Below are 72089 nucleotides of genomic sequence, written 5' to 3'. Positions count from 1 at the left end.
ATGGGTTGTAAATCATGGGGGTAATTAGTACTCTATGTTGTATTTTCTGTAATTCAGTACACGAGAAGCAGAAAGTGGATGGCGAGACAAAGCTATCAGTATCGGGTTGTCAAATTTTTAATGATTTTGCATTTTAGGGGGAGAAATATTGCCATTAGAAAATCCAAAAACATTAGAAAATTTGAAAAAGCCAAAAATATGATAAAATTCAAAAATTTGAGTTGCGCAAGAAAAGAGAAAATGATAGTACATCAGTAGACAGTTACGGTATGCTAAAGATTCGTAAAGAATTGAATAGTGTTAAACAGTCTCACTGATGATATGTCGATAGGTTTTTACACATTTAGTAAACTTTTTCGGGATATAAACCTAAATTCAAACACTTACTTATTTCGTGGGGAACACTACTTGGATATATAGGTAACCCCTGAAATCTTGTTTGAAAGGTCCCTTATTCTGAGATACTAGATCTTTATACTCAGTGATATCTGGGGTATTATTCCGCGACTTCTGCTGAATGGAAGTTCTGACCTAGTCCCCGAATAATACTTTCCGCATTGCTTGAAATATAGCACCACCCTCAGCATAAAAAACGATGAACCATTGCAAAATGATAATCGTGTGCTGTTTTAATAAAAGATCCTCTAAAGGGGACACAATGAAAAGTCGAAGCCGCCATCTCTCTGCGTATACGGAAGTATCGACCTGAGCTCTCACGGCCCTCGCATTTAACCCCTGACAGATATCATTTGTGGTATACTCACATGTAAGACTGAATAATTGGGATTCTGGATACGGGAGTATATTCAAGAGGTGGGACACATGAATAAGTTTAAGTATTAAAACATCTAATTCGTATCCTGAATCAGTTGAAGTTTGTATGAAAATTTAAGTGGACCAGTATATCGACAATCTAAGTGAAATGTTTAATTTTTAAAGAGAAAATAAGCTCAATGGTACTAGTGACTTGTCAAAAACTGATATGATCCTCTAACGCATACTCAAACAAAAATATTGTATGTAAATATGTTTGTACATATTTCTTTACTGCTTTATATTTTCAGAAAATACAAAAAGATTTTGATTTCTGCTTTATTTTCGACAACTGATATCTGAGATGCTGAGTTTCAAAATCTGAGTAAGCTGATTGTGTTTCTGAAAATAAAACAAGTTCATTAATTTGAAACTTGATATTAAAAATCAAAAATTCAAAAACAGTTTGTGATATCTCCAAAGTCATTAAGTTGGACTTGGATGATTAACTGTGGGGGATTTGGATGCTTATATTGTTATAGAGCTAGTTTCCGATACGTTTCGAGGAATCTACTAATTTCATGAGAAGTGGTTTAGAAGGTTTGAATTGCCAGATTACAATTTCTGGAAAATTTGAAGTTTAAAATGTTGTTACTTATAATTGAATGAGTGATTACAGGAAAAGTCCAGACCACGATCTCGAGAGCAAAGTCTAAGGGGGAGTCTGAAGACAAGCTGGAAGACAGGAGGAGCTTGTAGCTGGAAAGCTAGGTGTCTATCCCTAAAAGCACGGAAGCTTGACGAAAGGGGGAGCCTTATGATGAAGCTGTTGATGATAGAGCCAGTGATGAGATTCTGGTTTAAAAGTCAAAGAGTGAAGCTCATCAAAGATAAAGATTGAAGAAGGGTCATATTGTTACAATCTGAGTGAGAAGGCAAAATGATCAAGACTGGAGAGGTGTCATAACAGAGACTAGACACTGAAGACTTCGTCAATATCCGAGGGGGAGTCTGTTAGTGCATTACGTCTATTGACTTCGTCTTGTATCATGTAATAGGATAGAATAGGATAATCAGTGCACGAGGTTTGAGAAATAGGAAATAGTGTTTTAGGGAGTGATTTCGCTCATATGGTCAGTGACCATTTGGAGCGAAATCAGAAGATTTTGATTTCGCTCATAAGGCACTTGGTCATTGGAGCGAAATTAGCTCAACTATATATAGTGCACTTGTTTGTTCATTTGGCACAGAATCAGGATCGTGTAACGAAGTGCTTCCAAATTGTTCTCAGGTTGTAATCACTGTTAAATCAATACAAGAGGCATTATAATTAGTTTGAGCGTCCGTTTCATTGATTCCGCCTTTGAATCGGATAAACAACTCTTCTGATCGACTCATTCGGGTCCAACAACGATCCTACACTTTGAGAATGGAAACTTGTAGTTGACTCCTTTGGATTAACACTCGGAAATGAAGAGAATCCACTACTGCTTTTGTTTGAACCCTGATCAACCTTTTCTGTTGAATCCCCGGTACTAAAAGCAGTCTGGATTTTCGGGCTTCTTTCAGCTTCCGGAACACTGCCTTTGTAATACATCTTTACACCTTGTTGACCACTTGGACTATTCATCCCTGCGATCTTCTGTTGTTCCAAATCCTGACTTTCAATCTTTTCAATAAACTGAGAAATCGTTAACCCATCATAAACCCCGGTATTTTTCAGAATCATCAAGTATGTTCCCCATTCTTTTTGCGGTAACGCATCAGCTAACTTGTCTACCCACTCTTCACGATCTTTTTTTTAATACTCAGCATCGACATGGATCGCACCAAGTGGCAGTATCGCTCAATCAACTTCTTTGTGTCTTCACCCGGTAAACTGCTAAACAAATCAAACTCTTTCTTGAGCAATGCTTTCTTGCTCTTAATCATGTTCTCACTACCCTCAAACTTGACTTTGAGTGCATCCCAAATCGATTTTGAAGTTTTGTCATGTTGAAGCAATATGAAGATGTCTTCTTTAATGGCTTGTTGAAGCAGACTGGTCATCATCTTCTCGGCTTTATACATATTCCGTTCTTGATCAGTAAACTCTGATAGCTCTTTGATAACCTGCAAATCTGTTCGTGGCAAAACATATTTCTTCAGAATACATTCCCAAGACCTGAGATGGTTTGCCTGAACCCAATTTTCGAATCTGTCTTTCCACCCGTAGTATTCTTTGATACTCATCAGTTTCGGGGGCTTTTGTGTAGTTCCTGTCTCATTTTCCAAATTCATGACTTGAGCAATAGAAGCCGGAGTAGTCAGGGATAAAGCGAACGCGTTGTAGAACTCTTCACTCATGATTACATATCACGTTTTTCAAAAACAGTAGCTTTCGAGCGAAATCCCAAAATAACCTTTGGAGCGAAATCACTAAATATGTTTGGAGCGAAATCACTGAATACTGGAGCGAAATCAGATGTTTGGTTGACAGAAGCGAAATCAGATGCAAGCTTCAGAAGCGAAATCAGATGTTTGACTATCTGAAGCGAAATCTGAATGTTTGCAAGAGCGAAATCAGAATAGTGGCAATTTGGAGCGAAATCAGGATGTTTGCAGGAGCGAAATCAGAAAATTTGCAATTTGGAGCGAAATTAGGATGATAACTCGAGCGAAATCAGAAATGTTCATTATGAGCGAAATCAACTCGGGGGTTATTTTTGTCCATTTTTAGTCTGATTTTAAGTGTGAAACTTTTAGGGATTTGTCTATGTCCAATTTTAAGCAATCTGTCAAAATTTGATCTGGTTTTGACCGTTAAATCTTACTGAAATGATGAAAGAAGGTGTAGAAGCTAGAAATTTCGATGAAATTTGGCTGTAAACTGCAGAACTCCTCCAACTGGCTCTGATACCAATTGTAGGATCGTGCGGCTGACCCAAATGAGTCGTTTAGAGAGGTTCTGATCTATTTCAGGTGCGGAAAACAAGAAATAGACTTAGTAACAGCTTGCACTTCACTTAATTCACTGATTGTATTGATTTGACGTCGATTACAATCAAACCTCACACCGGCAGCACTTCGGCATGGAATACAAGGCTTTGTTACTGATTTCGCTCTAAAGTGCACTATTTATAGTGCTTCTGATTTCGCTCATAAGCAACACAAGATAATAGGAGCGAAATCAGATCTTTGTGATTTCGCTCGAAACTGTTTCGGGCAAAATCAGACATATAACACCTAGGAGCGAAAAGCATTCTATCACCCTAAACATTCCTATTTTCTCGTAAAACGTGCCCTGATCTATACAATGTAATCTAAGACTCGATACAAGACGAAGTCGACAGATGTATGCACTAACAACTTTGTACCGGTCAATGATAGGGTCCCTCTGTAACAACCCGATTTTTCGGGTCATTACTTATCATTGTTGTTTCATTCGTGATCGCTTGTACTCCCGAGATTTCGATTTACGTAAAGGGTTTAAAACTATATTTTCGAACGCATTTTTAAATACATATTACAACGCTTATTCAAAACGCAGTTAACGCATTTAACGTTGTTTATAACGCTTACTATTTAAACGCATTTTATCAGATGTTACATCGCTTGTTTAGACTAAACGTTATCGCAACGCAAACTCAACGCAACTCGAAACGCGAATTTTGCTTATGTTACGTGTGATTATTTGTTTAAATGTTATGAGGTTATCAACGCAACGCTTACACGCTTAAACGCTCACTTGCAACTCGATGAAACGCAACGCAATGCTTAACAAATGAAACAAAAGTTGGAAAACTAACAAACACAACCCGGCTGTCCGAATGGACATCCGATCGAATGGACTTCCGCCCGGATGACCATCCGCCCGGATGACCATCCGACCGGATGGCCATTCGACTAGACAAGCCATTCGACCTAACATGCCTTTCTCCACCGACTTAACTCTCTCTCACTCTATAAATACCGCTGTACACCCTCCTTTCTCTGATTTGACACTTCCATTCGCTCACACACTCCCATTCACTCTCAGACGCGATTCAAGGCTTTCTGGTAAGCTTTTCTCCTCAAATCTTGTACATTCTACGTCTCTAATCGCTTCTACATCATCTTCCTCATCAAAATCACACACAAACACTAACTTTTTCCATGAAATCACTGATTTGGACCTATTGAAGGTGGTTTCCACCCGTTTTGCTCTGGCAAATGGTTAAGGAACACCATTTGATCAAGATTTGTTCTATATCTAAAGGATTTCACACTTTTTAACTTACTCTCAACAGGATTTCAACACTTTTTCATCTATTTTCGACTTTTCTTCACTTTTCTACTCAAAACCAATGGAATCTGGACTCAATCAGACTCTCGACTCGTTCCTTAGTCGAGAGCCGGCTTGAAAATGGGTTTCCACCAAAGAGATGGACCGATTAATGGGTCAAGCATGAAATTCCACCAAGAACAGCCGTCTGTCTGAAGGGGTGGTACCCATCCGATCGAATGAGTTAGACTTGGTGCATTCCCGTTGTTTGACACATTGTCACATCGTCTTCGTTAACTTCGTTAAACTTCAAACTTTTTACTTAGAAAATTTTACAAGTTTTCAAGTAACAGATCGCTCATTCGAATGGCCATCCGACCGGATGACCATCTGTCACACCCCGACCACGTAAAACAACAAAACGTGGCGGAAACGTCGGGGAGTGTTGTAATAGAATCATTGTTTCACAACCATGGAATAAACAAATTTCGTTTTATTGAATTTAATGAGTTACAATGTCTTAACAATAAAGAAACATAACAAAAATTATTTAGTCTTGCATCTTTTAATGTTACTAAGGCCTCGTCCAATCCTATGTGAGCATGCATCAATATCATCATCAATAGTCATCAACTATAGCACCTGAAACACATGTGAAAGTACGTCGGCATAAAAATGCCGGCGAATACATAGGTTTTATGAAAAATAGGATTCATGACCTAGGTTTTAGAAAATGTTTAACAAAAACTTGTCATGAATCTAGTTTAAGTGTTTGCTTTTATAAAATGTTTGAAAATCGATGATAGATAGGTATAGTTTAAAAGAATGATGTAAGGTTAAATGAATAACCAAGTAAAAATGAGTTTGTATAAAACAAACTGTTTTGTAAAACAATGTCTTGTGAAAAATATGTTATTTGTGTAAAAATGTATAAGTCCAAATGAATGATTTAAATAACGCTATGCCATGTAATATAATACAAGCACTTATATATAGGAAGTACCAGCGGCGTATCCACCATGCTTGTATCACATTACACACGTCTCGTTACTCAAATCACTTACCCACATAAACCACCAATGTAAATTGCCCATGTCTAAACCGTTGTCAAATGTCAATCAAGTAATGTGTAAACAAAATGTCATGTATGGCAAGTGAAATATGTAATCACCAAACCATAGGTAAGAATGCACAAACAATGTACTAAGTATGCGACGGATGGACATACATAGCATGATACAAAGCATAAAATGTCTTGTTAACGATGTACTAAGTATGCACACAATGGACATACATAGCATGTGATGTAAAATGTACTAAGTATGATGAACATACATAGCATGTGATGTAAAATGTACTAAACATGCTAGAACATGTTTAGTAAAGTTAGAAAACAGGTTTGGTATCAAAACAAACGGTTTTGATACCCTATAGTAGTTTGGTTACAAAATACGCGAGGAAACGCATTTTGGCCGAAACTACGACTCGTCACTGAGCCTAGATAACGTGGTAATCAGTGGGTATAGTCACTAGGGACTATAACCATCGTGATTACGCTCACGTTATGAAGTTCAAACGAACTTCGCGTTGACCATAAACTGGTCAATGCAGAAAGTCAAACGCAATTTGACTTTAACGCTAAAATGAATGAAAAACGCGAAAGAATACTTACAGAAGGTCCCCGCAAGTTTGAATTCCCAAGTATTCTCAGGTATGAGGTGTTAAACACCTCAACTTAGAGAAATCTCAGGAAATTCAAGTGGGTTTTGCAAATGGGGATGAGGGGTATTTATAGGATTCAGTGAACCGTTAAGATCGTTCCTCGCAAAGCGTGATCAAATCTCAGCCGTACACCTTTAGCCCATTGATTTATAAAACCATGGGAGTCCCAAAACAGCCCATAGATTGTTTAAAAACCATTTGCAAGTGGTTTTGGAGTGTATAACAGCTGGAAACAGGTTGTTAACAACTTTTTGCATATCTGGGGAGGCCATGCGGCCTGCTTCAGGATACACACAAACTCAGGCGGGCCGCCTGGGCTTGTCTGATCAGCACAAACTTTCAGAATTGACAGTTTTAGCCCCTGCATGCTTTTAAGTCCATTTTCGACACGTTTAAGGCCCGTTAAGCCAACCTTAAGGCCCTAAAATGATGCCTAACTATGAGGGACATGAAACATGCTCAAAAATATGCCGGATGTCGGTTCGTTTGGTCGTACGATTGCGATGTTCGCTTAATTACGACGGAATGCGCATAAGCGCGAAAGACGATCCAAATTGCGCGACGAATGGATTTTTCTTATGCCAAACACTAAAATAAAATATTTTAATGCTTACATAAATTTTTGGAAGTCCGGATGTATTCAGAACGTAAGTTATGCGCGAAAGTGCAAACTTGTGCACTTTTTGACACTTTTAGTCCCTGAATGATCCAAAAGTTTATTTTGGCATACCGAACACCTCAAAGCCTATATCTAAGCTATGGAGAGGATATTTATGGTATGTCTAACTTATGATCAAGTTCCGGAATGTCTGTTACAGTACAAATTGACATACTTTCACAGTTTGTCGAATTTAGTCCCTGTAAGCGAATAAACTTGATTTCGGCATACCAAACCATCCAAAACTTATTTCTAAGTTATGTAAGGGTTATCTAAGGTATGTTAAGCCTATTTCACTGTTCCGGAGTGTTTGTTGCATTAAACTGGTTATATTTACGCATCAGATCGCGTATAACCTTCCAGAAAGCGATTTAAGGCCCGAAATCGAACAAGAATCAATAAGTGCAAACGATACACATATTTATACAAATCCCAAGTATAAAATACAATATTTCATTGGTTTGGTATTTGTTTGATGGTCGTGGTGACACAGGTCTCACAGTCTCCCCTACTTTAGGAAATTTCGTCCCGAAATTTATTCGTAGGAGTCTATTTTGTGACTTTGTGTCAAATAGCCACCAAAGATATGCAAGGCAATATCCTATCATTTCTTTAACAGAGACTTTTTAGAAATGGAAATGAAGGAAAAATCTGGGATATTCATTTCCCTTCGATGGAAAATTTTCAGAAACGAAAATGCACAGAATGAGTCATTTTCCTTAGTGGGTATCCTTTAGAAACGAAAATGCACGGAATGAGTCATTTTCCTTAATGGGTATCCTTTAGAAATGAAAATGCACGGAATGATTCATTTTCCTTAATGGGTATCCTTTAGAAACGAAAATGCACGGAATGAGTCATTTTCCTTAATGGGTATCCTTTAGAAACGAAAATGCACGGAATGAGTCATTTTCCTTAATGGGTATCCTTTAGAAACGAAAATGCACGGAATGAGTCATTTTCCTTAATGGGTATCCTTTAGAAACGAAAATGCACGGAATGAGTCATTTTCCTTAATGGGTATCCTTTAGAAACGAAAATGCACGGAATGAGTCATTTTCCACAATTTCTTCAGAAACGAAAATGAACGGAATGAGTCATTTTCCACAATTTCTTCAGATACGAAAATGAACGGAATGAGTCATTTTCCACAATTTCTTCAGATACGAAAATGAACGGAATGAGTCATTTTCCACAATTTCTTCAGAAACAAAAATGAACGGAATGAGTCATTTTCCACAATTTCTTCAGATACGAAAATGAACGGAATGAGTCATTTTCCACAATTTCTTCAGATACGAAAATGAACGGAATGAGTCATTTTCCACAATTTCTTCAGAAACGAAAATGAACGGAATGAGTCATTTTTCCACAATTTCTTCAGATACGAAAATGAACGGAATGAGTCATTTTCCACAATTTCTTCAGAAACGAAAATGAACGGAATGAGTCATTTTCCACAATTTCTTCAGATACGAAAATGAACGGAATGAGTCATTTTCCACAATTTCTTCAGAAACGAAAATGAACATGGTTAACTCTAGATACACGACAAAACTTGCTGTGGTTTCTGTGCACTAAATTCCATAATTATGTATGCATCCATAATTACGAAATTCCTTGCACAGTCCGCACAGTTTGTTTTGTAATGTTTTGGGGAAGAATATCAAACTTGTGATGAGGGTGACTAGACTACCATAGGGTCCTTTTAATTAGATCGACATATGATCTTTTTAACTAGGCCACCAAGGAGTCCTTTCAGCTATATCATCACATGATATTCCTAACTAGATTTTTGGATCAATCTGTTTAACTAGACCACTCAAGGGGTCTAATTATGGAATAGTACAATATAATCCATGGGTCTTTACTATCACGTAAAAGCCCATTGAGGATTTAATATAGTACCTTTGGATATCCTACTATGAATCCCTTATACGAATGATATGGAAGATTCTACGAGAATTTGGATAACAAAAACTTGGATTACACCGAAAACATAAAAGGGAACATATAAGCACATAATCACATAGTTGTTCAACTTGGTTATTAATTTGTTATTAACTTGTTATTGATTGAAAATGGATATGGAAACCAGTAGATGGACTTCAATGTCCTCTGGGATCTATCTGAAAAGATAGGAAGATATTCCAAAAATTTCGATTTTCGTTTCCAAAGAAACGTAATATTCGAATTAAGGAACACATAAATTTTTGGATTTATGGAAATACCCTTAGGTACCCTATTAAGGATTTATAGTGGTACTTTGGGTATTCGTCCAGTGTTGTAACTTGTGCCTTGTACTTCGTTTTTCTTAGAAGAAACGAGTACTTAGGAACTTCATGGAAACGCAAGATATCATAAAATGGAAAAAAAAATTGGGTGGTAGTTTGCTTTTCAAGGAATACGATTCCTTAATTGTCGGTATTGTAAGGGATATGTTCTTTATACATACAACCTCATAAATACATTGCAATGTAATTAAAGGATTTATTTATAAACAATGATAACAACTGTTTCATGGACTTTGACAACAAAAGAAAATAATACACAAGACATGATTATTTCTAAAGGGTGTTGTCTTCTAGTCGGTCAGATGCTCATCACTGTGCTGGATTAGCATTAGCAAGCTTTGGGCAATTTCTTCGGAAATGACCCATCTCGCCACAATTGTAGCAAGAACCTGGTGGAAAGCGAGCTTGAGCAGGATTGTTGTCAGCTTGATTTAGTGCAACTGCAGCTCGGCAAACCTTTGCTGCGTGACCTTTAAGTCCACAAATTTGGCATTCGCGGCACTTCACCCTAGCATGATGATGAAGGTTACATTGGTTGCACAAGGGTGAATTTCCATTGTATGGCTTCCTAGCAGGGGGTTGAGCTGGTTGGTTGGGAACGGCTTGATCATTGTGAGTAACCATGGCGAAGTTCTGAGAAGCCTTTCGCTTCTTTGACTTCTTAGGGGATCCAGTCTGTTCATCCATGGTCTTTGATTCCTCGATTGGTTTCGATTCCTCGACCGGTTTCTTGTCACCCTTTCGGAAAAGCTTACGTTTCCTGATCTGAGATTCAGTCAAAGTTGCAGATAGCTCAATGGCCCGCCTAACCGTAGTGGGGTTACTACCAGTAACAATGTCCTGAACTGAGTCAGGGAGGCCATCAATGTATTTTTCGATCGCCTTATCCAAAGGCGTAACCATGGAAGGACACAACAGACTCAGCTCCTCATATCGATCGGTGTAGGCTCGATGTTCACCGCTGTCTTGCTTAAGATCGTCGAATTCCCTTTACAGGGCCCTGATCTCATGACGAGGACAGAATTCCTTCATCATCAGAGCTCGAAGCTCTTCCCATGTTTGAGCTAGTGCCACATCGGCACCCCTATCTCTCATTACACCATTCCACCATGTTAGAGCCCGCTTTTCAAAGACACTAGATGCGAAATCTACCTTTCGCTCGTTTGGGCATTGAACATGCCTGAAGGTGCTCTCTAGACTCTCGAACCATTGCAGAAGTGCAGTCGCTCCTTGAGATCCAGAAAACTTTGATGGCTTAGCTGAGTTGAACGTCTTGAAGTTGCAAGGGGCATTATTGTTGTTGAGAGCTTGGTTGCATTGAGCAACGATGTTCGGGATTGCAGCAGTCATTTGCTGCGTAATGATAGCTGCCAGTTCTTCATTAGGTATCTGATTGTCGCGTCGTGGAGGCATTCTAAAAGGGAAACAAGAGAGAGAAACAAGTGAAATGGCATTGGGTAAGAATAGGAAATTACCGACCAAAAGCATGGGTGATGGTCATTTGTTTGAACCATGAAGCAAACAAACAACACACAAAGGCTGAATCAAAGTAAATAGGTCCCCATAATGTATCGCGAAGACATGCTCGCCTATAAGTGGACACTCACCCCAAGAGTTCCCAAGTAAGAGTGACTGGTCCGATACTGCGTATTTGTACGAACACTCTAGCCTTAGACAGAAAACTCAGGGTACAGGCACCCACCCTTCCAGTTTGCACGTGTTCACATTATTTAGACCCAAACTTTGACGGAATTTTGAAAACTTAAAGGGTTCGAAACCTTATAACTAAGGGTTCAAAACCTAGTAATCAATCATCCTAGAACAGATGATTAGTTTTCAAAGCAGATCAAATTTATGTTCTTGTTGTGGTTGTCACCTAAGGATAAGTGACGGTATTATTTTATGACTAAACGCAAGTAAACTCGCGTTAGGGTCCTAGGAAGGTTATAGTCTAGGTCAAAGCATTACTAATAACCTAATTCTCTATAACCATTGGCTCTGATACCAACTTTTCTGTCACACCCCGACCACGTAAAACAACAAAACGTGGCGGAAACGTCGGGGAGTGTTGTAACAGAATCATTGTTTCACAACCATGGATTAAACAAATTTCGTTTTATTGAATTTAATGAGTTACAATGTCTTAACAATAAAGAAACATAACAAAAATTATTTAGTCTTGCATCTTTTAATGTTACTAAGGCCTCGTCCAATCCTATGTGAGCATGCATCAATATCATCATCAATAGTCATCAACTATAGCACCTGAAACACATGTGAAAGTACGTCAGCATAAAAATGCCGGCGAGTACATAGGTTTTATGAAAAATAGGATTCATGACCTAGGTTTTAGAAAATGTTTAACAAAAACTTGTCATGAATCCTGTTTAAGTGTTTGCTTTTATAAAATGTTTGAAAATCGATGATAGATAGGTATAGTTTAAAAGAATGATGTAAGGTTAAATGAATAACCAAGTAAAAATGAGTTTGTATAAAACAAACTGTTTTGTAAAACAATGTCTTGTGAAAAATATGTTATTTGTGTAAAAATGTATAAGTCCAAATGAATGATTTAAATAACGCTATGCCATGTAATATAATACAAGCACTTATATATAGGAAGTACCAGCGGCGTATCCACCATGCTTGTATCACATTACACACGTCTCGTTACTCAAATCACTTACCCACATAAACCACCAATGTAAATTGCCCATGTCTAAACCGTTGTCAAATGTCAATCAAGTAATGTGTAAACAAAATGTCATGTATGGCAAGTGAAATATGTAATCACCAAACCATAGGTAAGAATGCACAAACAATGTACTAAGTATGCGACGGATGGACATACATAGCATGATACAAAGCATAAAATGTCTTGTTAACGATGTACTAAGTATGCACACAATGGACATACATAGCATGTGATGTAAAATGTACTAAGTATGATGAACATACATAGCATGTGATGTAAAATGTACTAAGTATGATGAACATACATAGCATGTGATGTAAAATGTACTAAGTATGATGAACATACGTAGCATGAAATGTTATGTAAAACGATGTACTAAGTATGCACACAATGGGCATACATAGCAAAAACATAATAAAATCATGTACTAATAGTGTACTAGTGAATCATAGCAAGTATATGATATAAAAGCATGAAATCATGAAAGTAACAAGTAGGCACATGTGTTTCACCCCAAAATGTTTGTAAAACAGTAAAAGAGGGGTCTATGTACTCACCTGAGACTGCTTAGAAGTCCTAGGATAACCACCAAGCAAAGCTAGAAGATCACGGAATCAAACGGCACCTATATAGGTATCTACATTAATAACCGGACCTAAATCGGGGGATCGGATAGTACAAGGTTTCGTAAACCAAATGAGTATTGGAACTCATATGATATGGTCTAACAAAGCCTACATACTAAAATGAAACCTAACCTAAGTGCTTACGACCCATTACGACCCGTTTTGGTAGCTTATGCTACTTTAACGCGTCGTTCGCGTAAAACGCGTTCGGAAAGCCTAACTAGTCCTATGACAAGCAAGATATGCCTTAACATGTTTAATATGGTTGCCAAAACAGCTTATATGTCAAAAGTTACGTTACATGGGCTTAAAATGAATTTTAGCGCAAAAAGGGCATTTTGGTAATTTACCTAAGGCATAAGAACTACTTATCATACAACTACTTAAATGACGTGACCATAAGGTATAACCTCGGAAGGTTATTCCCTATACAACTATGGTCACCTAAAGTGTTTGGTCGGATCCTAATGATCGACCAAATGGGTCGGGTTCGAAAGTATAAGCGATTGATTAGATCGCTTACCTTTACGACCCTAAACAAGCACAAATCTAAAAGCGACGAGCTAAACATGCTAGAACATGTTTAGTAAAGTTAGAAAACAGGTTTGGTATCAAAACAAACGGTTTTGATACCCTATAGTAGTTTGGTTACAAAATACGCGAGCAAACGCATTTTGGCCGAAACTACGACTCGTCACTGAGCCTAGATAACGTGGTAATCAGTGAGTATAGTCACTAGGGACTATAACCATCGTGATTACGCTCACGTTATGAAGTTCAAACGAACTTCACGTTGACCATAAACTGGTCAATGCAGAAAGTCAAACGCAGTTTGACTTTAACGCTAAAACGAATGAAAAACGCGAAAGAATACTTACAGAAGGTCCCCGCAAGTTTAAATTCCCAAGTATTCTCAGGTATGAGGTGTTAAACACCTCAACTTAGAGAAATCTCAGGAAATTCAAGTGGGTTTTGCAAATGGGGATGAGGGGTATTTATAGGATTCGGTGAACCGTTAAGATCGTTCCTCGCAAAGCGTGATCAAATCTCAGCCGTACACCTTTAGCCCATTGATTTATAAAACCATGGGAGTCCCAAAACAGCCCATAGATTGTTTAAAAACCATTTGCAAGTGGTTTTGGAGTGTATAAAAGCTGGAAACAGGCGGTTAACAACTTTTTGCATATCTGGGGAGGCCATGCGGCCCGCGTCAGGATACACACAAACTCAGGCGGGCCGCCTGGGCTTGTCTGATCAGCACAAACTTTCAGAATTGATAGTTTTAGCCCCTGCATGCTTTTAAGTCCATTTTCGACACGTTTAAGGCCCGTTAAGCCAACCTTAAGGCCCTAAAATGATGCCTAAGTATGAGGGACATGAAACATGCTCAAAAATATGCCGGATGTCGGTTCGTTTGGTCGTACGATCGCGATGTTCGCTTAATTACGACGGAATGCGCATAAGCGCGAAAGACGATCCAAATTGCGCGACGAATGGATTTTTCTTATGCCAAACACTAAAATAAAATATTTTAATGCTTACATAAATTTTTGGAAGTCCGGATGTATTCAGAACGTAAGTTACGCGCAAAAGTGCAAACTTGTGACACTTTTAGTCCCTGAATGATCGAAAAGTTTATTTTGGCATACCGAACACCTCAAAGCCTATATCTAAGCTATGGAGAGGATATTTATGGTATGTTTAACTTATGATCAAGTTCTGGAATGTCTGTTACAGTACAAATTGACATACTTTCGCAGTTTGTCGAATTTAGTCCCTGTAAGCGAATAAACTTGATTTCGGCATACCAAACCATCCAAAACTTATTTCTAAGTTATGTAAGGGTTATCTAAGGTATGTTAAGCCTATTTCACTGTTCCGGAGTGTTTGTTGCATTAAACTGGTTATATTTACGCATCAGATCGCGTATAACCTTCCAGAAAGTGATTTAAGGCCCGAAATCGAACAAGAATCAATATGTGCAAACGATACACATATTTATACAAATCCCAAGTATGAAATACAATATTTCATTGGTTTGGTATTTGTTTGATGGTCGTGGTGACACAGGTGTCACACCATCCGTCTGGATGACCATCTGTTTGGATGACCTGTCTATTATAATTTCCAGTGTTTAAACGACTTAACGAAACTTTGAATTTTCAACAATTTACAAACACCACACATCTCATTCGAATGGCCATATGTTCGAATGGCCATCTGCTCGGATGACCATCCGTCCGGATGACCATCCGATCGGATGGGTTATACCCATTCGCTCAGATCACCATTCGAGCACCTACCCATTCGACACTCTGTTTACGCATTGTTCGACACTCTGCTCAAGACTTATGCTACTGTTCACAGGCTAACTCAATGCGCTCCCTTCAATCTAATACAGATTGTGTTTACTCGTTAAACACGCACTGTGAGTATACTCGAGCCCATTTTCATTTAACGCACTTTTGGGTGTTACATACGTCCTATATCAAAACACAACACACAACGCAAACACTTTAAACGCTAACCGCTCCCGCATGCTATACTTGATCTATGAATGCTTGTACTATGCTTATACAGTGTTACACTATACCGCCTCTAGCAACGATAGTACTATAGTTTGGACTCAGCACCTGTCGTGGACAGGGGTTGCTAGGGATCACATCACTTTACTTCACGTGTTCGCTGAACATGTGTCGCGCATACTCTACAACGCAGTATTGTGATTAAGTTGTAATCATTGTTTGATAGTTACATGCTTTGCCCGTTACGTGTTACATGCTGGTTATGCGTAAATGCTTTTACTACTATATGCTATGCAAACTTGTGTACTGACCTTTACATTCTATGTATTGACTTTATTTTAACGTATGTGACAGGTTGATAGGATGCTATGCTATGCTGAATCAAGCTAGGAAGTCTAGAAACCCACTAAATAAATCTGAGTTGTCGGAATAGTATTTGTTTTTGAGACTGAGATCTGTAATGACTGTTTTTACTTTATCTGTTAGTAGTATGGGATATTAACATTAAAGATATTGTCATTTAATAGTCGTTGTGGATCTCTTGAACAATCTATTTCGCTCAGTGCCACGCCCCGATGATTCCGCCATCGGTTGGGGTGTGACACCCTCATGTACCTAACGGCGTCTCGACCAGACATTATGTATCCCACATGCCTCGCAGCTCGCTATCAATCTAGTCCGAGAGCATCTCACATGTTGACCATCAAAAGAATTTTACGATATCTCAAAGGAAACCCAAGTCTCAGCTTGTGGTACCTAAAGAACGACAATTTCAACCTAGCGGGATACTCAGATTCTGATTATGGCTGCTGCAAATTGAACGCAAAGTCTACTACAGCCGGTTTCCAGTTCTTCAGAACTAGACTGGTAACATGGCAGTGTAAGAAATAGACTATGGTTGCTTTCTCTACTCGTGAAGCTGAGTACGTCTCAGCTAGCAGCTATTGTTCGCAGATATTGTGGATTCAACACCAGATGAGAGACTATGGTCTACAATTTTTGAACACGCCTATTTTCGTAGACAATGAGGCTACAATTAATATAACTAAAAACCCAGTTCATCACTCTAAGACAAAACATATTGAAATTCGACATCACTTCATTCGTGACTGTTACGAAAAGAAGTTGATTAGAATTGAAAAAAATCCACACCGATGAACAAAAAGCTGACTTTTACAAAAAACCATTTGATAGATCAAAATTCAATATCTTTTGAAACTTAACGGTATGCGGCTTTTGTCATCAGGGGGTGTTATTGTCGAAGGTGATTCCAACGCGGAGGACGTTGAAACGTGATCTGCATCGGTTTGTCATTTTCTTCTTTTTAAAATGTTTTTAATTTTGGGGGGAGAAAATATAGTACAAAATACAAAAAAAATTAAAAATTCAAAAAATGTAAAAAACAAAGAAAAATACAAAAGAGTTAGTGTAAAAAGAGAAAATGATAGTATATCAGAGACAATCATGGCATGCTAAAGAAATGGAAAGTTAAATGTGATAAATGATCTCACTAAAGATATGCCAGTAGGTTTTTACACATTTAGTAAATTGATTTCGAGATATAAACCTAAATCAATAACTTTCTTAATTCGTGGGTAACATCTCTCGGATATATTGACTTAGTACTCCGAAATTTCGTTTGAGAGATTGCCTGATTCTGAGATATTAGGTCTTTATACTTATTGATATCTGGGGTATTATACAAGATCTTCTGATTTTGCATCAACAATGGTTTAGATACTGTAGAATACTTTTGTGCTTAACCCCAACACTGCATAAAAATTGAAAATATCGAAAATATATCAAGTGTTGTTCAGAAGATTCCTGAGTGGAACACACCTAAGTCGAGCCTTCATCTCATTATCTGAACAGTGGTTCTAACCTGGGCTCTCAAGGCCTCACACTAACCATGATACATATATCATTTAGGTATATTCACATGTAACTGAATCCAAGGAATCTTGATACAGGAGTATATTCTGAGGTGGGACATGCGATTAACTTAGTTCCTAAAGCATTCATCTCGTATCTTGATTCAACTGAAGTTTGTGTGAAAATTTAAGTGGATCAGTATACTGACAATCTAAGTGAATTGTTTAGAACTTAAAGTTTATATAGATCAATGGTGTTTGTGATTTCTCAAAAACTGATATGATCCTCTAACATAACTCATAAAAATATGTCTGTAAATATGTTGTTGTTTCATTACAGATAAAACCACAAAAAGATTTTGGGTGTGTTTTAGCATAAATTTGTAAAATACAAAAAGATTTTTTTCTGCTTTATTTTCGACAAACGATGTCAGAAAGCGGATCTTCAGAATCTGGATGCAGAACAAACCTGAGCTATCTGGGTGGGAGCTAATCTTGAAATGAGGAAACAATGAAAAGTTTAACAAGTTCATTAACTTGAAACTTGAAATTGTTTGAAAAACATATTTGAAAACGTCAGTTGGTTCTTAATCGATTCAACCAAGGTCATTAACTTGGATTGGTCGACAAATTGAGTAACCAGGGTCATTAACTTTGACTTGGTTATTCGAGTGGATATTTGAAACAGATAAAAATTGAAAAAGTTTGAAAAATAAAAATTTTGAGATTAAAACCTTCTCGCACGAAACGGCTTCTCGGACGAGAGGGATCAGCTATTCATTATTAAGTGTACTTAGGCCCAGTCGTTCGAATTTGTCAAGCCCAAGGCCTAGTCATCCAAAAGGCAAAACAGTGCCTATATATAAGGCCCAGTCGCGATTAAAGGCTCATTCACAATTATTTTCTTGAGAGAACAGTCTAAATTCTCTCTGAGATTTCTATATTTCTAAGTCGAGGTGCTGCCAAATTTTTTATATATAGTGGTGTTGATTAGCACAACATATACCATGGGAAAGGTATGACTTAGATTTGATAGGTTTTTGATGGTGAAAGCTCAATTCGTGCATAATCGGCCATAAATACTTAGATCTAGGACGTTTTAATGGACCAAACATAAAATTGAACCCATAGAACTTCAAATCGGCATGTATGTGATCTATTAGAACATTCAATTTGAAGAAAATCAACAGTTTTGAAACTTGTAGATTTGAATTGTTCATGATGAAGAAGATGACCATTTGGGATGAAAGCGCCCTTTCGCACGAAACGGCCTCTCGTTCTAAATTGACTTATTATATCCAAGTCATTCCAAATGGTCATTCATCCCAAACAACCAATCGTTCTTATTTGTCCATTCATACTTATTGTCCAGTCGTTCCAGAAGTGTGGTTGTTGAAAGTTAGAAATTTTTCGAAAAACATGCATGAAATTTCTAAGTGTTTTAATGTGTTTTGCAGGAAAAGGCGACCATTTTCGATTCTAAGCACAATATATGTTGCACATTGGATAAAACACTTCCAAAGATGAAACCGTTTGAGGAAATTCTAGAATTCATTGAACGCAATCGAATAAAGAAAGCTCTTACTGATAAGCACAAGGCATATAAATCTCTTATAGAGCGTTTCTGGAGGATTGCGAGATATAAGGAAACAGATAAAGCGATTCATTCGTTTGCACAAATTAAAGAAGATGGAAAAGATAAAGATGTTGAAGTGATGATAAATGTAGCTGATATTCGGAGGGTACTTGATCTAAAGGATAATGATGGTGATCCTACTGGTTTATCTGAACGATTATGCAAAGGCTTATGGTTCAGAATAGGATACACGAGGTTTGTCAACGATCCTCAATACAACAAGTAGAATATCTCATTTCCCTACAAGTTTCTAATTCACTAAGTGGTTCCTGCTTTGGGGCATAGAAAAGGTGGTTATGATGTTTCTGTTGACTACATCATGTGCATAATCAGTTCATTGATCCTGAATCGACCATACAACATTCCGTAAGTCATTTTTTAGCACATGAAAGAGAATACAACAGAAGAGATGTTTCTACAGTATCCAAGATTTATGCAGATGTTATTGGATGACAAGATTAAGAATCTGGAAAAGAATGACAACGACAAGCTAATTCTTGATCACATGATAAATGCAACACTTGAACAGCTTCAAGTGTACAAGATGAAGAAAGCACTTCCACCATCATGAAGAAAGTTTGCAGCAATTGAAAAGCCATATTATATCGCTCCGTTAGAGAACAGATGGCGACATGATGACAACGATTCAGGAAACGAAGATGAAAAGATGGAATTGTTTGAAAATAAAAGGTCTAAGTGGTTCATTAAGGATGCTGAAAAGAAAAAAAGGAGACGTGCTACACCAAAGTAAAAACCAGTTCAAAGGCAACTTGTTGATGAGCCTAGTGATGACGAAGTTCAAAACGTTGATGAAACATAGAACTGGTGATGCAGGTACGTCTGGGGTCAATACAACTCAAGAAATTGAAGATTTAGCATTTGCAGATACAGAAAATGTTGGTGAAAATGTTCAAGGCGATGTGAACAATGGTGGAGAAAATGTTGAAGGAATTGTGGAAAGCGATAGTTCAATAGAAAATGATATTCCTCTTACAAAGATTGCACCAACAAAGGGATATCCGAATGCGAATGGAGAAAGAAGAAAGAAAAAGCATCTTAGAAACATAAAGATTGTGATGAAGAGGATGCTACTTATGAACCGTCGGGTGCTGAAGTTCAAAAGATAAAGAAAGGAAAGGGAAGACTGAAGAGAATGTCTCAACCGATTGATTTTCCTAAGAAAAAGAAAGCTCGCAAGAGTACGGTGAAAACCATTAAAGTCACAATAGCTTGCGAGCTGATTAAACGTGAATCGAAAAGAGCTGAAACTTCAACAGCTAAGCATATTGAAATACCAATTCAAACTCCTCCAAGATCTCCAATTCATCAATCGGTTCATATTCAAACTAAAGACGTTCATCAATCTTCTCCACAACAACATCAAACTATTCAGGAACCAAAATCTACAACAAAGAAAGCATCAACACCAAGACATTCACAACATTCTGCAGAGTTCAATCAAAGTTTTGGTGATATTTCGCTTGGTTCTGGATCGTTGAACTTAGACAATGTTCCTGATATGGTGTTCTTCGATGATGATAGAACAAAGGCTATGGAAGATAGAGTTTCGAAGCTTGAAAAAGAAAAAGCTGCTTCAAATGAAAAGATGAAAAATTTGGATGCAGAGAATGTGGTATTGAAGAATGAGGTACAAGTATTGAGTGAAAATTTTATAAGTCTTGAAGCTGGTAATGTTGCTCTTAATGAAGTTGTTCAAGGCTTGGTAACTACTAATGAGCAATTGTCTACTTCAAACACTATGCTGACATCAGAAAATGAAATACTGAAGAAAATGGTGAGTGATCACGAAGCAGACAAGCAGATAAAGTCAAAGCAGATAGAGAAGTTGTATGTTGTTTTTTAAAGCAAAATGGGATTAAGTGTTGATGCTGAGTTCGATCAAATAGGGATCCGAAGAGCTGAGGCTCGGAGGATTGAACGAGAAAAGAAAGCATCAGAGGAAGCAACAGCAGCAGCAAAAGATAAAGGCAAACATAAAATCATCGAGTACAATGAAAGTGACGATGAAGAAGATGATGATGATGATGATGAAGAGGATGATGATTCCCGGGCCATCGATGATTACAAAGACAGTGATGAGGAGGATGATGATGATGATGATCATGGTGGTGATGGAAATTTGCAGATTGTAAGAGTTCTGGTGATCATCAAGTATTGGATTACTTGGATGATGCACAAAATGAAGAAAGAGAGAGGATGTTAACCCTCAGGGGAAGAATGTTTCTGGTGCTACCCACGAAGAAGAATCAGCTGGAATTTTCACTGAGGCAGTTCCTATTAGCTCAGTTCCAGCTGATGCACGTAAGGTAATATATTTGTGTCACGACGTTGAAAAGGATGAATATGTACATAACTATAGTCGTGAAGATCTGATGGAGAGATTGGGTATTACTGATGAATCATTCATGTTCGATTTTGAAGAAGAGCTGGAGAAGATAAACCTAAATGAAGCTGAAGATTATGTTTTCAAGAATGTTGCTGAAGCAAATGATTTCGACAACATCGTCATAGAGGATGATTTTGATTCAGACAATGACGAGCCGTTTCATTATTCAGGTGGAGGATCACAGGACTTTCCAACGTTTGCGGAATTGTTCTCAAAACACAATGAAGACGATCTTCGAAGAAAAGTAGAGGAAAGAATTCGGATGAAGGTATTCCAAAGACGATGTCTAAAGAAGAACTTAGAGAAGAGAGAAAGAAGTGGTTCAAGCTTATGCCCGAAGAAAGAAAATTCAAAAGGTTGCTTCAATTCTTCACTCAACATCCAGATCAGTCTTTGGGTGATATTCTATCTTGGGGTTATCTTGAAGATTTGAAGGTTTACGCTATTAAGAGGGAGTTTGGGGTACAATACTTCAAGTTTCTGAAGGACTTAAAGACGTTACCATGGTGGGACATTGAAGAACTTGTTCAGACAAAGAACATTCAACAATGTCTATGGGGTCCTGAAGTACGTATACACGAAGCAAGACTTTGGGGGGTTATCAGGCATCAAGCATCAATTGGTTTTCCTGGTTGGAAACCTCATTACCTGAAGAAAATAGTGAAGATTGACCCTGTTACTGGCGAAAAAGATGCGACTCTCCACATAAAGAGACCGCGTTGTATGAAGAACATGCCACTCAAGACAATGGAGCAAGACTTCTACAAAGAATTCAAAGGGTGGTACTATGATCCGAAAACGTGTGAAGCGGTTATCTCTTTACGTGACGAAGATACTTGGATGTGGAGAGGAATACGTGTGCTCGATCCAATATGGTTGGTGAATTGTTCGAAGAAGGATATTGAATGCTTTTTCTTCAACAATATATGGTTTTTACCTGATGACAAGGAACAAGCATTGCAATTTCAAAAGTTGATCAATGTATGTTTTGAAAAAGACATCAACTCTGGGCGCTATTGGAAGTCTAACTGGAGAGACTTAGAAAGAGAAGAATTTCTGAAAGAAGAACGTCAGAAGGAGCTGATCAACAAGAAGATAAAGAGAGCAACTTTCTTGGCAAGTTTGAAGTTTCCTAACAAGCAAGTTGCTACAGATTAAACTCCGCTTGAAAAAGAAGATAAAAAGAAAGTAAGAATTACGAAGTTCTTCGATTACAGTGATGTAGCCAGAGAGTGGTGGCTTTCTAAGGGAAGATTTGAGAGAAGAGCACAGCGTGAAGAATAGAAGAGAAAGAAGAGAATAAGGTAGAGCTTGAAGACTGAACGTGCATATGTCTGTAGCTTCCGTCACGTGTCTAGTCTAGTTTTGTTATGTATTGAATTGTATGTATTAGATTGTATTTCGTATCAAAAAGGTCGGGTTTTAATGTAAATGTCCCTTTCGCACGAAAGAGTCTTTCGTACGAGAGGGCAATCATGTCCCTTTCATACGAAACGACCCACTCGTCCTTATGGTTTCGGGCGACTGGGAGTTGCCTATAAATAGGAGAGTTGGGTCATTCATTTGTAAATTTTGGCAACTTGAGGCGAAGCTCTGCCAAACTGAATTCTCGGTTCTGTACTTGCTTTATCAATAGAATCAGTGTTAAATGGTGTCTTTGTGTGTTTGTCATCTTTATACTCGGATTCTGCACGGGATATGAAGACGTATTGACCGGTTGAAGCATTCAGGGACCCTATACGGTCCTCACAAATCTTGAAAATTTAAAAAAAAACGTAACTTGATCTTCGAGAGGAAGGAACCAGTCGTTTGAAAGAACCATCCTTTTCGCACGAATTGACAACCCTTTCGCACGAAAGGACTAGAATTTCAGCTAAAATTTTGAAAATTTGAACCATTCGCACGAAAGGCAATACCTTTCGCGCGAAAGACACTGAATTGTATTTGATTATTAAAAATTTGAACCCTTCGCACGAGTGGCTATCCCGCTCGCACGAAAGGAAATGTGTTCCATTCACTTGAAAGTTGTTTGACCAATTGTTTGACCTTTCAGGTATTTTCCATAAAGTTCAAGATTTTGACAAAGATGGATAACGAAGAGTTTAACTGGAATGATTATATTTCAAGAGGTGAAGATGTCGTAATTGTGACAAATGGCACAAATCCGGTAATTTCCGCACCATTAGATAATTATTTATTGTCTGCAATTATGTGTTTTAAACGTCAACATTTTATGTTTGCATGTCATACATTTAAATAACACATGTTATACATTTCATACATCGCATTGTGAAACAATTTAAGCGTTGCGTCAAAATAATTAGTAAACTCATCGATTAGATAGGCTGTGTCGGCACAGCCTCAGTACTCAGCTAAATGGAAGATTTAGGACTTAGATGTAGGTCCGACATAAAAAATATATCAAATCCCAAGTGGGAAAACAAGGATAATATTTAACACTTTCCGGAAAAATTTAACGAACTTAAACATGTCTGTTTTAGACCATAAATGACAATTTTTCACAGGATTCAGAATCCGACAACTTACACAAGTCTAGAAATATGTTTAAACATCAAAAACAACTTAAAAAGTATTGGGAATACTTTTAAAACACAAAAACATATAATACCTTATATGTTACATAACTTAACCTTTTAACGAACCGACACCAAAACGAACACCAAACAATTATCCAAACATTATCAAGACATCAAATATGAACTAGTTAACAATGTTTTGACATCATAAGAGTAGTTAAACTCACTAAACACTTTATATCACTTAAAAATCCCTAATAGCATTTAACCCCTAACTAAGACACTTGATTTCTAACCAAACGGCCTAACTACCATTCAAGACCAACCACCCCCCCCCCCCTAAATTGACGGTCAACATGAGGGCCCCACTAGCCCTCATGTTGTCTAAACATGTTGGATGATGAGTTGTTGGGTAATAGAGTTGTTTAGTGGAAGAAGTAAGTGTATAATCTTATAAAGGCACCTTATCCCAACATAATCTTCTCATTCTCCAAACATCAAAATTCAAACTCAAACACTCCTTCTTCACCTCCATAACTCACGGCCACCACCTCCTCCCCTCACTTCCATCATCAAGTGACTTTCAAGTATATCCAAGGGTGTCTCAAGATTAACTAGGAAGGTATCAAGGCTTGGAAGCTTAAGGATCTCTCTAGGAAGCTTTTATCCACTATCTTTGCATCATCTTCATCTTCTTGTTCTTCTTGTTACTTCCCTAGCCACAAGTGCTAGTTGTGAGTCTCTTAAACCTTCATTTTGCTTCTTGTTAGTAGTATGTTAAAGATGTACAAGTAAACCATCATGATACCACACTTTAAAAAGATCAACACCATGAACAAGCTAACAAAATCTAAAGAAAATAAATATTCTTGAAGTTGTTACTTGATTGTTTAAGTTGTTTATGTGCTAGATCATGTAAGTTGGTTGTTATGAACTACTGATCTTGTTATTATGCTAAAAGCATAGAGCTAACATAAAAATGTTAGATCTAGCAAGATCCATCAACATAATGTTATGAACTTGAAAATGCCACCAAAATGATTGTTAGAAATTGTGAGGACCGGTGTTTGGTTCTTGAACGCTTAGACCGGAATCCTAGATCCTACTTGCATGTGCGGAATCCATGAAATAGGTTGAGATAATCACTGGGATACCATGCAAAGATCTTTTCACTGATTGTAGAAAGAAGTTACAAAGCCTGGAAAAGATCCGATAGAGTTTCCCCTCAGTTTGCCAAAAGTTACAAAATGAGACCCCAAGTCTCATATATATAGACAATCCCCATTCGTACGAAACAACCCACATGTCCATTCGTACGAACCGACTCCATTCGTACGAATGGACTTGTTTACATGAAAAAAAACTTCGTTTCGCTACGAATCTCATTCTAAACATACATAAGACTATATAATAAGACTCAATACATGACGTAAGCTACAAACATATGAATTCACAGATGAAAACGCCATCATTTTGAAGTAAGTGTGTAAATGAATTGGAAAGATATGTGTGGTTTTTTTTTTGAATGGTGAGATGGAATGGATAAGGGGTTATATAGATGTGAAAAAACGATGGGTGCTTGCTGAGCTGGATATTATGAAGGGATTGGTGAAGAGTATCCTGTATAGTTTGTTGCTATCCGTTCATTTATGGGGTCATGTGAGTTCTGGATTCAATGGTTTTTTATTTATTTAATAAAAACCAGGTTATGGAACCTATAAGTTTTAAAGGCTGCTGATATTCATGGGTTCAGAGAGTTCTGTGTATTTTTTGTTGGATCTAGACAACGATTTTGGTAGGGATGGTGGTGAAGTGGTGGGAACGATGGTGGTGATAGTGGCGATAGTGGTGGGGATGGTGGTGCGGTGATGAGGATGATGGTGGTGGTGTGGTGGTGGTGGTACGGTGGTCCACCGTACCACCACCACCGGTGGTGGGGATGATGGTAGTGTAGTGGTGTGGATGGTGGTGGTGCGGTGGTAGGGCTGGTGGTGGAGGGTGGTGGTGATAGGATGTCTAGAGAGAGGAAGAAAGAGAGAGAGCGAGAGTGTAGTGTGTGAATAACATACTTTTATATTTTTTATATAATTGTTTTTATATATAATATTAAACTCTTATGCATTAAAGACTTGTTCATTATACTCTTATGCATATGTGAGTTGTACTTTGTGTGTAAATGACCAAATTACCCTCATAGTTAACAAACTTGGTAAATGATGTTAAAAATTTGGACTCAAATGGTTAAGAAAAATGGCTATAGGGACTCAGGGCGTTAAACATTTTAATTTTGGACCCAAGTGGTTAAAACCTATAAAACACAGGGACTCAAAAACTAATTTACCCAAAAAACCATAAAATCATGCAATTAGTCAAATGATTACATGAGTTAGTTCTCGAATAGATAGAACATAAATGAAACCCTAAAAACTTACAAACTCCACATAGGGATAATCACGAGTTGATTAGCCTCACATCTTCATGAATTGCATCTTGGATGCTTCAATTTTCTATTTAAGATATACAAGCGGAGATTAGAATAAGTCTCCAATGGTGGCAAATAACCTAAAATCGTCCAAGAACTAAGTATTTGTGAATTGAGGAAGAAACCCACAATTAATTTGGTCAAAATGACACTTTCCATGATTTATGCACAAAACTTTTGACTACCAACGTCCTAGACGTCGAAATCGGCACCGCTTATCGGATGCCGTTTACTGCTATCGAATGCCCTTAAGACGCCCCCTTGGTGTCCTGGACATTAAAAGTGGTGTCTGATATGCCATATACTGTTTATTTTCCGGTGTTCTCTCGTTTGCTCCCTCTATTCTTCAATTTTATCGCACCGTCTCATCCTTATGGATCCATGATCATCCATAATCATCCTTAATGTGTTTAATCATGCAACAATGAAAGAATATTGAAGTACCATTGTTCTATGCAATTATATTTGTAAAAACAATAATTTAGATGTGATTAAACGTATGATTAAATCCAACCATCACAAACCGCTAAGCTTTGTAAAAACTGATCAATAAGCTTTGTAAAAGAAAATTGTAAATGAACTTCGGATTAAATAAAATTCTTTATAAAGTATCAATATATAACCATATAAACATAAGAAAAAAATGTTATAATCAGTTAGGGATGATAATGTGGCGAGTTTTGGATGGATTTAGGTAATCCCAACTTCAAACCCGATTAGATAAGCTTGTCCCATATCCGTCACTTTACCCATTGGGTTTCAGTCGGGTATACCCACAGGTTTCGAGTAAAACCATTAATTTAAAAAATTATCCGTTGGATATAACCGACCCAAACCTCGTCAGGTAACTACTAATCAATTACATTTAGCATTATCACTATCTGAATATATCAAATATCTGCAATGTAGATACCAAAATGTTTATAAAAATAAATATTCAAATACATAGACTTAGGGTTACTTAGCAATGTTCTACCGGTACCCCAATGACTTTCTTTGGAGTCTCGTTTGTGACAGAATATAATGTTCGAGTTTGGGGTTTTACCATAGTGCGCCTTCAGGGCGGTGGATTTATTCTTGAATTAGTGACGGTAGCGTTATCTGTGATTACAGGCGTGGGTGACCTTTTGCCAGTGGGTGTACCCAGGTGCCCGAGGTTTGATGGACGTTAAAAGAGTATATGCCAACAATTGATCCATTATATATATATATATACACACACACACACACTTAAAAAATGTTTTATCAGGTATACAATTGAGTAAACGGGTACACTTTATCAAATAATATAGTCAACTGAACAAGTATACCATAAATCTAATCCAAAAACCAGCACCATACCCGATTATCTGATCCTAAATCTGTCTCAAATATGACGGGTTTCTAGTAAACGAGTCAAATTCAAGTTCAATTGTCACCCTAAAATCAGTGTGTTATGTTATTTTATTTATCATCACTGTTATAAATAAAAATAATACAAATCTGAAATTTCATAAAAGTTAGATAATAGAGTCACCTATTTTAACTTACCCTAAAACACACACACCATTTTTTCTTTTTAATAAACATGAAGATTCCTCCGATAGGAAGGAATCAAAGGGTGGAGGGGGTGAAATCAAGACTTTGAAAAGAAGAAAAAAAGGGAGGGAGAAGATTGGAGATTTGGAGGGAAACGAAAATATAGCGCTAAAAGAGCAGAGCTGACATCCAATTTCCTAACCCTTAACAACACATCTATCGCCGAAACCCTAGATTCCTTTTTACGCATTGCTTCATTTCTGTTTCTCCTCCAGGTAACCTACTCAACTCATATGTGATTGATTTTCACTATGCAATGCTCATGTCTCCAATTCTGCTCATAGATTTCATTCTTATATTTCTTCGATTAGGTTTTCACAATCATCATATTGATAAACAAACATAGACGATATAGATCTATTCTTTTTGTTCTTGCAATAATTTAGTGCTCTGTAATGATCATAATCCTGTATGTATTACATAAAGTATTGTTACAACCTTTCTTTATTATTGTTGGTTGCAGACTTCCCTGTTGTTGCTTTCTAATTTCCTTCAAAATCTAAGTAATACAACAACATTCAGCTTTTGTGACCATGAATAATAAACGGCTAGGTTACCGGGAAATAGTGTTGGGATTGAAGTCCAAGTGTGCTTACAATGTTAAAAATGAAACCGAGGAATCAAGCCAAACACCGGTTCAACGCACGAGGAAAACTGTGTTGGGATTGAAGACCAATGGTTCAAGTCTTGAAAATGGAACCACGGAATTAAGTCAAACACCATGTCAGCACAAGAGCCCGCGATCTGGAAGAAAAGAAAACATGGTTACTACGAGTTCTAGGGTCTTACGCTCAAAGTCTCAAGAAAAACCTAAGGTTCAAGAACCGGTTGTTGCTCCTTCGCTAGATGCTGGAAGCAAGGAAAAGAGGAGAAAGAAGATGAAGAAGACACAAAAAGATAATAATAATAATAATAATGAGTTTTCAAAAATTCAAAGACATTTAAGATATTTGTTAAGTCGAATGAACTATGAGCAAAACTTCATTGATGCTTATGTTGGCGAGGGCTGGAAAGGGCAGAGGTTCGTTCTTCAATTTAAACGTTTCATTTTGTTCACAATATGTTAATATTCTTATATACTTTTGTCAAGCAGCCTAGAAAAAATAAGACCAGAGAAGGAGCTTGAACGCGCCAAATCATATATTCATCGTTACAAGTTGAAAATAAGAGATTTATTCAAACAAATTGACACATCATGTGAGGAAGGAAGGATTCCAGAAACTTTATATGATTCTGAAGGGGAAATCGACAGTGAGGATGTAGGTCATATATATATATATATATATATATATATATATATATATATTTTAATCATAACCTTATTCTATTTACCTTTGATGGTGTTTTTAATTCTTTCTAATTTGGGCAGATATTCTGTGCGAAATGTGCACAGTCAGAAGTCCAGCTTGATAATGATATTATTCTTTGTGATGGCGCATGTGAACGTGGATTCCATCAATATTGTTTGGATCCCCCTCTATTGAAAGAACAAGGTAACATCTCAATTTCATACGTTTTTATGTAAATGGGTCGTTTTGGGTAATGTTATATCTCTAACTGGTCAAATGGGTTAATGCTGTTGTTTTTTTATACGCAGTTCCTCCTGGCGATGAAGGGTGGCTTTGCCCCGCTTGTGATTGTAAGGTTGACTGTGTTGACTTACTCAATGATTCTATGGGGACTGATCTTTCTATTGAAGATGGCTGGGAGGTCTGTTAGTCAAATTAAATCCATGCTATCTGGGCATCTTCTGAAACCTCATTTTTTTTTTGTTTTTTTGAGTGCAGAAGGTTTTTCCTGAAACTGCAGCCTCTGGGAATACGTTGGATGATAATTTAGGGCTTCCATCTGATGATTCTGAAGACGATGATTATAATCCCGATGCTCCACAGGTGGAAGAAGATGATAATAATAATCCTGATGGTCCACAGGAGGAAGAAGATGAGATAGATGCAGAGGATTCTAGCTCTGACGAGTCTGATTTCTCTTCTGCATCTGAGGATTTAGGGGAATTTGCAAAGAATACGTTGGCTGATAATTTAGGGCTTCCTTCTGACGATTCAGAGGATGATGATTTTAATCCTGATAAACCAGATTCAGATGCAGAGGCTAAGAAGGAAAGTTCTACTTCAGATTTTACATCTGATTCAGACGATGACGATCTTGGCGACATAAAGAATGAAGTGACATCAGATGAAGTTCACGGGCCTGTCGTGTCTCAAGATGAAGAAAAAGTAATAGAAGCAAATATGGAAAATGACGATTTTGCCCCTATAACCGCAAGGAGAAATGTCGAGCGACTGGACTACAAAAGGCTGCATGATGTGAGTTAGTCACCTTAAAAGTTGCCCGTAGTTCTTGTTATATGCGTACGATTTTCTTAATTATTTAACCAAAGATTTAGGTTGTACTGTTTCAATACGGTAATACACTCATAATTTACAACTTTTTTTTTCTAAAAAAAGAGAAAAGTGTTAGTGGGCCAACCCAAACAAGCATACGAGTGAAAAAAAATAAGTTACAATCAAGTAGAAGGGTTAACTTTTGCTATTTTTGTCTTTTGATGTCTCATCCTTATAGGAGGCGTATGGAAATGTTTCATCAGATTCAAGTGATGAGGATTTTTCTGATTCTGAAGCTCCAAGTAAACGGAAAAATACCAAAGGAGCAACGGATATGAAATCTAACAAAAAACAGAAACAAAGTGAATCAACACCTGTAGGTAACAAGTTAGATATTGAGGACACAAGTAGTTCTCCAGCACACAAGGATAAAACTGGTTACAGATTGTCATCGTGTAAAAAATTCGGGGACGCCACTACTCAGGTATGTTTGTTTATAATCTTGTCATTTAATAGTAGTGATATCTGTAAAATTTCATTTTATTATGAAAACCGTAATTTTCTTTCTCTTCCTATTTGGTTGTGTAGAGGCTGAATGAAGTTTTCAAGGAAAACCACTATCCTGATCGTGGTGTAAAAGAGACTCTGGTCAAAGAATTGAATCTAACTCACCGTCAGGTCATTATCACCCATATTTTACCCTAACACTAAATTGGTCAAATCATCTTCTATTATTGTGTTATTATTGCGATTATTATCATTTGCAGGTCAGCAAATGGTTTGAAAAGGCTCGTTGGCGGTTAAATCACCCTGAAGGGCGTGGTAAATCAGTTAAATCACCTCTCAAACCTGCAAAAATTTTAGTAACAGATCAAACAGACAAGGTAATCTCTACATCCCCAAAATCTAGAAACATAAAAACAAATGCAGAAGTAAAAGATTGTGTGACATTTGTCCTAAAACTATATACATATGTTGGTTAGTTTTGTGAACAGGTTTTAGGGCTTCCTTCTGACGATCCAGAGGATGATGATTTGGACCCTGATGAACGAGATTCAGATGATGAAGATCTGAAAGAAAATTCTAGTTCAGAAGATGTTGGGGACATAAAGAATGAATTGACGTCAGATGAAGCTCAAGAGCCTGTCATGTCTCAAAACAAAGAAAGCTTAACCGAAGGAAATATGGAAAATGGCGATTTAGGACCCATAACTGCAAAAAGAAAGGTCGAGAGGCTGGACTACAAAAAGCTGCATGATGTGAGTCAGTTACCTACTGAATGCTAATGAGTAGAGGTCGCAGTTTTGACCCGTGTACTTATGGACGGGTCGAGTTGGGTTGGGCTGGGTTGGGTTTGTAATTATATATGCTACACTCAAGTAGAAAAGTTAACTTTTGCTAATTATGTCTTATTTTTGGTCTGATGTCTTATCTTTATAGGAGGCGTATGGAAATGTTTCATCAGATTCAAGTGATGAGGAGTTTTTAGATTCTGAAGCTCCAAGTAAACAGAAAAATACCCAAGGAGTAAAGGATATGAAATCTAACAAAAAACAGAAACAAAGTGAATCTACACCTCTAAGTAACAAGTTAGATGTCGAGGACACAAGTAGTTCTCCAGCACACAAGGATTCTAGCCAAAATAATGGTAACAGGTCATCAAATTATAAAAGAATTGGGGAAGCTGCTACTGAGGTATGTTTGTTCATACTTCTTGTTATTTAATAGTAGTGATACATAAATGGTCATTTTTATTTCTTTGTAGAGGCTGAATGAAGCTTTCAAGGAAAACCATTACCCCGATCACGATGGCCGAGAGAATTTGGCCAAAGAATTGAATCTCACTTACAATCAGGTCAATATCACTGATATTTTCCCCCAACAGTTCTTTTACTTTCTCATCATCTTCTATTGTTGTGTTATTGTTATCATTGACAGGTCAGCAAATGGTTCGAAAATGCGCGCTGGCGGTTTAATCACCCCGAAGGACGCGCTAAATCAGTCAAATCACCTCTCAAACCTGCGGAAAAGGTGGCAACGAAACAGGAAAACGGAGTAATCTCTACAGCCCCAAATTCTAGAAAGAGAAAAACAAATGCAGATCTTCAAGCTTCCCAAATGGATTCATCAGACAAGACTACTCGTAGAAGTGGCCGTGTTCGGGCTAAACAATCATGACATTTTTCCTAATATTTGTTAAACAATTTGTCAAGTTCTGATCTTTCATGGAGGGTTTAATGACCAGACTTGCCAAAAAGAAACATTTTAAATATTAATATGGCGGTGACATTCGAAGGATGGAGTCCGTTGGTACATGTCATCTTATTGGGTGATTTTAGGCCTAATGTTCCGTTTTTGCCGGTGTTGTAGCAGTTTTAGCTGCTTGTCACAACCATGTGTTACATTTGTTTAATTCTGCATTAGTTTTTCTTAGAACTTGTTTTTGTTGTCACAAAGTAGACATTTTACTCGAGATATGTTTCTAGAACAATGAGTATTCTCGATGTACCTTCTGTCAATTTCGGAATGATTTTAGTAAAGTTTGTAAGACCATGTGTTAATGCTTACGTTGGTTGGTTTTGTGAACCATATATAGTTTGAGCCGTTTTAGTTATTGTGAAGGCAATAAGTTAGGTATTGTGTATAATGCTTGTTGGGTATGCTCAGGTATAATACTATTCATCATAAGTGGTTAAAAATTACCTAACAATGTTCATTACATAAAACTTGGTTTTAGATTCATCTACCAGGTGAAAGATGAAATCAACTATATTTCTAATCTATACTATATTATAATGCATAAGGGAGGGGTATTTTAAGATACCCAAAAAATAAGAATTTCCCCCTTTTATTTATAGAAAGCCAAAGACCCTAAAATGAGGGTAGTTTGGTCTTTTAAACACTATTTATTTTTTAGCCCATAAACTTATTACACTTAAATCCCCGAGGTTTTAACAAAATTATAGATAATTAGTTACAATTCACCCCTCCACAACAAACTTATAATTTTTTTACGTATTCTTGACATATGTTATAAACTATATTGTTTAAAAAAAAAATCCAAAGATAGTATGACAACCTACACATTTTTATCGACGTTTCGGTAGTTGTCTTGTTCAATATCGATCCACAGATTGAAAAGTACAAGTCGAAAATGCATGTACAAGTGATCAGTGCAAAGAAGTATAATAAGTAAATCAATAAACTTTATGTAATCATTTTAAAAGTTAAATTTATTGATTCAACCATTATCAAATAATTGTGTAATGTTTGTATTTGATTTCTAGAAACTATAAAATGTATTATAGTATAGATTCATTGACTAAATATTAGTTATATTATAAAACTCTAACAACCTACGTGAATATTTCGGGTTTTGTATAGATATTATTTGACAAAGTAAAAAATGACTAGATATATGCTATTTATTAGCATGAGTTTGACTTACTTAAGAATAAATATTCCGATTTTGTATAGATATTACTAGGTTAGAACCCCGTGTATTACACGTGTTGAATAAATGTAATTTTATATATTAAACAATAAAAAGTTAGATCTTTATGAACCACGTATATTGTACGGGTTAAATAAATATAATTTTATATATCAAATAATAAAAAAAGTTGTATCTTTAAAAACCATGTGTATTACACAAATTAAATAAATACAATTTTGTATACTAAATACTAAAAACGTCGTATCTTCAAAAAACCCGTGTATAATCGGGTTGAATAAATCTACCAAATAATAAAAAAATAATAGATCTAAAAAGAGTTATATCTTTATATTAGATACTAAAAATATCGTATCTTTAAAAAAACTCATATCTAGTCGGGTTGAAAACTCTACCAAATAATAAAAAAATATATGTCCTTAAAACCCCGTGTATTATACGTGTTGAATAAATCTAATTTTATATAGCAAATGATAAAAAGTTATATTTTTAGAAACTTCGTGTATTACACGGGTTATATAATTGTAACTATGTATAGTAAATAATAATAAAAAAATATTTTTAAAAACCTTGCGTTTTACACGAGTTGAATAAATATAATTTTGTATACCAAATAATAAAAAAAGTTATATTTTTAATAAATTTGGATAACATTGAATATTAATTTATTATTTATATATTTAATATACGATAAGTAGGAAGGAGAGGTATTTGTTTTAAAAATATATTAAATTAACAAGTTAGATTTGAGGATAATATTTTATTAAAGTATGATAAGATTTAATATTAATTTATTATTTATTTAATTAATATAGGGGTATTGGATTTTAATAATCCCAAGTTTCACTAATTGGCCGGTAATAATCCCAACTTTAAAAATTGCCTACAACAGTCCCAACTTGTAAGATTTTGGCCACCAATGATCCTTGTCTAACTGGGTTATAACCTTGTTGGGCTGGTGACCTGCAACTTATTCCGGCGACCCGTTTTACCCCTGAAACCACCAAACGAGACCACCACCAATCATCTCCGACCTTCTGTAATCTTCTCTGCTTCTCAAAAGTTTAAAATTTCCACCATCTACGCAACTCAGGTGACCTGCAACTTATTCCGACGACCTTCTTTACCCCTGAAACCACCAAAGGAGACCACCACTTGTCATCTCCAACCTCTAGTGACCTTCTTCGCCGCTCAAAACTTCAAAAAACTAACTGAGTTATAACCCAGTTAGAAAAGGATCATTGGTGGCCAAAACCTTACAAGTTGGGATTGTTGTAGGCAATTTTTGAAGTTGGGATTATTACCGGCCAATTAGTGAAACTTGGGATTATTAAAATCCAATACCCCATTGATATAAGATAAGTAGAAATTTGAGGATACCTTTAATGAATGACACGTGTATAAAAGTTGGTTTCTTTTATTATAGTAGGTAGATTTAATAATTTAAATTAAAAAATAATTATCTACAATTAAGTGATATTAGATGATCTAGAATAATGACAAATGACCTTTTATTGGTTTCTTTTATTATATAGTATAGATAGATATAGATTTATCACTTTATAGTATATTGTTTCTTATGTATATAATAAACTACATTATCATAATTTAAAAGATATATATTAAAAAATAATATTATAGTTTAATAGTTAGATGAGAAATTTTTGAATTAATGGTGAAAGCTTTTTTTTATTTTGGAGTATTAGCTTGTAAATGCCGAACTTTTTTTTTTTTTTTTTTACTTTGACTTATTTTTACATATTTTTTCTTTAATCATTATTAGTTATAGTAAGCGAACTTTGCAAGGTTTATCACAATTTCATTTTTTCAACTAACTGACGTTAACATTTTTAGTTAACTTTTTGTAAAATGAATATTTTTCCCATGATATTTAAATACATAATAATTATCTACAATTAAGTAAGAGTAGATAGTCTAGAATAATAACCTAGTAATTAATATAAATAAATAATAAGATAATTTATAGAACTTTATCTGTAATTTCTTAAATGTTTGAAACATATATTAAATTTAATAATTTAAATTAAATAATAATTATCTACAATTAAGTAATATTAGATGGTCTAAAATCATGACAAGTGTCCTTTTATTGGTTTCTCTTATTATATAGTATAGATAGATTTGAAAAAGTCAAAAAATGACTAGATATATATGCTATTTATTAGCATCAGTTTGACTCATTTAAAACTGAATATTTAGCCACATGTTGGTATAGATATAATAACAAACTTCCTACGAAAAAGGTTGACAAAAAATTAAGTGGGAAACAATTTTTAAATTTTAAAAATTCTTTACACTATAAATCTATATACTTAGGTTAATATAGTCATTTAAGTATTTAACCTATTTTCAACATGTAGAAGCATTCCACACATGTAGTACACACATTTCAAACATCAAATGTTGAAAGGCATCTAAAATTCATATTCCAGTTACTTTTTAACATGTGCAGTTTCTTCTCTTTCTCACTCTTAAAGGCAGATTTCAAATTTCCAAATTCTCTTCTCCCACTCTCTCAAATTCCTTCCATATGCTCAAAAATATGGCAGCGGCTTTCATGGTTTGTGGTGTTTTGGGCGGTATTAGATCTAAAGTATCGTGGTGGTTGAACAATGGAGATGGCGGAAAGGTAAAGATGATGTCGAAGATTGAAGATGAGGTTTTTTCAAAGTTGATTTATTTGAAGATGTTCGCCACGAACTATGGTTCACAGAGCGGCCACCGTTAATCCAGTTGAGTTTCATAATTTTTCTTCATAATAAATTTTGAAACTTTTCATCTCAACCGAAACCCTAATCTGTGTTTTGCGATTTATTTACTTCTATTTCAATGTCTTACCTTGCAATGGAGCAGCAAAGCAACCATCGAAGATAGATCTGAAGCGTGTGTTGAAGCAAAACGCAAAGCATTTCATGCATAAATAGTCATTGTTCATCATCTGTTTGTTCTGAAAACATCGTTTCATTTTAACCTAGATCCCTATAAAGTATGTTGTCTTCTTGTTTATTGTTTCTTTGTGAGTTGTAATCGGAACAATTTTATAACCTGATAGAATAAACTGTCTTTAGATCCAGAACTTAAGAAAATAAAGATTAGAACATGTTATTTGGACACATAGTGGGTTTTGCTTCTTAGGTAAACCATTTTTAGTAAACTTATTGACTACCAAAACTTTTTGCATTATGATCTTAACGTTTTCCATCTGATCGAACTATGCACACCACAATGAAATGGACTAATGGATTAATTCGCTTATGACATATATCCACCACAATAATGCTATATTATACGAACAAGAAAATTACTAGAAATGAAAACCGCAATGCAAATTGTCACCCCCGCCGCATCGCGCGGGCACCCTGCTAGTAATTCTATAATATGGTTTAGAAATTAGAATCCAAATATAATTGATGAGCATCAACTAACATAATGTACATGAAACATGTCTCAAACCAGTCTTCACTGGAAAAATAAGATGCAAAAACTTCAAAACTTTATTAAATATTTCAACTCCAAAGACACAAACTGCTCCAATGGATGAATCCCTTCCTATGACTGCCCCCAAACACTCTTTGCAACACTTGCCTAACCAATGTGTCATCAAGTACCTGCATCACACAAGAGTTCATAACCTGTTTTAACTTCGATATCGTATAAAACGACTTACGTTTAAAACTGTGGTTTTCAGCTTTTTACAGTCATACAAGAGAACAACACTTACGCTTGATACATTACAAGAGTTGTATGAAAACATTAGAAATAACATTGTCAGCTAAAAGTACTATATTGCATACAGGAACAGGAAACTTCATTATCCTCCTTTTATTTTAGACAAAAGGTATTCTTTATCTATGGTAGCTTAGATATTCACCCTCACTTAGCATCACCTTGATAATTGACTATTATCGAATTTCTACAAAAAGGAACCTTAAGTTCTAAGCCTCATGGAGATTATCGTAGTTCAATCACAGTGTTGGGATGCATAATCTAACCCAGTGGAATGACTAATTCATGTTGACATACCAACAAGAATCAGTTTTAAAAAAGCATATTAAATTACAAATTGAAAATTTTACTATTGACATGAACCAACTACCTTCCCTCTCCTAAAAAAGGGTTCCTATGATAATAGATCGTGCACTATATCAAGCCCTAAGTAGAAATCTATAGTAGATGCATAAAATTCACAAGAAAAATATATTTTGTAAGTTGACCAAACACAAACGAACAGGGCACAAACTCATCTAAATAGTTATCAAAACAAAACTTGATCTTCCATGTTCCAGCTAAATTGATCTAAATATAGAATGATGGATAAGCCGTTATCCTCATTAGTGATTAGGGAGTATTTCATATATCCACTCGAAAGCAAAAATCAAATTATCAAACATACCCATTTTTAAAGGGTTATTGGATTTTATCATCCCCAACTATCGACCATTGGACGCTGCCACCCCCAACTAACACCTTGACGCCCGGCACCTCCAACTTGACACTTGGGTTGTTATGCCACCCCGGAGTTAACCAGGCACTAACCTAGTTAGTTTTTTGTCTACGTGACATGCTGACGTGGCCTTTTTTCCCACGTGGCTTGCTAACATGGCCTTGTTATGTAATATAAAACCCCACGTCAGCCCCCTCCACCCTTCTCTCTCCCTATGAAACACCACCGTTGCCACCATCATCGCCACCAACCACCGCCATCATCATCAACCACCCACCACCACAGTCGCCATCACCATCATCAACCACTCTCCACCTACACCACCCACGGAGCTGTCCATCAACCACCCACCACCACAGTCGCCATCATCATCATCATCATCATCATCATCATCATCTAGCATAACGGCCTCCAAACACCACCACATCAACAATAACCACTGGAATCCCCACCTCAGCTTCACCTTAATCAAAAGCTCCATCAGAGAAGACCACAAAAAAGCCCTAATCTAAACGATCTGAACTGACCAAAGATTTGTTGGAACCCCGCCGCCATTGCTGAAATCATTTCCTCTAGCCATAACCACCCCGTCGTCTCTTCCGGTACCGATAGTTTGGTTTCAAGTTAACCGCAGGTGGGGCAGTGGTGGTTGATGTTGGTGGAGTGTGGGAGGGAGAGATAGAGAGAGGGGGTAGAAAGAGAGGGATCTGTCTCGCCCGGAGCCTAGGAGCAAGGCGCTTAAAAAGCGAGGGTTTTTATACGAGGCGCATGGTATAAAAATACCATTTTTAGATGTATTAGACATGTTTTAGGCTTGTTTAGGGTTAGTTTAATAATAGGCATTAACAATTATTACATTAATACTATTATACAAATATAATAAAAAACTAATTTATACATATAATTCATTAAGAAAAATCAAAAGCTGTTAAAAATAAGAAATTTAAAGTTAATATTAATAATATTATCAAAATAGATTATTATTGATAGGTTTATAGCATAAGGAATCGTGGATACATATATCTCAATAGCAAACATAAAGGAAAGCCCAAATTAATTCAAATATTACAATATGAAAGAAGCCCAATAAAACTTAAATACACAAAACAACAAAACCCTAAAAGGGTATCTGCCAATTAAAATGACCGCCGCTTTTGCAAGATAGAAAAAAAGAAGGAACGTGAGAAGAATGAAGACGCAGGGTATGATTGTTGCAGTTCAACAGGTTCGTCACCTCTCTTGTTCTTCTTCAGCGCGCCTGACATGTTTAAAACCAACGTTTTTTCTCCCTTGCGCCTGACTCTGGGCGCTCGCCTGAGTAGGGTTTTTACAAAAAAAAGCCCAGATTCGCGCCTAAGCCACCACGAGGCGCTATAGCCTCGCCTCGCCTCGCTGCGCCTGAGCGCCTAGGCGCGCCTAACGCGCTTTTGACAACATCGATTATAGTAATTAAAATATACACATAAGCCCCCAAATAATCCACCTCATCTTGCCACATAGGAAATGGAGTGCCACGTAGGATAGAAAATTAACTAAGTGTTTGGTTAACGACGTGGTGCTAGGCTGCCAGCACAAACTAAAAGTCAAGTTGGAGGTGCCGGGCGTCAAGGTGTTAGTTGGGGGTGGCAGCGGTCAATGGTCGATAGTTGGAGGTGATAAAATCCAATAACCCATTTTTAAATTTATGAAATTTACACCACCCTTCCCTTAAAACTTGCGTTAGGTTATTAAAATTTGGAGGCCAAGAAAAAGTGTTGGGTATAGTGGTAGTATTACAAATTGTATTTGATAAAACAAATAAATATTAATTTTGATTGGTAAATTTGATAGTATTATGTGTAATCTGCCACGATGCCACCTACAACAATAGTTTCTTCCTACGTTTAGCTAATATCAGTTTATAACTAGAAAAAAAAAAACCCTAAAATGATCATCCCCATGCGTTATGCAGCATGATTATAGGTTACATAAAAAAACTTAAAGAAGAACCTACAATGCTGTATGTCTGTACTGCCTTTAGATGCTTGAAATCACCCATCTTTTCCATTCAACCCTACCAATAAATCATCAAATCCCAGTCCCAATCCTTCTTAAGTTGTTATAAATGAATTGAAGTTAAAACTAAACAAACACATTACCCAAACAGGTCATAGTACAAACAGCAAGCATCACACAATTAAGCAGCATACCTAAAATCTAACAACTAGCGATCCTGACAAGAGCGGCAGAAGAAGGTACCATGAGACAGCTCGCAAAAGGCGCGCACATTGACGGTCAGGTGTGACGCCATCCTTGCTCCGGCAAGCGTCATCAGCGATTGCGCACATCCTAATTCTCCCAGCATCCTAACACGTAGATCCAATTCAACATTCTTGAAGGATATTGAAAACACACACTGATTGAAAGATACCTAGGGTTTCCGAGGCGGCGGGAGGTGAAACGGGGGGGAGCGGAGAGCGGCGGCCGACGGAGGCGAGCGGTGGATCGGAAAGATGTTCTTGCGGCGGACATCATTGCCCTGGAGATCGAACCACGCCATGCCATTTTTGACGGATTTCACCAGCACGGATGTTGATGAGGGTTTTAGCAACCTAGGGTTTTCTTCTTTTCTTTACCACTTACATTTTATTTTATTTTATTTTGTCTTAATTTAATTTAAAATAGGTTGCTTCTCCACGTGTTGCTGCGCCGGTACGTTATCGTGGGCCTTTGATCAGTAACAGTTAGTTTTGTTATAGTATTGGTATGATACATGGTCTTGGTATAGAAATTAACACATTTTTTTACATCGATCGAAAACAAACAAAAAAACATGTTGCCCTAACGGTATCGATCAGTTCAGATCGTCATGGTACTGGTAATGATTTTCATTTATCATCGCAGATAGAGTTGTATAAATTAAAATTATTGAACCGGAAACCACAAAAATGAATAAAGGTACATGTACCAATGTTGTTCGGTAGGACACATCAGTTATCGAAATCAAAAACAATAAAAATAAGTATTGATGTGACATCTGTGCCTACAATTATCACTAACTAATCCCGAACAATTTTGTATGCAATAAAACCTTGTGTTTTATTTAGTGGGTTGTGTAATTATCTATGATATTTGCATAATATCAATCCTTGTTCAAATTCAAACGGTTAAACACTTTCTGGAAAGTTATACCCAAACTGATGCGTAAACGTAATCAGTTTAACGCGACATACACTCCAGAATAGCAACATGAGCTTAACATACCTTAAATAACCTTTACATAACTTAGAAATAAGTTTTGAAGGGTTTGGTATGGCTACAAGTTTATTCGATCACAGGGAATATTTGCGTCAAACTGCAAAAGTCTGCCAATTCGTATAGCAACGAACACTCCGGAACAAGATCATAAGCTAAACATACCCTAAATACACTTAACATAGCTTAGAAATAAGTTTTGAGGGGTTCGGTATGCGAAAATACGCTTATTTGATCACATGGACTAAAAGCGTCAAAATTGTGAAAGTTGCATATTCGTGCATATCTTGCATTCTGACCATATCCGGACATCCAAGAAATTTTTTTTAATCACTAAAATATTGTATTTTAGTGATAGGAATGCAAAAATACCATTCGTTCCGCAATTTGGATCGTTTTCGCGCCCGTTACGATTTCCGTCGTAATTAACCGAAAAACGCAACAATTCCTAACAGTTTAGTTTGTTACCACAAATGTTCATTAACAGTTTTGCTAGCCTACACTCATAAACATCGACCAACATGCAACCATGTATTCGAACCTAACAACCAATAACAATTCTTAAACAATCAAACAGTGGTAGAGTAAAACACTAACCGGGTTGTAGAGTGGAATCAAGATGATCGGAGGCAAGGACTTCGAGGGATCGAGGGAAGAGGCTACCGACGATCAAGAGTGTGGATGAGAGTTTAGGGTTTCATTTGCTTGTATACTGGAATGTCATGAGGATCGCACAAGGCCGCAAATAATGAGGGCTAGGCTCACCCTTCTGATTTACCAATAACAATTCTTAAACAATCAAACAGTGGTAGAGTAAAACACTAACCGGGTTGTAGAGTGGAATCAAGATGATCGGAGGCAAGGACTTCGAGGGATCGAGGGAAGAGGCTACCGACGATCAAGAGTGTGGATGAGAGTTTAGGGTTTCATTTGCTTGTATACTGGAATGTCATGAGGATCGCACAAGGCCGCAAATAATGAGGGCTAGGCTCACCCTTCTGATTTCGTTTGGGCCGAGGATAAACAACAAGGTAAAGTGTGGCCCGGTTCTAATGTGCGACGTAGGTGATGTGCGGTTAAACTCAACTAACCCACAACCCCTAATAACAACTAAGTCAGATATTACATGTTTACTAAAAGCACATAGCAAGTACACGTAACAATGCAAGTCAAACAATCACGGAATTTAGGTAACGTAAGCCGTAGAAGTTCGGGTTGTCACAAACTTCATCATGGAGCTTGAAAATGGGCTTAACGGGTGTTAGAAGTGACGAAACGCGACAAAACAAGTTCAGGGACCAAAGCTGTCAATTTTCAAACTTTGGCCCTTGCAGAACCCATACGGACTATAAGGCAAGACCCCACACGGTCCGTAAGCAGTGCCCAGAACCAGCAGAACCTTCTTGTTTGCTTCCCAGCTGTTGCACCTTGGTTTCCTTTGCTTGTTTAGTGATCTTGTGGGCCTTTTAAGCGTTCTACAAGGCTTCTAATCAGGTCCTAACAAGTGTGTGGTTGATATCTTTCCTTGAAGCCCACACAATCCACTTGTCATGATCCTACAACATCACCACAACTATAAATAGCCAAGAACTTTCATTCAATCCTTGCTCATTTCTCATTCTCCTCTCTCTAGCTCTGAATTGAGGCTACCACACTTTGTTGGAGGCCTCATACCTGAGTTTTCTAGTTCATTTTCCAGCCTAGAACACTTGTAAGTGTTCTTTCATGCTTTGTTTATTTATTTCAAGCAAGAATTGAAAGAGTGTTTGACTTTCGGTTTTGACCATTAATTGGTCAAGTCAAAGTTCGTTTGAACTTTGCAACATGATCGTAATCACGATGGTTATAATCCCCAGCGATTATACCTACTGATTACCACGTTAACTAGTCGTAGTGACGAGTCAAAGTTTCGGTCAAAGTGCACGTTTATGTGCATTTTACGACGGAACTATTTTCGTGTTTTGATACCAAATCAGTTTTCTAACTTAGTTAAACATGTTTTAACATGTTTAAATCGTCACTAATAGTTTAGTGCTTATATAGGGTCGTAAGATAAGCGGTCTTAGAATGGTGATCGTTTGAGAAGGAAAAAAACCCTAACTCTCTCTCTAGCTTTGGCGATTTCCCTGTTCATCATGCAACCCTAATTTTTTCGTAATCTTCTGCTTATCAGGTCTGTATTAGTGTTTGATCTTCACAATCTCTAGTACGAATCTGTTAATAGTGGTGATCGTTCTAAAATTAGGGTTTCTGGGTTTCTTATTTGCAATCGCCGCCGCCTTCCTGGTTTCGAATTAGTTGTATTGATTGCTGGTTATTCGTATTTGAATTACCGATATCAGTATTTGATTCTACAAGATTCATGGGTTAGGGTATGCTAGATTAGGGTTTTTTCCGGTTCCTTTTGTACGTTCGTTGTCTGGATTGGTTGCTGATTGGTTTTGTTGATTCGTGTGTTTGGAGAGAGTAGTAATTCATAGAATGGATGAACGTCCAACAGGTGGGGTTCCTTCACAACATGATTGCGGTAAACCAAAATACTCTTTTGAGGCTTTTGCTAACCGTGTGATCGATGTGGATGGAAATACCTGGTTGCCGCGTCGGGGGATAGTTCAGATATCCCAGTCTGAACCCAGGAAAACTAATATTGTCGATGAACTATTGAAGAAGACTGTTCCGGTTACTTTGGAGAAGGTGTGGCCAGACTCTAGGGTTTCGGAAAAGTTGGATGCTTGTGAGGGTTCTCAGGGTAATTGTTGTGATGGGGGAAACAGTTCAAAATCGTTATCTTATGCAGATTCGCTACTGGCAACCAAGTCAGTCAAAGTGAATTTCAGAACTCTTGCTAGTCCGGTTCTGAAGGTTGTGATGTAGTGCTTCCTCGTGAGTCTGTCAGAGCAGTTCAGGATAAGTTAGCTAACACGCTGTATGGGTATTTTTTAGGGGACTGAGTGGCGTACCCTGTGGTGGAGTATTTTGTGAGGAATAACTGGAAGAAGTTTGGATTGCAAAAATCCATGATGAATGCTAATGGGTTTTTCTTCTTTAAGTTTGCTGATGAAGCTGGAATGATGAATGTTCTAAAAGAAGGTCCTTGGATTATCCGAGCTCAGCCTTTATTTCTTAATATTTGGTCTCCAACTTCAAAACTAGAAAAGAAGGAGGTAAAGAGTCTGCAGGTGTGGGTCAAAATATATGATGTTCCGATTGCTGCGTATACGGAGGACGGTTTGAGTATGATTGCTACGGCTATCGGTGAACCGAAGCTTTTGGACTCGTACACCACGTCAATGTGCATGGATACTTGGGGTAGAAGCAGTTATGCTCGAGCTCTTATAGAAATCTCAGCTGAATCTGACCTTAAAGATGAGATAGTTATAGCGGTTCCAGAGTTGGAGGGTGAAGGTTTCATCAAAGAAAAACTGAGGGTGGAATACGAATGGAGTCCTCTTAGGTGTGCCCATTGTAAAGTATATGGCCATTCAGATGACTCTTGCCCAAGGCAAGTTATGAAAACCCCTACAGAGCCGGCCAAGACTCAGGATAAGCAAGAGGGAAACAAGTCTCGGTATCCAGTGAAGCAGCCGGTTGTAGACAAAGAGGGCTTTAGGGATGTGGATCGCAAGAAAGCGGCTAGGAAATCAGGGTTTCCTGTTAATAAACAGAAGCAGAAATTTGAATACCGGCCGATAGGTTCCAAGTCGCAAGGTGGGGCTTCTACATCGGGTCAGTCATCTAGTGTCAAAACGCATAATCCATTTGATGTTTTAGGGGATCAGGATAACAATGTGGGTAAAACTGGTGAAGCTAAACATGATCAGCAGGACTCGGAGGAAGAGGAGGTTATTGAAAGCTATAATGAAACTAATGCGTTTATGACCTCGGGTTCATTTCCTGTATCATCGAAAGCAGAGGCAAGCACCTCGTCCACGAAGTTCTCCAATGGATAGAGTGTTGTTGGTTCGTGTCAAGGGGTTGCTGGTTTGTGGCAACTTTGTTTTTGACGATGGAGGATGATTTTAGTTTTGGTTTGTTTTGTCTTGTCTTGTCTACTAGACGTTTTTTTTTTCATTATGTGTAGTAGGCTAGGTCATGTGGTGTCATAGGTTTATGGTATTTGTTTTTATTTGGCTTACATATATGGGGCATGTCCTATATATGAACTAGTGTGGAACTCATCCTCACTACTTGTACTGATTTGGGATTGTTTTAATAGAATCACTGGGGTAACCCTTTACCAAAAAAAAAAAAAAAGATAAGCGGTCTTAACAACCGCTTAGACTTTCGAACCCGACCCGTTTGGTCGATCATTAGGATCCGACCAAACATATTTTGTGACCATAGTTGTATAGGGAATAACCTACTGAGGTTATACCTTATGGTCACCTTGTTTGGTTAGTTATTCGTTAAGTCGTTTATGTGCCCATTAAAAATGACCAAAATGCCCTTTTTGAGCATAAATTCATTTTTAACATATGTAATCAAACTTTTGACACCTAAACTGATTTAATAACATTTTTAAACATGTTTGGGCATATAAGACTTAACATATGACATAAATAACCATCCGACCCTTATATTTACGCAAACGACACGTTAAAGTAGCTTAAACTACCTTCACGAGTCGAAACGGGTCAAAAGCACTTAGGATAACTTTCTAATTAGAATGTTAGGTCTATTAAATCATGTCATATGAGTTCCAATACTCATTTGATTTATAGAACCTCATTCTATCCTATTCTCTGGTTTAGGATCCGATTATTAACATAGTTACCTATAACTAGGTGCCGTTTGATTCCGTGATCCTTCGAGCTTTATTTGGTCTTAATTCCAAGACTATTAAGCAATATCAAGTGAGTACATAGTCCTCTCTTTTACCATTTTTCAAATATTTTGGGGTGATACACATGTGCCTACTTGTTACTTTCATGTTTTCATGCTTTTCATGACATATGCTTGCTATGTTCAACTAGTGCACATATAGTACATGATTTCAATTATGTTTTGCTTCGCATGTTGACTTAGCATGCCTAGCACATTGATTTCAAGGTCCCATTTTGCTTCATATGTTGACTTAGCATATCTAGCACCTTGATTTCATGAACATTTCTACTTTGTATGTTTACTTAGCATGCTTAGTACATGGTTTACAAAGACATCTTACATGACATGCTCTCATTGATTATGACATTTTGGTATGTTAGATGAGACTAGATACATTCATTAACATTATCCCGCCGATCGATAGTATGTATGGTTTACCATAGGTTTGATACCCTCATTCCCGCTTCCTAGTTTGTTTGGAAGTATCCATCTGGGGAATGACAGAACCCGATGAACATTGATAAACCTTTGTCTTTATAAGGGTTTATCTGACAGACGATAAGGCTTGAATGTATTCGTTAACAAACCATATAAATGTTCATATCGATAAAAGCATTGGTTTTCAAAACATAACTTTTGATTTAAACCTAGGTTTATTCAAAGACATTGTTTTGTACATTATACATATGGTTTGAGTAAATACTCTTTATTCACCATACATGACATTTGGTTACACATTGACATTATACATATGGTTTGAGTAAATACTTTTTACTTGCCATACAAGACATCTGATTATACAAGACATGGTTTACATTTGACATTGGACATTGTTTACACATAACATTTTGACATTGGTTCAAACAAGACATTTTTGGTGGTTATTGATAAGTGATTTAAATAACGAGGCATGTGTAATATGATAAAAGCATGGTGGATACGCCGTTGGTACTTCCTATATATAAGTGATTTTATGATATTACATATCGTAGCGTTATTTAAACCACTTCGACAAAGACAAAGACATGATACATTTATACAGAGACATGACATATTTTTCACAAGGCGTTGTTTTACATATAACATATTTTGTACAAGAACATGATACTTTTTATACAAGGACATGACATATTTTATACAAAGACATGACATCTTTATACCAAAGACATCATATGATTATTTATTTAACCATGCATTATTTCTTTTAAATCATTTGATTTTCACATTGATTTTCTTATGATTTTACAAAAGAAAACATTTTTACAAAGGTTCATGGCTACTTTTTAGTTAAACATTTCTTTTAACAAAATCAAAGCCACGAATCCTCAACAACAAAACCTATGTTACTCACAGACATTTTTTATGCTGATGTACCTATTTTCACATGTGTTTCAGGATCATACGTTTGACTATGAACATGCTTCACATAGGGCGGACTTGGGCCTTAGTGACTTTAAAATCTACAAGACAATCGATGTGTATTGGTTGTATTCTCTAAAATAGTGTAAACTATTAACTCAATAAAAGAAAACTTTATGAGCCATGTGTTATGAAACAATTTGTAACGTGACTCCCCAATGTTTTCCGCCGTGTGTTGTTGTATTATACGATTGGGGTGTTACAATTGATACCGATACCGACGTTGTTCGGCCAGTTTCGGTTCAGTTGACTACGGTACCAGCACAAAATTCATTACCAAACAAAAACCATACAAATGAGTACAGGTACCAATGTTGTTCGGTAGGTTATAGTAACAATAAGATGTCAGTTTATCGAAAGTAAAAAAAATATAAATAAGAGTAAATTACAAGTTTTGTCCTTTATCTTTGTACCAAATTACAGACGGTGTCCTTTACCTTTAAATTTGACGAGTTTTATCCTTAATGTTTTAAAATCCTGCACGTTATGTCCTTTAGGCTAAACTTATTTAGATTTTTTGGTTAAGTATGGTCATGTGCCTTGCACATGAGGGTATTCTTGTCATTGTACCTCCCTATAGGCTATTTTGTAAAAAACTCTTATTTAGGGGCTATTTTGTACAAAACTAAAAAATAAAAACTCTTTTATCATCTCTCTCACACAAACACACTCCCAACCACAACCTCACTCACCCAACAACCATTGTCAGCCGTCACCACCATCACCAACCTTGAGCTTCTTGTTCTGCTATCAAATGATTCAAATTCTAACCCATCTGTTTTCACACTTTGATCACTTGAATTTTCCATCGGAAGCTTCACCTAGAACCTTGAGCCCCCAAATTGTTAGATTTTTTATCATTATTTCCACCTTAAAGATTGCAACGCATATATGTCTTTTTGTACTCTATTTCTTTTTTCTGGGTATGGTTATTATTGATCAAAAGTTTAAAACTTGAGGTAAATAAACTATATGAGTTACTCTTGAAATGCCTCACGAATTTCACAACTGTAAAGAAAAAGTGAAAGGTATCGTTGAAAAATACAGGGTTTAGGGAAATTGAAATATGATGTGTGTTTATTTAACTTTTTGGGGTTTGATTTTGTGACAACTCGTATTTCGAAACCGTTTTGTATTATGTGCAACGTATATGAACTTGATGTAATTATTGAATGCCATGACATTATGATGTGCAATTATGTGAACATTCGTGAATGATAAATGTTATGTGCTAATGTGTTACATGTATGTATGTTTAGCACACGACCCGAACCGCACAACCCACACACACAACACAACCGCACAAGCCTCTTTGGGCCGTGTGGTTTGTAAGCGGGCACATAGGTTGCCGAGTTGGGCTCGGCCCACTCCCTTCAAACGTGTAAACACCCCTATGGGGTTTACGATTTCATTTGTTACAAACACATAACTCACGCAAGAACCCTAGTTGCTACTTTTCTCTCTCGCTTACTTGGAACCCGACGGCACAAGAATTCTATTCGGATCACCCTTGTTTCTTCTCCAATCCGGTTAGTGATTATGTATTGATCGATTGTGTGTTATGATTTGTATGTTGATTGCTTGATACCGAAACTTGTTGTGTATGATATTATTAGATTGGGTCGATGATAGATAATGTTCATGTAATTGGCTTGCTCATGAAATCGGATATATGTGTTTTGTATGATGTTAATCGGCTCATGTGTATAGTCAAGGGTCACAAGAAATCGGATGGTATGATATAAGTTAAACGGTAATCGGAATGCTTGTAATCAGTCGATGGGCTAGACGATTCGGATTAAATGTTATGATATATGTTCATGCGAATTGTTAAGAATTGTTCATATGATTGTTAGGGTTCATGAGAGTCCTTGATAAAATACCTTGTTTGATCGATATCATGCTAAACGAATTGTTAGAAATCTGTTAATTGAGTTGAGTATAATTGGAAACTATTATGTGATTGTAACCGATCTGCATGAAATCAGGAAAACCAGTTACACCCACGGTTGCGACTCGGTATCACTCGTTGCGAGTCGGAACCCCACTCGAGACCACAAACAGCACCAGCCGAGACCACGGTTGCGAGTCCCGTTGCGACTCGTAACCAGACCATGATGAACCGAGATCACCATTGCGACTCGCAACCAGCTGTTGCGACTCGTAATCTCCGGTTGCGACTCGAGATCTCCGTTGCGACTCGAGACCATCATTTACACGCACACTGTTTGGGCCCCCACTGTCACGGGCCCAATGATTTGATTTGTGGACTGTTTGCTATTGGACCTTTACTATTACAGGCCCAACTGATTGGGCCGGACACTTGGCTATTTGTTTAACTGTCTGCTTTGGACTGCTATTGGAATACGTGTTCATTGCCATGATTAATACGTGTTAGTAACCTACGTGTTTATACGAACCTGACTTGTGTGGTAACCCTATTAGGACGTGGTTGACCACCCTTAGTTCAAGAACCCTCTTTCCTTTGTGTATCTGCCGAGCAAACCAAGGTGAGTTCACACAGCCAAGGCATGGGATTCCCGGGTTGGGAATTGGGTTGGATATGTTATTGTTAAAAGAGTTACTCGTACTTACGCATTCTCCAGACTATAGACCATCGTCCTCAGGTTAGTCAGGACACGTTACGTAAAGCCTACGTAACCCAGTATTATTGCCATTTGTCTCCCGGGTCGGGAGGACACGTTACGTAAAGCCTACGCAACCCAATACCATCTACTGGCTTCCAGGTCGGAAGGCCACGCTGCGTAAAGCCTACGTAGCCCCCACGCGTACCACTGTCCTCGGGGAAGGGCACGTCACGTAAAGCCTACGTGACCCTGTACGTTTTCCTGTTCTCAGTAAAGAAGAACACATGGTCGGAAGTTAGTCTAGTAAGTACCGTTAATGAGAAGCCCTCATTAGCCAGGATAAACATGGGAAGCCCCCACCAGTATTATGAACACAAGGTTTGGGAAGCCCCCACCTTTAGTACACACTAGTATGGGAAGCCCCCACTAGCTATACCTATGCACTATGTTATGAACTTACTTCCTGTGAACTCGCTCAACTAGTTTGTTGATTATTTGCTGCATGCCTTGCAGGACCTTAGGTATACTTGGAGCTTGCACCAGAGGAGAGGCAGGTCGTTGTGGACAAGAACTCGTGAATGCTTATTAAACACTTTTACATTCACACATTGATACTTATGTTTATGGGTTTTACATTTAATGCTTCCGCTACATATACAACGTTTGGTTTTGGAACATCAATCGTATCTTTGATTATTATTAAATGCTATGTTTGATATGATTGGTGGCTTGATCCTGGTCATGTCACGCTCCCAAGCGGTGGTACTCTGTGGGTGGATTTTGGGGGTGTGACAGATTTAAAGAAAGATGGTAAAAGTGTGATAGCAAGGGCACTCTGGTTGATTCAAAATAATGGTTAGATAAAAGGGCAAACGATGTAGCAGTAGGGAAGAGGGATAGGCGGCCAAATTCAACACATTAGACTGTTAACCACAAGAAGCCACTGCTTCTTTTAAGCGGCAAATAAAACCTGTTATCCACAAGAAGCCACTGCTTCATCTTCATCTTCTTCAACCTTGCTTGCTGCAGCTCAAACTCCACTGTTAACCTATTTCACTCTCTCAATTACATAGAGACACATGAAGAACAGTGCTAATCGTATACCACTCAATCTCCCCCTTCTCATCCGTATCGGCAACAAAACCACCAATTTCCCCAATTCACCACCACAAGCCTTTAATTTCACAACCGTCGGTCCATAATAATCTGCGAAAACTCCACAACAAAACCACCAGCCTCCAGATCCAGATCCAAACCCAAACCCAAAGAACTCTTCTTTGGTTACCCTACACACACTGTCGGAAAAGGCAAATACAACTACGAAGTCGAAAGCTTACTCAACAAACTCTTCAACTTACTGCCACGTGGCAGCATCGCCCGTTGTCTCGAACCCTTCAAGAACAAACTCAGCCTCAATGATTTCGCATCAGTCTTCAAAGAACTCGCTGGGAGTGAATTTGAGCCCGTTGTCTCGAGCCCGTTGTCTTCGAGCCCGTTGTCTTCGAGCCCGTTGTCTTCGACTTACTGCCACGTGTAGATTTCTTTAATTTAAATATGTTTTTATTTTTTACACAGTAGCCCCTTCATATAAAGTTTTTTTTACACAATAGTCCCTGTAACACCTCGAAAATTTACGTCCAATAATGTATTGACACGTGTCATAGGCTTTGCATATGCGAAAACATACTTTAGAGGGACTAAAGTTGACAAACAGTGAAAACTATGGAACGTAAGGGTCCGAAGTGTCAACAATGGATAAATAGACTCTATAATAACCCTACATGGTGTTTATAACTCTAAACGGATAGATCATGGATCATACGAAGCGGAAAATACACGAAAGTGAGGAATTACAAACTATAGGGACTAAAAGTGTCAACATGTTGAATTTATATCTCTGAGTGATCTTTTGGCAGCCCCGAAGCTTTGTAATGATAAAATATACTCACTAGAATATGTGGTAAAAATTTCATGAAGTTTCGTTATCGTATGAGAAAGTTATGGCCAAAACCGTACTTGAAGGGTTAAAAGCATCAACGTTGAATTTCATGACTTTTCGGGTGAGCGCAAAGTTAACCGAGGACATTACCATGTTGGTAAATGTCCCAAGGTTCCTAAAAATCAAGTTTGAGGGTTTACGAGTCAAGATAAACGGCAATAACCTCGCGTGCGAAGAACAGGGACCAAAACTGCAACATTTAACAAATGTTTGGGAGCTGCAGACCCCAGGCGGCCCGCCTGGGCTGCCTTACGCGGGCCGCGACCCATGCCCAGATGCAGAAACTCGCGAACAGCCTGATTTGGGTCTGATTTTTGAGTTGTTTACAGCTTGCACCACCTCCAAAACTCACCAATCGAAGGACATGCATGTTAGGACACCTGTGGCTCTCTTACAACATCAGAAACACCTTATAATCAGATCAATTCTTCATTTGAGGGCACTTGTGATAGTAACCAAGAACACTAGCAACCTTCAAAAATTCACAAGAGCTATTCAGGAGCTTTCTGGACGACAAGGCAACTTCATAGTGATAACTAAGCTTCATTAGGACTCTTGTAAGCATTCATAACCTTCTCTAATTCGTTCTAGCTTTGATTATTAGCAGAAAGTCAATCCGTCATAGTTATAGTTTGACTTTTCGATTAAACGAAAATGGCTCAGTCATTTCTCAAATTGAAAGTACCTATAAGTTGGTATTTATGTGGGAAACAAACCCTCAAAAGGGTATTCTCTGATTCCCACTCTAAGCATGCTATTTGTCGAGTCAAAGTTGTTCTTAAAAAGTCAACAGAACTTGTTTTTGTAAAATCTAGCATAAATGGTAATGTAGATGACATGCAATCAGTTTGATCATCAAAAATAACTTTGTAATAAATGTAAGAATATGTTTATTTATGATCAACTCGACAATCTTTAGTATAAACTCGGATCGGAACCGAAAGTCTTATAAAACGACTTTTTCTTTGACTCTCGATTCGGATCCGTGCATGCATGTTGAGATCTGCATTAGAGCTTATTTTGGACCATTTATATTTATGTGTAACTCTCTGGAATTTTACAAATTGATTCTATGCTTAACCGATTCATATGCATGTTTCCGATTTATGCTTAAAGTTGACTATTTTGCCCTTTTTGCTATAAAACGTGATTTTTGGAAAATTGAAAGAGTAGAAATCTTTATTACTGATTTATAAACTTGCACCGAAAATTTGATATCAGTTGGAGGTCCAGAATTAAAGTTATGGCCGATGTCGTAAAACTAAAGCCTTATGTTAAATAAACGGTGCATTTAGCGTATAACCTATTTAAGGCCACGTTTTGATATAAAACTTTTTACCCACTGATGTTATATAATATTTTGGGATTTTTGAAGATTTTTATTTAATTTTTGGCTGATCGTATCATAGGTCTCTAAGTTGATTCGGTTAATACCGGTTTTGACCTTTTAAGCCATAAAATGAGTTTTATGCATCCTTTTGACCCCAAACCTTTTTCTACTGATTTTATTTGTTAAATAAGTTATTTTGAGCATTCTGGAAATATAAAAATCTCAGCTTTCTTTTGAAAACCCGGAAACGGCTCTAAATCGCCTTTCTAAGCGTTTTTAACGCATAGTATGCGTTATACCCATATTAAACATATAAGGATTATACCTACTGATGTATTTAGCATATTTTTATAAAATAACAGTAAGTATAAGTTTTTGAACTCAGATTTCCAGTTTTGACATTTTTAGCCCTTGTGAAATTACCAAAATACCCCTAAGGTGCATAGTTTGATTTTAAATGATAAGTTTTGTATATGGGTCATACCCTACTGTTATAATATGTCAAATTAAGTATATTTACTGTATAAATCAGACCTGTAACTCAGATTTCCAATTTAACCCTTTTATAATCTTCTAAATGACCAAAATGCCCTTATAAGGCATAAATTGAGTTTAAATTCATTTGGGGCATAATGGAACATAACTTGCTGATATTATATCATATTTAAAGCATATTTTCTCAGGGAACTTGCATATGACTCTTTTGGCTACCCGTAACGCTCTTTTAGCGCTCGGTTCGGTTTATGTAACTAGTTTGCATAAATTGACCGAAACGGGTCAAACGTTATCATTTTTGTCTCAAAATCCATAATGTATTTAGTATACCCATATTATACAAGTATTCAAACTTGTCGGGTCTAAATCACATTCTATCCGGTCTTCGCTTAATCGTGTGCTTGAACCGTATCGTCCTTAAAACTAACCGGTCAAGCTTAGGCTTAAATAAAAGACCCGTTAGGAATCTAATAGGTTATTATAAACCTTTGTTCCAGAATAGGAGGCCCAGTAAAAGCTACCTTCACTTGCCAATTGTGATTCATACTTACTAAGGTAAATACTTTTAACTTATTTCCCCTATACGGGCTTGGGTTACGGTATATAGAATACCGCTTGATCGAGCGTACAAATCTTGCACCCTTGGGTGTTCAAGCGAATAATTTGATCGGCTCGTTTAAACAGTCTTGTTTTACTTTAAGCCTTTGGGGGGTTAATGACCATGTCCCGGATATCCTTGGCATCATCTTACGAGATGGCCACGACCTGAGCACGGGGTGTAGGCGTACACCCGTCAGTGTATAACTCTATATTGTGGTGTGTCTATTAATCTTTAACCCGGTCTGTGAATCGGGCTACGGAACGCACAAGTAACATGTAATTCGTTCACAAGATTATATTGCATAATTATCCCAAGTTATAAAAATATTTTATGCCATGTGCATTTAAATCAATTTTCAATCATTTTCAAAATGAGTCAGTTAATTTGTATTTACCAGTGTAAACTGACGTATTTTCCCAAAAGGTTAAGTGCAGGTACTACACGTACTAGGCTGGCTGTCTCCTAGAGCGTCCACAATAGTCTCGCAAGCTCGGACGACAATAAAACTGTTGAACAATTATCTTATTTTATTTGATCCGCCTGTGGATCCGTTTCAACTACTCGTGATATTTAATATTACATTTTATCTAAAGTTGAAATGAATCTATTTCTGCTTCCGCTGTGCATTATTATATTGTGTTGTTTGTCTATGATGATGCCAACTACGTCACCATACCCTCCACCGGGCCCACCGGTGACACGTGGAAATTGGGGGTGTGACAGTCCCTGAAAGGTGAAATGACAAAAATGCCCTCATGTGTAAGTTATATGACCATATTTAACAAAAAAGTCTGACTGAGTTAGGGCTAAAGGACATAACGTGCAGGATTTTGAAACGTTAAGGACAAAACTCGTCAATTTAAAGACAAAGGACACCGCCTGCAATTTGATACAAAGATAAAGGACAAAACTTGTAATTTACTCTATAAATAAATACCGGTATCGATGCATATATTATTCGCTCGGTTACAGTTCTTTTTTTGGTAGAAGTAGCACAATGTTCGTTTTCAATAAACTTTATATTGCAATGTTGAATAGTATACTTTACTATGATTGAATTTTGATGATAAATTTTAGCGAAGTGATGAATTTTGACGATATTTTGTATTTTTTTTAATTTTATAACTCAACCCGAAAACCAATTAAACCGAATCGATTATACCCAAGCCAGAATAACCCGAACCCGGCTAACCCGAGCTTTAAAGGGGTGGATATCGGTTCACCTTTTCCCAGCCAAATACAAGAATAACCCGACCTGAAAAATCCGAAAGCCGATAAAAATGCCCGAAGAACACCCCTAGATTACGTACCACATGTGGGACTAGGAGATCAGGATAAGAGAGTTTTGAGAATGCCTATACGGTTATGCTTAGTAATGAGGGTCATACATCAGGATTAGAGAATTGGTATAGGAGGTGATTTTTATTGAACATTATTGCCAAAGACCATACAATTGATTCAAAATCAATTGTTCATCACAAAGAAATAAAGTTTTGAATCAAAGGTGTAAACAATTACTTTTTCCATGTAATAACTGATGAATACAAGAGAACTGCTGGTCAAAACAACTATGAAGAATCAAGACAAAGAAATGAAGAGAAGAATTGTTGGATAAAAAACAACTGTTGGTCTAAGAACAACAATTATTCTATAGATAGTTGTTTTAGTATTTAACGGTCGTTTAATGTAACAATGGTTTTCTAAGATTATCAGTTCATTTACAACAACTGAGAAACATTATAGTGTTTTGATTATCATAAGTCACTTTCTAGGTGATGTCAACATAGGGGACTAGTTGTTACTCTACTTGTATAAATAGATCATGACATAATCGTGAGCTCTTGAGTCAGTTTTTCTAGATTGTAGAGTATAATTGTGTGATCATTTTTAGGGGGAGAGAATGTTTGTAAACACCTTTGATTCATAATATGAGAATCAATGATCACTATTTCGCTATTGCTTTATGTATTTGATTGATTGTTATTTCCACTAAAAAACTAACTTTGATAAATCGTTAATTGTTACTATTTTATTGATCAGAACATACCCTCAGATCTCAACAATTGGTATCAAAGCTAGATTAAATTTCATATAGTAATCAATTTAGAATAAAGTTATATACTCACAATAGGTATTACAATTTGTTGTTGCATTAGTTTCTGATAAATTTAACCTGATCTTCAAAACCCAGCTCATACTCTATTTTCCGTAATTTCTTTGAAAACCCTGCAATCATGTCACAACAACATGATCCTTACAACACTGGTTCTTCAGCCAAACCACCGATACTCACTCGTAATGAGTACAACTATCGGGAAACCCAGGTATCCATTTATTTTTAAAATCTAAATTTATATTAATAATAACTCTTTATTATTTAGTTCAATTGAGATAGCTTGCAAAAACACAAGCACGGATAAAATTCTCACCAGAGATCCAATTATAATCTATTTAGATAATAATATATATTCACAACCATGGTTGCAAAAGTCGCTAGGCGCTCCCTAGTCGGATTTGAGAGTACTCGGGAAGGACTCAGCCTAGGCGGAGAGTACTCTAGGAGTATTCCGCCTACACAAAGAGTACTCGAGCCTCGGAAACCTACCTTGTAGCGAGTACTCGGCCTTCGAGACCTTGTGTTTACAACCATGTTCACAACCATAGCGGGTTTAGGGTTATACCTTGATGAAAACCGAAGACTCGCACGATGGATGCAACAAATGGCTCCGCAAGTAAACCAAATCACAAAATCTTCAAGATCACCAAAAGAATCCACATGCGAAACAGATCCGATCTAAATCACCAAAACGAGGTAGCGGTGTATGACGACAGCACGACAGAGGCCGACGATGGTAGTGTGGTGGCGGTCGGCAAGCGGGGCAGCGATGGTGTTGGTAGGGTCGGACGGTCATGAACAGGAGAGAGGATAGAGAGGGGCTAGGATTTCAACTTAATCTCTTGCCTTTTGTGTTTTTCTTGTACAATTAGGATTTATGATTAAGGTTCTATTTATAGATCCATTAATTACACTCTAGCCCATTAATTATTGACTTCCTCTCTAAATAATTTATCCTAGATTAATTATTAGGTACCGGTAAACCTCTTAGCCTTTGTTTTATTATCTATAAAACTACTATTTTAATTATTATCTAATAATAATCATTCTTCGTTTCCATCGAATAATAATTATTTTCCGCTTATATTAGACCACTCGTCAAAACCGGCTTGACTTTATTTTATTATCTTATAAAATAACATTTTAATTTATTATCTAAATAATAAATTATTACTCATGCAACTCTTTAAAAGACACCAATTATTTCCACTAAATTTATTGTTTCACAAACAATTAAAATCTTAAGTATTTCATTAAATACTCATTCTCCACAATTAATAAACGCTTTTATAACTTATAATATTTAACAATTAAATATTATTCTTTTTTTTGTTGTCCAAAGTGTAACTCTTTGAATCATATCGTAATAGCAAATTAAATAATCGAAATTGGACACCTAAAGCCAACAACAAATCTGGCAAAAATGGATGACTCATTTCTTGTCACATCAACACACCAGATGTTGGTAATTAATGATGTATAGACCTTTCATCCCAATGGCCAGAGGTGTTAAGGATGGTAAGGATAAACCTAAGGAGGTTAAAATAAGAAGTACTCTAAGGATAATTTCCACAGATTGGAATTAGACGCCAAAGCGTCCATGATGCTCGTTGTGGCTCTTCTAAATGAAATTTATGCTGGATTGCTTCATTGCACAACCACAAAAGAGTCGTGGGATGCACCCATAGAGAAATTTGATGGAACTTCTAAGGCTTTTCGTTTTCCTTTTTGATTTGGGGTTTTTGTTTGCCTCATTGTCTCCAGCCTTGTAATAGCCTGTCATTGTAGACGATCGAGTTGGCGGCCGTTATAGGCGACTAAACTTTAATTTTCTCATGTTTCTTTTGTTGTTAAATGGGTTTGACGATTTGTTTCTTAGGGTTTTTAAACCCTTAACGTCTAGTTTAATGATTTGTTGCCTTAAAAGTCATTGTTGTTGTTGGCTTGACCTGCTGTTATCTACAATCTTAGGAACTAGTTTTGATGGTTTTTACTCTTTGACCCCCTAAAGTCACTATTTTTGAGCCATCTTACATTCTAAATGTGTGTGTATATATATATATATATTTACTTATGTAAATATAAATTTGGGTAAATTACACTTTTCGTCATTTATGTTTGTATCGAATTGCAACGGATAACCTTTAACTTTGATAATTACAGTCACAATCCTTTATTTGCAAAACCCGTTACACCTTAGATCCTTTAGCACTAACCAAGTTAAAATTTTAAGTTAAGTCTGTTCATGTACCATGCATATGAGGGTAAATTTGTCTTTTTAGTGCCTTAACAACTATTTGTACAATAATTATGTTTTGCTCTTTGATCCATGCCCCTTTCTCTCTCCCTCTCTAAACTGTCTACAACCAGAAAAGAGCAACTATCCAACTCTACTACACATTGCCGCCTCCATCTAGATCCACCACATCATCACACCGCCTCCATCTAGGTCTTAGAATCAGTTTCCAAAAATCCAAATTGCAAAAGTACACATGAACGTTGTTAGAAAGTATAAAGTGAAGCAAATTGGGTTATATACGAAGGCATTTAGAGAAAAAGACATTATAGAGATTAATTTATTCAATTCTTAACCTTTCACACAATTTCTCCACCTATCTTTTAAATGTGACATTGTTTGTTTAAACTAAACAAAGTTATATATTATTTTGTAGGATCGAATTGTAACTCAACCGAGTCGTTCAGAAGAGATTTTATCAGTTTCAGAGGCGGAAACTAAGAAACTGACGATGAAACAGCTTGTTTATCACTTTAAACCTCTTGTGTATTGATTTAACAATATATACAATCACAAGGAATACCGACAGCACCTCAGTATCACTCTGAAAAATCTGTTACAAATGAAATAACAAACATCCTATTTATAGCCTTGAGTGTTTCTGTGACAACCTGTATTTCAAACCTATTTTGTGTAACGTTACGTGATTATGTGAACTATATGGGTTGATTGAATGAAATGTTATGTGTTATCAAAATTGGGCCGCACACTTTGTTTGGTCGCACATCCTCCACTCGGCCCAACCCCACTCGCAACCACCCACCCAACCCGAGACCCCAAGGGCGGCCCAATGATGGGTTCGGCCCACTCATCCCTTGTACGCATACATGAACAATGGGGGGTGTAGTTCTTGGTTACTTGCAAGCACACAAGTTACACAAAACCCTAGAAGCTCTCTCTCTCCCTCTCGTTTCTCTTGGAACCCGACGGCAACACTTCTCGACCCTCGAAGATCCTTGTGTTCGGATCATCCTTTCTACACGCTTTAACTCGGTTAGTGTCTCATGATACGTGTTTGATTTATATTGTTATAAATCCATGTTTGACTAAGCGGTTAGGGTTGCTTGTGTGATAAATCGTGATGCTCTGTATTGTATGTAAATCGTATGTTTTGCAAGTAATCGGTTGATTATATGCTGTCCGAATTATGTTAAGATGATGGTTAAACGAAAGCTTACTAATCGGTTGTGAGATGATTCGGATGGATGTTGTGATGTGTTGTTATGGGTTGTAGTATTGATTGATATATTGTACACATGGTTTAGGGTTGCATGATAGTTCTTGAATCCGTTATCACATGATCTGGTTACATGTTCATAGGTTATTGATTAGTGATTTTGGAATTGATATGAATGTTTGATTGATTCGGGATTTTTGGTTCTTGATAACGATATGAACATGCATGATTCTGGATAAAAAATGCTGTTTGATTCGTTTGGATTATAGCAAAACTGTTAATTGATTTGATTTGAAACTGCCAAATCTGTTTACAACTTGTTACGGAAATCATGGACTACAAATCAGGAAGTCAGTTACACACCTTGTCTCGACAAGAGATTGCGAGTCGAGAACTCCTAGTCTCGACTCGAGACCATAACACCGGCACAAAACAACACAACTCGAGACCACGGTTGCGGGTCCGGTTGCGACTCGAGACCGTGTAGTCTCGACCAGACCATGATGACTCGAGAACTCTCTGTTGCGACTCGAGACTTCGAAATCAATATAACCCGAGACCGACTAGTCTCGACTTGAGATTGCTAGTCTCGACTCGAGACCGAGAACATGCACACTCTGTTATTGGACTGGCCCACTGTTACCAGCCCAATTGATTGGGCCGCGTATTTGGACTTTGCTTATGTGAAGTTACTATAGAACTGCCATGCTTATACGTGAACATGATGATCAATGTTTGTACACAACTTGTTAATATATATGTGGAACATACGTGCAATACTAGTGTACGAATCTGATTGGTATGATAACTGTGATAGGACGTGGTTGATCACTTTGTAGCGTAACTGAATTGTTGTGTATCATACCGAGCAATCCCAGGTGAGTTCACTGCATTTCTCAAGCATGCGTCCCGGTGGTTTGGGACAACTAGTGAACGATTGGAAGGGAATCTTGGGTAAACATTTAAATTGGGTTTTGGTTATTGAACATGGAATCAATCATTAACGGATTGCCTGTAGGGCAATGGGGTAATTAGTTGATAGCGCTATTAGGTTTGACACCTCACACCGGGCTGTAAGGACGGGCGTGAACTAATTATCTGGGCATCATTCCAATGCTTGGATAGGGGCATTGGGGTCTGGACACTTCCAGGTTATTAAGGGGCACACTCCCCGGATACATATGGGCACACTCCCTAGGGTATCTAGCATGTTATGAGCAACATCGTATCACAACGTTGAATCGGCTTAACATACATCTGGTAACAAAACGCGTTAACAAAACCTTGAACTCACCAGTGTTGTCTGACACACTTGTCTGCATGCTTGCAGGTCGTTAGGGTTGGAGGCAGGGACTTGCTATCTGGGAGTGCTGGAGTGGTCATGGATCGTGGCTTTTGATTAAACAGTTGATTTGGTGGTCTTGAAACTTTAAACAATTGGATATTATTTCACTTATGCTTCCGCTAAACATATCTTTTGGATTTAACGTTTGGAATTGGACTTGCTTGGTTAATTAATGACATGTTCATTTAAATACTTGTGTGGTTCAATGTGATTGGTGGCTCGTACTCTGATGTGTCGCACCTCCCGCGGTGCTTCCGCTTGTGGTGTTTTTTTTGGGGGTGTTACAGTTTGGTATCAGAGCCACTGGTTATAGTGAACTAGGTTTTAAAACGTTTTTGTAAAACCAGACTATAACCGAACACCTTCGAAAATCGATCATGACACTCAGCTCCAGATTGCAAGGTTCGTCTCTTTTACTTTGTGCATCACTTGTTTAGTAATCACACACTCACAACTAGCATGGAATGAAACGTTAGATACTATGGTGACTTGATAATGTGACACTACTCTTTGAATCATATGAATTGTAGCCTTGTGATACCACTTATGTGTAGATTGAACGGGGGAAACTTCGAAGCGCAAGCTAAGAGGCTCTGAGTCGAACGTGCAAATTGCCTTATTATTATGGGTGCACACTTAATAATAAAGCAAGGTGCATGCAAGTCCCAGTGAGTCTTATCAAGCGTGAGAAGGGTTCTGCCTTATTTTGTGTACGAACTTGGTAGTGAATAGATATTAGTGTGATACATGACTTCCACCTTGATCGACTCCTAAATCAGTTCATATTCAACTATAGAATCATGAGTGGACGAGGAAACGGACGTGGCAACATCAACATGACTCAGGCTGAGTTGACTGACTTAATCAATACCCGTGTGGCTGAGGCCTTAGCAGCCTATCAAGCTGGTACGGAATGTACCAAGTACTTTTTCCTCTTCTACCGCGTACACGTCTTTTCACTCCTATAATGTGTTTCCTTTCGTCATTTAGGTCAGCAAGTGCAACCCCAACCCAACCAGCCTGCGTGTACGTTCAAAATGTTTATGGACTGTAAGCCACAGACCTTCACCGGGACTGAAGGGGCTGTGGGACTTCTGAGATGGTTCGAGAAAGCGGAGTCTGTGTTTGCTATCTGTAACTGTCCCGCTGGGGACAGGGTGAAATATGCTGCGGGTACCTTGGCGGATGGTGCCCTAACATGGTGGAATGCCCAGGTGCAGTTGCTGGGCATCGAGGCAGCGAATGCCACAACTTGGGATGACTTTAAAGAACTGATCAGGGAGGAGTATTGTCCTCGGGATGAGGTCCAGAAGTTGGAAAACGAGTACTACGACTTGAAGATGGTTGGATCTGAAGTCGAAGCGTATGTGAAACGATCGTATGAATTGGCTGACATGTGTCCGAACTTGTCCCGGCCTATGTCTCGGAGGATTGAGTTATTCATCAAGGGGCTGCCTCCGCGTGTGAAGAGTTTGGTCACTGCAGCCCATCTCAATGATTTGACACAGATTGTTCGTTTGACCCACAAGATTGTGGATCAAGAGTTAGAGAGTAACTCGTTACCACCGCGTGTTTCAACCACTACAGCTGCTGCGCCCACTGCCACTGCGTCCGCTAATGATAACAAAAGGAAGTGGAGTGACTATGATAAAGCCTCTAGCGCGAGTCAGACACAGAAAAGACCAGATAATAACAACAACCGCAGCATCAGCCAGTCGTCTTCTGTCAATCAAGGCCAAGGGGGTAGTCAAAGTCAGGGTCAGTATGCGGGGAGGAAGCCACGGTGTAACAAGTGTGGCTATCATCATTTCGGGCCGTGTGGTCGAATGTGTAACAGGTGTGGCAAAGCGGGCCATGAGGCCAGGGATTGTAGGGCCCCACAGCCCAAACACCAGCAACAACAGAACCAGCAAAACCAGAGACAACAGGGACAACCACCCCAGCAGAACCAGGGTTTCAGGAAGGGGTGCTATCAGTGTGGGGATGAGGGTCACTTTAAGCGGGATTGCCCCCAACTAAACCAGAACGCTAACGACAGCAACCGCCCGAATAACAGCAATGCTGGGAACAACAATAACAACAACGGCAACAATGGGGGAAATGGTGCTCGAGGCAGAGTGTTCCAGCTTGGAGCAGGAGATGTCAGGAATGACGACAACGTTGTAACTGGTACGTTTCCTGTAAACAATCGTATTGCTTTTGTATTATTTGATTCCGGTGCCGATTGGAGTTATGTGTCCCTAGAATTTAGTCGACGATTAGGGATAACTCCAACACCCTTAGAAGTTAAGCAGGTAGTAGAACTAGCAGATGGTAAGACGATAGAAGCTTCGAATGTCCTTTTCGGGTGCAAACTAGATCTCGTGGGTCAGGTGTTTGATATTGATCTTCTTCCCGTTACGCTCGGAAGTTTCGACATAGTAGTAGGCATGGATTGGTTGTCTAAGCACCAAGCAGAAATTTTATGTAAGGAGAAGATTGTGCGTATTCCTCTCCCTGATGGGGAGTCATTATTAGTTCAAGGGCATCGTAGTGGGACGATGGTTGGTATTATCTCGGCCATGCGTGCACAGCAGTATCTACAAAAGGGGTACCCTGCACTGTTAGCGTTAGTTACTAATGCTCAGTCTGAGGAGAGAAAGATCGAAGACCTACCAGTGGTGCGAGACTTCGCTGATGTATTTCCAGAGGAGCTACCAGGGTTACCTCCTCACCGTCAAGTAGATTTTCAGATTGATCTTGCGCCGGGAGCGGCTCCAATTGCACGTGCTCCTTACCGTTTAGCACCAGGGGAATTGCAAGAACTGTCTAACCAACTGCAAGAGTTGTTGGACAGGGGCTTTATTCGACCCAGTTCTTCGCCTTGGGGAGCCCCAGTTCTATTTGTAAAGAAGAAAGATGGGTCATTCCGTATGTGCATTGATTATCGGGAGCTCAACAAGGTGACCATCAAGAACCGTTATCCGTTACCCCGGATCGACGACTTGTTTGACCAGTTACAGGGGTCAAGTTTCTATTCGAAGATCGATTTAAGATCGGGTTATCACCAGGTAAGGGTTAGGGAGGAGGATATTCCCAAAACGGCTTTTCGAACGCGCTACGGACACTACGAGATTTTGGTCATGCCGTTTGGATTGACAAATGCACCAGCGGTCTTCATGGATCTCATGAACCGCGTATGTAAGCCATATCTCGACGAGTTTGTTATAGTGTTTATCGATGACATCTTGGTTTATTCAAAGAACAAGGAGGATCACGAGCGTCACCTACGCCTTATATTGGAACTTTTGAGAAAGGAACAATTGTATGCAAAGTTTTCTAAGTGTGACTTTTGGATTCGAGAAGTGCATTTCCTTGGGCACGTTGTTAACGAAACGGGGATACATGTGGATCCTGCGAAAGTGGACGCAGTTAAAAATTGGGCGGCACCAAAGACTCCTTCTGAGGTGCGCCAATTTCTTGGTCTTGCTGGATATTATCGGAGGTTTATTAGAGATTTCTCAAAAATCGCACAACCTCTCACCTCGTTGACACAGAAGAACATGGTATACTCTTGGGGAACGAAGCAGGAAGAGGCCTTCCAGTTGTTAAAACAGAAACTTTGCAGTGCACCGATCTTATCGTTACCAGAGGGTACCGAAGATTTTGTGGTTTATTGTGATGCTTCGATTCAGGGTCTCGGTTGCGTGTTGATGCAACGCGAGAAGGTGATAGCTTATGCTTCTCGTCAGTTGAAAGTGCACGAGAAGAACTATACGACTCACGACTTGGAATTAGGAGCGGTGGTGTTTGCGTTGAAGATCTGGAGGCACTATTTGTACGGTACCAAATGCACCATCTACACCGACCATAGGAGTCTTCAGCATATCTTCGACCAGAAAGAATTGAACATGCGGCAACGACGATGGGTTGGACTGTTAAATGATTATGAATGTGCCATCAAGTATCATCCGGGCAAGGCGAACGCCGTAGCTGACGCCCTCAGTAGAAAGGATAATGCACCTAGGCGTGTGCGAGCATTGCAACTCACGATCCAGTCCAATCTTCCTTCCCAGATACGAGACGCTCAGTTAGAAGCGTTGAAACCAGAGAACGTTCGAGCTGAAGCTTTACGCGGCTCAAGACAACGCCTAGAGCAAAAGGGAGACGGTGCTTACTACGAAACCGGACGCATCTGGGTTCCACTCTATGGTGACTTACGAGAACTTGTAATGGAGGAGGCGCATAAGTCACGTTACTCCGTACACCCTGGATCAGATAAGATGTACCACGACTTGAAAACTACATATTGGTGGCCTAGCATGAAAGCTCACATCGCAACCTACGTCAGCAAATGTTTGACTTGTGCTAAAGTCAAAGCGGAACATCAAAAGCCCTCAGGTCTACTGCAGCAACCAGAGATACCCACATGGAAGTGGGAACAGATCGCCATGGATTTCGTGCTAGGACTACCAAGAACTCAGGCTGGAAACGATACCATTTGGGTGATTATTGATCGCCTCACGAAGTCAGCGCATTTCTTAGCAATCAAGGAGACAGACAAGTTTTCGCAACTAGCAGCGGTTTATCTTAAAGAAGTCGTCTCTAGACATGGGGTACCAACTTCTATCATCTCAGATCGAGATCCATGTTTCACTTCTGATCTTTGGCAAGCAATGCATAAGTCGTTCGGTTCACGACTCGACATGAGTACCGCTTATCACCCGCAGACGGATGGTCAAAGCGTGCGCACCATCCAGACACTTGAAGATATGCTACGGGCATGTGTAATCGATTTTGGGAAAGGATGGGAGAAGCACTTACCGTTGATAGAATTCTCCTACAACAACAGCTACCACACTAGTATACAGGCAGCTCCATTCGAAGCACTGTACGGACGGAAATGCCGTTCACCTCTCTGTTGGCTTGAGGTGGGTGATAGTCAGATCACAGGCCCTGAGCTCGTGCTTGAGACATCAGAAAACATTGTGCAGATCCGAAACCGTATGGCCGCAGCTCGCGATCGCCAGAAAAGCTATGCTGACAAGCGTAGTAAACCGTTGGAATTCGAAGTTAATGATCGCGTTATGTTAAAGGTCTCACCCTGGAAGGGTGTGGTGCGTTTTGGGAAACGCGGCAAACTAAACCCTCGTTATATGGGACCATTCAAAATTCTGGAACGAATTGGAAAGGTGGCCTACAGGTTGGAATTACCTGCTGAGTTGGGTAATGTCCATGATGTGTTTCACGTGTCGCAGTTAAAGAAGTGTTTGGCTGATGAAACACTGGTTGTACCATTTCAAGAGCTGAAGATAGACGACAAGTTACAGTTTGTCGAAGAACCAGTTGAGATTATGGATCGGGAAGTTAAAGTTCGTAAGCATAGTCGTATCCCAATTGTGAGGGTCCGTTGGAATTCGCGACGTGGACCAGAGTTCACGTGGGAACGCGAGGACCAGATGGAGCTTAAGTATCCACATTTGTTCCCCAAAGACAAGACAAAACCTAGCGAATCTAATGTTAATGCAACTAGTGAATTTCGGGACGAAATCCCCATTCAAGTTAGGGATGATGTGACACCCGCGGAAAATGCACAGCCATCTTGATTTAGCATTGCACCGTTTTGTGATTTACTTCTGTTTGTGGTGTGCTTATCAAATTTCGGGACGAAATTTCTTTCAAGTTGGGGATGATGTGACAACCCGTATTTCGAACCTATTTTGTGTAACGTTACGTGATTATGTGAACTATATGGGTTGATTGAATGAAATGTTATGTGTTATCAAAATTGGCCCGCACACTTTGTTTGGTCGCACATCCTCCACTCGGCCCAACCCCACTCGCAACCACCCACCCAACCCGAGACCCCATGGGCGGCCCAATGATGGGTTCGGCCCACTCATCCCTTGTACGCATACATGAACAATGGGGGGTGTAGTTCTTGGTTACTTGCAAGCACACAAGTTACACAAAACCCTAGAAGCTCTCTCTCTCCCTCTCGTTTCTCTTGGAACTCGACGGCAACACTTCTCGACCCTCGAAGATCCTTGTGTTCGGATCATCCTCTCTACACGCTTTAACTCGGTTAGTGTCTCATGATACGTGTTTGATTTATATTGTTATAAATCCATGTTTGACTAAGCGGTTAGGGTTGCTTGTGTGATAAATCGTGATGCTCTGTATTGTATGTAAATCGTATGTTTTGCAAGTAATCGGTTGATTATATGCTGTCCGAATTATGTTAAGATGATGGTTAAACGAAAGCTTACTAATCGGTTGTGAGATGATTCGGATGGATGTTGTGATGTGTTGTTATGGGTTGTAGTATTGATTGATATATTGTACACATGGTTTAGGGTTGCATGATAGTTCTTGAATCCGTTATCACATGATCTGGTTACATGTTCATAGGTTATTGATTAGTGATTTTGGAATTGATATGAATGTTTGATTGATTCGGGATTTTTGGTTCTTGATAACGATATGAACATGCATGATTCTGGATAAAAACTGCTGTTTGATTCGTTTGGATTATAGCAAAACTGTTAATTGATTTGATTTGAAACTGCCAAATCTGTTTACAACTTGTTACGGAAATCATGGACTACAAATCAGGAAGTCAGTTACACACCTTGTCTCGACAAGAGATTGCGAGTCGAGAACTCCTAGTCTCGACTCGAGACCATAACACCGGCACAAAACAACACAACTCGAGACCACGGTTGCGGGTCCGGTTGCGACTCGAGACCGTGTAGTCTCGACCAGACCATGATGACTCGAGAACTCTCTGTTGCGACTCGAGACTTCGAAATCAATATAACCCGAGACCGACTAGTCTCGACTCGAGATTGCTAGTCTCGACTCGAGACCGAGAACATGCACACTCTGTTATTGGACTGGCCCACTGTTACCAGCCCAATTGATTGGGCCGCGTATTTGGACTTTGCTTATGTGAAGTTACTATAGAACTGCCATGCTTATACGTGAACATGATGATCAATGTTTGTACACAACTTGTTAATATATATGTGGAACATACGTGCAATACTAGTGTACGAATCTGATTGGTATGCTAACTGTGATAGGACGTGGTTGATCACTTTGTAGCGTAACTGAATTATTGTGTATCATACCGAGCAATCCCAGGTGAGTTCACTGCATTTCTCAAGCATGCGTCCCGGTGGTTTGGGACAACTAGTGAACGATTGGAAGGGAATCTTGGGTAAACATTTAAATTGGGTTTTGGTTATTGAACATGGAATCAATCATTAACGGATTGCCTGTAGGGCAATGGGGTAATTAGTTGATAGCGCTATTAGGTTTGACACCTCACACCGGGCTGTAAGGACGGGCGTGAACTAATTATCTGGGCATCATTCCAGTGCTTGGATAGGGGCATTGGGGTCTGGACACTTCCAGGTTATTAAGGGGCACACTCCCCGGATACATATGGGCACACTCCCTAGGGTATCTAGCATGTTATGAGCAACATCGTATCACAACGTTGAATCGGCTTAACATACATCTGGTAACAAAACGCGTTAACAAAACCTTGAACTCACCAGCGTTGTCTGACACACTTGTCTGCATGCTTGCAGGTCGTTAGGGTTGGAGGCAGGGACTTGCTATCTGGGAGTGCTGGAGTGGTCATGGATCGTGGCTTTTGATTAAACAGTTGATTTGGTGGTCTTGAAACTTTAAACAATTGGATATTATTTCACTTATGCTTCCGCTAAACATATCTTTTGGATTTAACGTTTGGAATTGGACTTGCTTGGTTAATTAATGACATGTTCATTTAAATACTTGTGTGGTTCAATGTGATTAGTGGCTCGTACTCTGATGTGTCGCACCTCCCGCGGTGCTTCCGCTTGTGGTGTTTTTTTTTGGGGTGTTACAGTTTCGCTTGAAGACACACAAGTCAACTCAAGCGAAACCTCCTAAAATCATGTTCAAGCGAAACCTTTGACTTTCAAGCGAAACCATGCAATCTGTCTTCAAGCAAAAGCTTTCAATGTTACTTTGTCATCATGTGTGATGATGTCATTGATGATGTCACTTTGATAATGTCACTTTGATGATGTCACTTTGATGATGTCATCATTGTATAAGATGACATCCTGCTTGATCAGATCTACAACGAACTCGAGACTCGACATAAGACGAAGACGACAGATGAATGCACTAACAGACTCCCCCTCAGATGTTGACGAGTCTTAAGTGTCGAGTCTTCACAATCTTCAGTCTTGATCTGTCTCTGGGCTTCTCTCTCTTCAATCTTTTCACGCAAATCTTCAGACTCCCCCTTGCGATATGCTGGCATTTCTTCAGTTCATCAGCATCATCAGCTTTAGGATCGTTGTCTGGCTTTCTATCTCACAATTTTTCAGAATCAGTCAGCTTCGCTCTTCATGTTCCAAGATCGTTGCATGACTATCTCCAATCAGAGTCCTCAGGTATCGGAACCTGGCTCTCATCTAGCTCAAATCTCAGGAACGAATAACATGGCACATCTTATCCTGCAAAAACTCTACCCCAAAATAAATTTCTCTCACATATATATTTCAAACATAAACACTCGCACTAATTCAGACTCTTCTTCAAAACAAACACAGATTTTGATGAACCACTTGAAAGGTTAGAATATGAAAACATTTAATTTCAAACATACACTCCCCCTCAAATATTGCTTATCATGTTTAGCACTCGGAATTTTGAAAATCACCTTTTCAATATCAGTTGTCAAAAATCTTTTTGAATTTTCTAAAACTTTATGCTAAAACACACTGAAAATCTTTTTGGATTTTGTAATAAATAAATATGAAATGCAGTAAAGAAATATTTACAAACAAAAAATTTTTTTTTGTGAGTTCGTGTAAGAGGATCATATCAGTTTTTGAGACAAGTCACCAACACCGTTAAGCTTCATTTCATTTTAAGTTCTAAACAATTCACCTAGATTGTCAGTATATTTGTCCACTTAAATTTTCACACAAAGTTCAATTGTTCTGAGATACGATGTTAATGTCTTAATGACTTAAACTTATCCGTGTGTCCCACTACTTGAATATACTCCCGTATCCAGATCCCAATATTCAGTCTTACAGGTGAGTATACCACAGATGATATCTATTCAGGGGTTAAATGCGAGGGCCGTGAGAGCTCAGGTCGATACTTTCGTATACGCAGAGAGATGACGGCTTCGACTTTTCGATGTGTCCCCTTTAGAGGATCTTTTGATTTCAACAGCAGCGACTATCAATTTTATTGTTTCATCAGCTTGCTGAGGGCGGCGCTTATGTTTCAAAGCATAGAAGAAAGCATTATCCGGGGACTAGGTCAGTACTTCCATACAGCAGAAGTCCCGAGATAATACCCCAGATATCACTGAGCATAAAGACCTAGTATCTCAGAATAAGGGACCTTTCAAACAAGATTTCAGGGGTTACCTATATATCCAAGATGTTGTTCCCCACAGAATAAGCAAGTTTGAATTTTTAGGTTTATATCTCGTCACAATCTACTAAATGTGTAAAAACCTACTGGCATATCCGCAGTGAGATTGTTTATCACATTTTAACTGTACAAAAACATGACAACCAATATCAAATCGCCTCAATTCGCCATTCACTAGGCATAAACAATCTGAACTCCCCCTTTCACAAACCATTTTCTCATTTAGATTTCAAAACACTTATGTTTGTTTTAATCAAAATGATTTTTCCGAAAAATGAGTTTGTTTTACCACTTGTAAGTTTACCACTTGTTTAAGTACGGGGATATGGTTCATCATCTTGTCAGTTTTATCAAATGTAGTAAATCAAGTACAACTTAATGTCCTTGATTCACTGTTTGCAATCAAGCAACCTGTACCACTTGTAAAAATAATCAAACAATACCACTTGTAGGTATGTCACCTCTACACAAATCATTTTACCAATCAGAATGCCGATTCCTGCTTCATACTTACCAACCTGGAAGCTCCGGCGTCGTCCTTTAACCTGTAAAGTTTTAACAATTTTAAGAATTTTTCATACAAACTCATAATACATGAATGATGCCGATTCCTGATCCACGATTATAAACTTGGGATCTCCGGCATAGTCAGGTTTTTCAAGCAAAGAAAATGTCCACTCAAGCCTGACCAGCTTTGGGTGACTTCAATTCAGATTTTGTCGGGGAGTAAGTTGCTTTCTTTTTAGCATAAAAGTCTTTTACCCCTTTCACCTTCCCATCAACCATTTTTCCGAAAATCTTCTTAACTTTCCCATTAAATGCTTTCTCAACATCAAAATTATCCTTTTCAGAATAACCCTGATTTGAGATTTCAGACTTTCCAGCTTTCCTTTTAAAATTCTCAGTCCTCAATGGTGGAAAGTTCTCATCATCCATTGAAGG

At 38.1% G+C, this 72089-nt stretch overlaps 3 protein-coding genes across 5 annotated transcripts; 2 read left to right on the top strand and 1 right to left on the bottom strand.

Annotated features, from left to right (window-relative positions):
• The first annotated feature begins 28002 nt into the window (after positions 1-28002).
• On the top strand, positions 28003-32936 carry LOC110878020 (homeobox protein HAT3.1). Of its 2 annotated transcripts, none has more exons than XM_022126274.2 (13): positions 28003-28242; positions 28491-29048; positions 29121-29286; positions 29397-29520; positions 29625-29737; positions 29815-30351; positions 30608-30853; positions 30958-31047; positions 31137-31253; positions 31365-31628; positions 31810-32064; positions 32135-32224; positions 32308-32936. In XM_022126274.2, exons 2-13 carry the CDS (start codon positions 28561-28563, stop codon positions 32545-32547), a joined length of 2730 nt encoding a protein of 909 aa, XP_021981966.1. In that variant the 5' UTR covers positions 28003-28242; positions 28491-28560; the 3' UTR covers positions 32548-32936. The 2 variants fall into 2 exon arrangements, with proteins under 2 accessions (XP_021981966.1, XP_021981965.1); XM_022126273.2 differs by having other exon boundaries at positions 31353-31628.
• Positions 32937-37167: 4231 nt separating this feature from the next.
• Positions 37168-40895, bottom strand: LOC110878021. 2 transcript variants are annotated; one of them, XM_022126275.2, is made up of 3 exons: positions 40699-40895; positions 40478-40633; positions 37168-37452 (listed from the first exon to the last, which is right to left on the bottom strand). In XM_022126275.2, exons 1-2 carry the CDS (start codon positions 40830-40832, stop codon positions 40492-40494), a joined length of 276 nt encoding a protein of 91 aa, XP_021981967.1. In that variant the 5' UTR covers positions 40833-40895; the 3' UTR covers positions 37168-37452; positions 40478-40491. The 2 variants fall into 2 exon arrangements, with proteins under 2 accessions (XP_021981967.1, XP_021981969.1); XM_022126277.2 differs by having other exon boundaries at positions 37211-37452; positions 40527-40633; positions 40699-40893.
• A 3647-nt stretch (positions 40896-44542) lies between these two features.
• Positions 44543-45472, top strand: LOC110875986. The gene has a single exon (XM_022124172.1). The coding sequence runs from the start codon at positions 44543-44545 to the stop codon at positions 45470-45472; it is 930 nt and encodes a 309-aa protein (XP_021979864.1).
• Positions 45473-72089: the final 26617 nt, after the last annotated feature.

Source organism: Helianthus annuus, chromosome 9, assembly GCF_002127325.2.
Source record: "Helianthus annuus cultivar XRQ/B chromosome 9, HanXRQr2.0-SUNRISE, whole genome shotgun sequence".
Classification (NCBI taxonomy): Eukaryota; Viridiplantae; Streptophyta; class Magnoliopsida; order Asterales; family Asteraceae; genus Helianthus; species Helianthus annuus.
The sequence above is the reverse complement of the archived record's forward strand: the minus strand, read 5'-3'. Positions and strand labels throughout refer to the sequence as shown.

What these genes read in the sequence shown, in the direction of transcription:
- LOC110878020 (XM_022126273.2), top strand. Translation starts at nt 28,561, where the DNA reads ATGAATAATAAACGGCTAGGTTACCGGGAAATAGTGTTGGGATTGAAG. An exon ending in TCGGGGACGCCACTACTCAG is followed by an intron (nt 30,854 to 30,957) that starts GTATGTTTGTTT and finishes TTGGTTGTGTAG; the next exon opens with AGGCTGAATGAAGTTTTCAA. An exon ending in TGAATCTCACTTACAATCAG is followed by an intron (nt 32,225 to 32,307) that starts GTCAATATCACT and finishes TATCATTGACAG; the next exon opens with GTCAGCAAATGGTTCGAAAA.
- LOC110878021 (XM_022126275.2), bottom strand. Translation starts at nt 40,832, where the DNA reads ATGGCATGGCGTGGTTCGATCTCCAGGGCAATGATGTCCGCCGCAAGA. An exon ending in CGCCGCCTCGGAAACCCTAG is followed by an intron (nt 40,634 to 40,698) that starts GTATCTTTCAAT and finishes TCTACGTGTTAG; the next exon opens with GATGCTGGGAGAATTAGGAT.
- LOC110875986 (XM_022124172.1), top strand. Translation starts at nt 44,543, where the DNA reads ATGAATGCTAATGGGTTTTTCTTCTTTAAGTTTGCTGATGAAGCTGGA.